Source organism: Carassius auratus, unplaced genomic scaffold, assembly GCF_003368295.1.
Source record: "Carassius auratus strain Wakin unplaced genomic scaffold, ASM336829v1 scaf_tig00216181, whole genome shotgun sequence".
NCBI classification, from domain to species: Eukaryota; Metazoa; Chordata; class Actinopteri; order Cypriniformes; family Cyprinidae; genus Carassius; species Carassius auratus.
The window spans coordinates 474,738-546,826 of record NW_020528444.1 but is presented as its reverse complement, the minus strand read 5'-3'; the positions used below and the strand labels follow the sequence as shown (position 1 = coordinate 546,826).

The window sequence follows — 72,089 nt, the reverse complement described above, 5'->3', positions numbered from 1 at the left end:
TATTTTCATGGCGAAACATCGAAATTTGTCAGGCCGCCATGGACACGCCCTTTAACGAAACCTCAAGATCTTCGCAATTTAAGATCGCAAAAGGCTTTAGATTACACTGACCAAGTTGGTGTTGATCTGAATAAATCTCTAGGAGGAGTTTGTTAAAGTACAACCCCTGAAAATGGCCAAAACAACACAATTTTGCAGGAGAAAATTCTAAATAACTGACTTCCCGTTGGGTATTTGGATTTCGTACCACGGAGACTTTTTCATAGATTGGTGTGTTACATGTGTGTACCGATTTTTGTACATGTACATGAAACATAGCTCGAGGTGCACTCTGTTTAAAGTGAATACGCACTCCGTTGAAAGTGTATAGGTGGCGCTATCGAGCCATTTTGCCAACTCGATGGAATATTGGCCTTCAGATCTGTTTAGGCCAGGACCCTTATCACACAAGTGAAGTTTGGGCAAGATCGGACATTTTATGCCTGAGTTATAACATGTTTTATTCCCATGGCGAGACATCGACTTCATCACGGCGCCATGGACAACACCTTTTAACAAAAACTCAAGATCTTCACAACTAACATCACACAGTCTTAGATTAAACTTACCACAAAAAAGACATTGATGTCATAAAATTTCTAGGAGTAGTTTGTCGGCAGTGTAAAATATGTAACTTCCTGTTGCCAATAGGTGGCGCTATGACTATAATGAATATTGGCCATGTAGATCTGTTCAGGACAAGAGTCTTATCCTAACAATGTGAAGTTTGGGGCAGATTTGGACATTGGTATGTCTGAGTTACAGCAACTTCCTTTTTCAAGGCGAAACATCGAAATTTGTCAGGCCGCCATGGACCCGCCCTTTAACGAAACCTCAAGTCCTTCGTAATTTATTATCGCAAAGGGCTTTAGATTACACTGACCAAGTTTGGTGTTGATCTGAATAAATCTCTAGGAGGAGTTCTTTAAAGTACAACCCCTGAAAATGGCCAAAAACAACACCAATTTTTGAAGGGAAAATTCAAAATAACCGACTTCCTGTTGGGATCCGGATTTCGTACCAAGAGACTTTTTTGTAGGTATTGGAGTGTTACATGTGTGTACCAATTTTTGTACATGTACGTGAGACATAGCTCGAGGCAGACTCCGTTGAAAGTGTATAGGTGGCGCTATCGAGCCATTCTGCCACACCCGGTGGAATATTGGCCTGCAGATCTGTTCAGGTCAGGACTCTTATCACACATGTGAAGTTTGGGGAAGATCGGACATTTTATGCCTGAGTATATAACATCTTTTATTAACATGGCGAGACATCGAACTTCGCCAGTGGTGCCGTGACACGCCTTTCAACGAAAACTCAAGATCTTCACAACTGAACATTGCACAGGCCTTTAGATTAGACTGACCAAAAAAATACAATTGATGTCAAAAATTTCTAAGAGTAGTTCATCACAGCGTAAAATATGACACTTCCTGTTGCCAATAGGTGGCGCTATGACTATAACGGAATATGGGCATGTCAATCTGTTCAGGTTCAGAGTTTCATCAAACATGTGAAGTTTGGGGCAGATTGGACATTGTATGTGTGAGTTATAGCACTTCATTTTTCGTGGCGAATCATCGAAATTCGCAAGGCCGCCACGGACACGCCCTGCAACGAAAACTCAAGATCTTCGCAATTTAACATCGCAAAGGCCTTTAGATTAGTCACACCAAATTTGGTGTTGATTTGAGGAAATCTCTAGGAGGAGTTAGTTAAAATACAACACATGGAAATGACCAAAATTACACAAAATTTGCTCATAATATTAAAAATAACCGACTTCCTGTTGGGTTTAGAATTTTGGTCCAAGAGTCTTTTTTGTAGGTATTGGTGTGTTACATATGTGTGCCAATTTTCGTGCATGTATGTGAAACATAGCTGGAAGGCTGTTGATTTTCTTAGTATAGGTGGCGCTGTCGAGCCATTTTGCCACACCCTCTTCTGAATCCTATATCAGACGAAAATTTTCACCAGGTTTGACGCGTGTGCAAAGTTTCATGACTTTTTGAGCATGTTAAAGCCCTCAAAAATGCGATTCATTCGGGAGAAGAAGAAGAAGAATAATAATAATAATAAACAAAGCAGATACAAGAGGGTCCTCGCACCTCGGTGCTCGGGCCCTAATTAAAGCTGCAAGCAGCGATGAACGGGCCCTCGCACCCGGGCTCACCGCCATCGTGTGGCTTTAGTAAAAAGGTGAACGTTGAGAAATATGCATTTAATGTCCTAAATATAAGTGGAATATATCAAAGTATATCCCATATATGTGCCAATCTTACCGTTGCCAGCAGGTGGCGCTATCATTATAATGGAATATTGGCCTTCAGATGTGTTCAGGCCAGGACTCTTATCAAACATGTGAAGTTTGGGGAAGACTGAACATTTTATACTTGAGTTACAACAACTTCTCTTGCTGTGGCAAGACATCAAATTTTGTCATGGCGCCATGGAAACGCCCTTTAACAAAAACTCAAGATCTCCAAAAGTTAACATTGCACAGGCATTTAGATTAGACTGACCACAAAATATATGTTAATCTCAAAAAAATAATAGGAGTAGTTTGTCGCAGCGTAAAAACATGTCACTTCCTGTTGCCAATAGGTGGCGCTATGACTATAACTGAATGTGGGCATGTAAAACTGTTAAGGGCAGAAGTTTTATCTAACATGTGAAGTTTGGGGCAGATTGGACATTGTATGTCTGAGTTACAGCAACTTCCTTTTTCATGGCGAAACATCGAAATTTGTCAGGCCACCATGGACACGCCCTTTAACGAAATCTAAAGATCTTCGCAATTTAACATCGCAAAGGGCTTAAGATTACACTGACCAGGTTTGGTGTTGATCTGAATAAATCTCTAGGAGGAGTTCGTTAAAGTACAACCCCTGAAAATGGCAAAAACAACGCCAGTTTTGCAGAGAAAATTCTAAATAACCGACTTCCTGTTGAGATTCGGATTTCGTACCAAGAGACTTTTTTGTAGGTATTGGAGTGTTACATGTGTATACCGATTTTTGTACATGTACGTGAAACATAGCTCGAGGCGCACTCTGTTGAAAGTGTATAGGTGGCGCTATCGAGCCATTTTGCCACACCTGATGGAATTTTGGCCTTCAGATGTGTTCAGGCCAGGACTCTTATCACACATGTGAAGTTTGGGGAAGATCGGACATTTTATGCCTGAGTTATAACATCTTTTATTCCCATGGCGAGACATCGAACTTCGTGACAGCGCCATGGACACGCCTTTTAACGAAAACTCAAGATCTTCACAACTTAACATCGCACAGGCCTTTAGATTAGACTGACCACAAAAAATACATTGATGTCATAAAATTTCTAGGAGTAGTTCATCGCAGTGTAAAATATGTCACTTCCTGTTGCCAATAGGTGGCGCTATGACTATAACTGAATATGGGCATGTCAATCTGTTCAGGTCAGGAGTCTCATCAAACATGTGATGTTTGGGGCAGATTGGTCATTGTATGTCTGAGTTATAGCAACTTCCTCTTTCATGGCGAATCATCGAAATTCGCCAGGCCACCACGGACACGCCCATTAACGAAAACTCAAAAGCTTCGCAATTTAACATCGCAAAGGCCTTCAGATTAGGCATACCAAATTTGGTGTTGATCTGAATGAATCTCTAGGAGGAGTTCGTTAAAATACAACGCATGGAAATGACAAAAATGACACAAAATTTGCTCATAATATTAGTAATAACCGACTTCCTGTTGGGTTTCGGATTTTGCTCCAAGAGACTTTTTTGTAGGTATTGGAGAGTTACATGTGTATACCGATTTTCATACATGTACATGAAATGTAGCTCGAGGCGCACACCGTTGAACGTGTATAGGTGGCGCTGTTGAGCCATTTTGCCACACCCACTTCTGAAACCCATATCAGACGTAAATTTTCGCCAGTTCTGAGGTGTGTGCAAAGTTTCATGACTTTTCGAGCATGTTTAGGCCCTCAAAAATGCGATTCATTTTGGAGAAGAAGAATAATAATAATAAATATAGCTGCAAGCAGCGATGTCGGGCTCAAGCCATCAATGCAACGCTACCCCGGTGGCATCAGGAAAACTGTGCCCAGCGGGCATAAGCATTTACAGTAACCCTCTGACAATACAATGTTAAGGGATGCGGCAGTTAAAGGGTTAATCCGACCAATCTAGACTTTGAAATCACATACACAGAACAATATATATAACTTTAGTAACACATTATTTTTATATTTATAAAAAATTTATAAGGTGTGCATTATAGCCATCACCTATATGAACACATTACAATTGTTTTGTGACTGCAAGTCTTTCTTCTCAAATGCTATTGAGCTTCAAATTTGCATTTGAGCCCATGTGAAAAAGTAGCATAATTTACATATGACTTACAGTTTGTTGTAATAAATATCAAACATTCAAATTAATTGTGCATTATAGCTGTCACCTAGATGAACAATTACAGTTGTTTTTGTAAGTCATTCTCTTCAAATGCTACTGACGTTAGAAAAGTGTATAACAATATCACATGTAACTTTAGAGACCGTCCCTAAATTTGAGACTCTCGAATGTCCAATGTCAAGACAGCTTTATGCCTGTTTTTTTTTTTTTCTTTAGTTTTCTTTTCTCTGTGCCGGATTGCTGATGTCCTATACCCAGGCATAGATGTCCATCCATCAATTACAAACATTCAGCCGCAAACATGTGGTGTGATCTGTCACGAGCGCGGATGGGAGAATGGCGCATGTTTTATTTTTTATTTTTATTTTTTTTTGAGCAACTGGGATGGTGCTCCTTCTGGGAGTTGGTGCCCTGCGAATACTGCATACTCTGCATATAGGGAGTGGTGGTACTATCTGGAAGATATATTCCTCAAACCATCGTACAAGAAGTGGTGATGCTAGTCCTTCAAGAATCGCTCAAAAGCTATTTAAGTGTACAGTTTCCTTTTATTGCATCTTGAAATAAATATTTCTGAATTCTGAATCAAACTGGGTTGTGTTTATTTATTTATTTATTTTATGAGACAACTGAGACTTTAATCTCCTTTGTAATATATGTGCTTTTAAACCAAGAACAATTTATTTATAGATGTATTACTGCTTTATAATGACTATTATTAAGCGAAAAGGCTTTATAATCATGAACTATTTACTAATGCTTAGCTAATGAGTGCCATTATTATAAAGTGTTACCAATGCATTTACTAATGTTAACAAATTAGACATTATTTTACAGTGTTACCAAATCCTTAAATAATTTATTAGTGTTTTGTAATGATTTTAATAACCTATAAGCATTTGTGAAATAGTTTTGCTTGCATTGCAGCTTTATCTGTCAGTTTAAGAGTTTTACTGTTACATCCATGAGATTAATAAATGTCATGTCACGTCACAGTTTGTCATAGGTCAGTATCAAATGAGTTTTAAATTATTATTTGCAGCATAAATAAGGATTCTTAGGATGTTTTTAAATCCCTAAAACTGCCAGAAAAGGATAAGGCCTAAGAGATTTCTTAACCTGTAATGAAAGGAAAAAAACGCCACCATTAGCAACAACAAAAACAATAACAATTTAAAATACAGATATATTTTTTTCCTGATTATTAAAGGGATGATTAGGTCTCTCTCTCTCTCTCTCTCTCTCTCTCTCTCTCTCTCTCTCTCTCTCTCTCTCTATCTCTCTCTCTCTCTCTGCCAGACAGCCCCTCCCTACAGTCCACACACACTGTCAGTCACCAAAAATTCACAGTCACCAACCCCCTCACACTCCCCCTCCCTCTCCCCCTCCCTTTCCTCACACAGACAGAGTGGCCAGAGTGAGATCATGTCAGTTGAGAAGTCTGACAGTTTTCACATTTTCTTTTACCCATACAGTGTTGTAAAGTCGTGAAACTATGCATATTTCCTCAGAATGATTTGATATCTGTATGAAAAAATGCTTTGAAGTGTTTGGAAGCTGCAATTTAAAAATACAAGACAATTAATGTTTCCCTTTTTTACTGTCATTTCAAAAAATCACCACGACAAAACCGTTCAAGCTAACCAAAATCTGTTCGCAATTTAAGTTCCTCGATGTTTTTTCTTCATGTAGACAAAGTTTGGTGTGTATAGTGTACTTCCCCTGTGAGGAGTATGCATTAATTCACAACTGTAAAATCTCAAAAATACACATTCAAATCAAAATAGCTGACTTCCTGTTGATCGTAGCTTATGACTGTGAATTAGAAAGTTGTCCGTCTTGATAAGAACAATTTAAGTACCGAGTTTGGTGTCTGTAGCTAAAACTAAATAAAATGCATTATTATTATTATTAGCTGTACACTTGCTAAACATTTTTAAATATAAACTTATGCAATTGTGTGTGTATATATATATATATATATATATATGTATATATATATATATATATATATATATATATATATATATATATATATATATATATATATATATATATATATATAAATTCAAGTGTACAGTTTTCTTTTATTGCATCTTGAAATAAATATTTATGAGTTCTGTGTTTGTTTATTTTATTTATTTTATTTTTTATTTTACATTTTTTTTAGGGAGATTACAGCCTTTAATCTCCTCAAAATAAATGTGCATATAAACCATGAACAATTTAATTATAGCTGTATTTATAAAATGCTTACTAAAATATTAATTTTGGGAGAAGGCTATATAAAGCATGAACTGACTATTTACTAATGCTTAGCTAAGAATTGCAGCTATTATGAAGTGTTACCAATGCATTTACTAATGTTAACAATTGAGACATTATTTTAAAGTGTTACCAAATCCTTAAATAATTTAAAAGTGTTTTGTTATGATTTCATTAACCTATAAGCATTTGTGAAATAGTTCTGCTTGCATTAAAGCTTAGTCTTCATCTGTGAGCTGAACAGTTTTACTGTCACATCCTTGAGATTATGTAAATTCAAATAAATGTCATGTCACAGGGTGACAGAGGTCAGTATCAAATGAGTTTGAAATTATTATTTGCAGCACAAATAAGTTTTTTTAGGATTTTTTTTAATCCCTGAAACTGTCAGAAAAGGATAAGGCCTAAGATATTTCTTAAGATGTAATGATAACAGCACAATTAGCAACAACAACAAAAAAATAACTATTTAAAATACAGTTTTTTTTCTGGTGATTAAAGAGATGTTTAAGTCTCTCTCTCTCTCTCTTTCTCTCTCTCTCTCTCTCTCTGTCTGTCTGCCACTCAGCTCACACCCCTCCCCCACTCACACTCACACACACACACAGAGTCAGCACACAGAGTGACAGAGTGAGATCAGATGTCTGACAGTTTTTTAATTTTCTTTTAATCATACAGTGCTGTAAAGTCATGAAACTATGCATATTTCCTCAGAATCATTGGTTTTCTAAATGAAAAATGTTTTTTAAAGGTTTGGAAGCTGCAATTTAAAAATAGAAGACGATTAATGTTTCACTTTTTACTGTCATTTCAAAAAATCACCACGACAAAACCGTTCAAGCTAACCAAAATCTGTTCGCAATTTAAGTTCCTCGATGTTTTTTCTTCATGTAGACAAAGTTTTGTGTGTATAGTGTACTTCCCCTGTGAGGAGTATTCATTAATTTTACAACTGTAAAATCTCAAAAATACACATTCAAATCAAAATAGCCGACTTCCTGTTGATCGTAGCTTATAACTATGAATTAGAAAGTTGTCCGTCTTGATAAGAACAATTTATGTACCAAGTTTGGTGTCTGTAGCTAAAACTAACCCCCCCACTTTTGACAAAAGGTGGCGCTATAGAGTGCCTCTTCCACGCCCTTTTCAAAGCTTTTGCCATGGTTTAGCTATCTTTAATACTGATATCTGTTTCGAGTTTCATGTAAATCTGAGCTTGTTGTCTGCCTAAAAATCACCAGAACAGAACATTCAAGTTTGACACGTTGCCATGGCAACACTATATTAGATATCAATATCCCCACAACAGATTTTCTTCGGCCGTGTTTTGTCATTATTCTGATGAAGTTTGAAGCAAATCAAGTAAAAATAAGATGCTGAATTCAAAGCGTTTTGAAAATGATTCACTTCCTGCTGCCAGTTGGTGGCGCTATAACTTTGACTCCTAATAGTCACATATATACGATCGGTATCATACAACGAACAAACAAATTAAGTTTGATCAAATTCAGGAAATGTATGTGGATGTTATTAGACATTTCCTGTTTCTCATTTCTCGCCATAATTTCAACGCCTCGCCACAGGCAAACCGTTCGAGATATCAAAAATCTCTTCGCAATTTAGCATCCCCAATGTCTTGAGATCGTGTTCACCGAGTTTTGTGGTGAACGGGTGGAGTTCCTCAGAGGAGTATATCAAATTCCAGAGCATGTGTTTTTCATAAAACCCTAAATAGCCAACTTCCTGTTGGGCGGAGCTTATGACATGCAGTGTGAAAGTTGTTTGGTTTGATGAGTTATATATATGTACCAAGTTTCATATGTATACGTGCAAGTATGGATGATATATGGCCCTCAGTACTACAGGGGGCGCTGTAGAGCCCCTGTGCCACGCCCGTGTATCAGACTCTGCCCGGCCCTAATGGCCGCAGGTTCCAAGGTGTGTGCCAATTTTCAAGAGTTTTTGAGTATGTTAAGGACCCCAAAAGCCCCCGAAACCTTGGAAAAAAATTAGAAGAATAAAGAAAAAAAAAAAAAAAAAAAATAATCCTAAGGAAAACAATAGGGCTCTCGCCCTCCAGGCTTGAGCCCTAATAATAATAATAATAATAATAATAAACGGAGCAATTCCAAGAGGGTCCTCACACCATCGGTGCTCGGGCCCTAATAATAATAAACAGAGCAGATACAATAGGGTCCTCACACCATCGGTGCTCGGGCCCTAATAAACGGAGCAATTCCAATAGGGTCCTCACACCATCGGTGCTCGGGCCCTAATAATAATAAACGGAGCAATTCCAAGAGGGTCCTCACACCATCGGTGCTCGGGCCCTAAAAACAAAGCAGATACAAGAGGGTCCTCGCACCTCGGTGCTCGGGCCCTAATAATACATTTTTCTACAGCATAAATGCTTTAATGTTTTTACTCAAATTACCTGAATCCTGGAAAAAACCATTAATCTCCAGATGTTTGTGTCTCATCCATGATGTTTGAAGAGACAATCACAAAAATGACAGTAATTAGCCATTCTGCGGTCTTCTGTCATTTCTGTAGTGAAGAATAATGGAATAATGTGAATACAGAAACAAATTGAGGCCATGTTTCGAATTGTAACAGACATGCCAGGCTCCAACACCAACCAATCACAGCGCACAACCTCACCGGAATACTAATCACTCCCACCTGCTCCTCATCCACCTGCAATCAAGCCACTCCTAGAAAAACCACACACACATTCAATCACCGTCCGGTCTTGTTTGCAACTAGGTCAATACCTACCTGCTAACTCTAAGGACTAACATATTACTCTGTTTACCGCTCTCCAGTGATCGCCAGTATCTTCCTTTCTCCATCATGTGTGTGTCTACTAACTCCAGCGCCTTGTGTTCATCATCTCCGGATCTACTCATATCTCCAACCTCCAACACCATATCCTCACTGTTCACTACCTGCTCCTCTGCTTGTGCCTTAATAAACCGTGTTCTCCTGTTATTCCAGTCTCCTGTCCCTGAATACCGTAACATGAATAGGCTAAGTGGTCGAAAACAAAATAGTCACATTCTTGGTACATATGAAATATGTACAAAAAAATAATAATTTAACCACAATGCAGTAAAAATGTAGACCGGACAGAAGAGGTTACACTTTAAAACATAAACACATACTCACTCACAGACACACAAACATACACATGCACCATAAAACACACTCAAATGGTATAACCATACATCCAAAATGAGTCAGAAGCCTGAAATAAGAGGTGGAAATCTGATCAGACTCAGAAGGATTAAACATTGATAAAGCATCCCTGTTAATTTTGGTTACATTTTTATAGAATTTTAATGCTTTGTGTAACAAAATGTTTTCTCTGTGTTCAGGTTTGACTGTAGTAGTAATAATGCAAAAACTGACATTTCAGATCAACATAAAAAAAAAAAAAAAAAAACCTTGACAAAAAGTAGTCTTTGAGAAGTTCATAACTTAATGCGATCATCAGCAATAGACAGCAAATACAGTAGGTGGTCAACCTAAATGGGGATTACCGTTGCGTGAACTGCCGCCGCGGGGTTAAATGTAATTCAGTCGAGTGTTAAAATCATTTGTGGAACTACCGCCAGGTGGCGCAAAGGGACGGATTGCGAAATGAATGTAATTGTAAAATGAGCTAAAAGGAGTAGGTAAAACAACAATAATGTTAAGATATAACATTGTAACATCTTAAACATTAAAATATTATATGTAAATATTAACAAATATTATATGTAAATATTAAAATATTTACAGTGAGTTAATTTCAAAATTTAGTATATATATATATATATATATATATATATATATATATATATATATATATATATATATATATACGGATAAAAAGCTAAATGTTTTCATTTCATTTTGGTTCATCATTGGTTTAAAAAAAATCTTCAGGTTCCATATGCAGAGCAAAATGAGAATGGTACAGCATTTAACAATAATTATTATTAACTCTGTTATTATTCTTGATTTTTTCAAACTACTAACAATTGGCATTTTTTAAATATGCCTTATGTGTGACCAAAAATTGAGTTTCAGCTGTTTTGGTCACGTTGCTGCCTCACGCACATATTCACTGGAAACAGCAAGCGTTCACCAGACATTCAGCGTTAGCACTTTGACATATTGTTAATTATGATTTTTTTTCCATTGATACTGATACACGCGTGAACTACAAAGCCTATTTTACCTCATGAATAATAGTTAAGCTTAAAATGGGTAAGACTCATATTTTTTCCTCTCACAAACGTAATTTATTGTTTAGCGTTTTTAAAAAAAAAGAAAGAAAGAAAACATGCAGCAAATGAAAATAGGTGATTAATCCGTTAAAATGTGTTACTCTGGATAGCCTAGATTAGGCCCATGCAGGCTCTGCTCTGAAGTATATAATAATTATAATTACTGTTTACCCAGTGTTTTATTTTTCATTGCATCTGAAAATGTCTTTGTGCAGCACATTCACTTCACGCGCTCTGGCGCAGATCCCCCTCTCGCGTTGCTCAGCTGTGGACGATTTAAAAATGTTTGATACAAAGATTGCTGTCCCATTTTATACAGGAGTTATTCATTTAAAAAAATCTAATTAGTTCTAATTATTGTGTTAACAAAAGTTCATTTAGGCTATTTAACATTCATTTTGACATTTTATCCTTTTTAATTTATAAACTCCTTGAGATTTTAAAGTTAGTTTGATAGTATTTCAATTTAAGCTTAAAAATCGGTTTTAAGTGCTTAAATTATTTCTATATGAATTAGTAATATGTTATGTTTATTCTTGTAGAAAATAAGTGTTTATTCTTGTGGAAAATAAGTGTTTATTCTTTAAGAAAATAAGGGAAAAAATAAGGGACGATCCAAATATTTGTTTTGCTTCCCCTATTTATGTAGGCTACAATTATTCAAAACTAAATAAATAATAAAATGTCATTTAAAAATACCATCGGCCTGAGTAATTTTGACCATTATAGAATTGTGACTTTAAAGGTTAGTGATTTAGGAGGTGAAAATACTGTGAAATTACAAATGAATTGGATTTTAGAGCATAACAACTGAAGGTTTATGAAATGTTAGCCAATAAAATTTTTTGGAATGGAATGGAACTTAATGTTTGTGAACTAAAATATAATTTAAACCATACACCATGTGAATAAATAAAATGCATACTTTTCATAACATTTCATTATTCATAAAATGCATAACGTTTCAAATAATGAATTTCGTAAAATAATGATTAATTATTAATTGATGATTTGTTATTATCATTATGGTCTTGTGAAAATAAAAATATTGGCTGCGAGAATATAATGAATACAAAGAGTAGTGCTGCTGAGTGCAGGCATGTTTCAGCCCAGTAACACACTGTTCCTCACAGCCAAAACACAGACCGAATTCTGTTCAGCTGGAGGGGGCTGGGTTTTTGGGGGGGTAGTTATGTATGACTTGTGGGGGTCGAGATAAAGGTGTGAATCTCTTGCTCTTTCATATGGAAAGTGTCTTTTGAGGCTTTCAAACTTGCTGAACGTGTTATAGGATTATATACGATTGTTGTTTTGGTTATAGACTAAAAAATGGTCTGCCCCCACGTAAGATTTTTCTAGTTCTAGTCGTTCATTTGTTATATTCAACTAATCAGAAATTATGTATTAAATATACATAGTCAAGTCTTATTTTTTGCTGCGCTCAAGCACATGCATTAAGTTTGCCACAAAGCACATAAAGAGGAAGTAGCCTAATAATTCTGAAAAATTAGACATTTTAATTATTTATTAATAAACAAATGTTTTCATGTCGCCTTCAAGATGAAATTCACAGTGCTGTCTCTCTCCGATGAGAGAAATGCAACAGTCACAGATTGTTTAATGTTGAATATTAATGCACCCTGTCATTAATGTGCATTAATAATTTTTGAACAAACACTTGAATAAGAATATTTATTCACATTTTGGATATGCATTACAACGTATTTTTACATGCAATTATCCAAAATAAAACCAAACAAGATTTGTAAGGAAGATAAAATAAATAAGAATAAATGCTGCACATCTACCATCACACGTGCAGTGCAAATCTTGCACATATTTTACACACCTGCATTTAAATGCAGATGCATTTTTTTTTATTATTAAATTAAAATAAATCGATTTTATCGATTAACTCGAATTTGTAATTTACATCGGTTTGTTTAAATGAAAATCTGTGTTTAATAAAAACATTAAAAACAAGCAGGGCTGTAACATAACCCATTAATAAACGCATGCCGGGTCTACACAGTTTTAACAGCTGAGTGGGTAGTTAGATACATGATGGGCTAGTATTAACAAATAATAAAAAAATAAAATAAAATAAAGGTCTTTCCAGCATTAAGGTAATAACATTACTTTTTTTTATCATCTTGTCTCAGTTATAAATTTATAACTATATTAAAACTTGTTTTGAAAAAGGTCTTTGTCAATTGAATATTGATTTTAAAATTGATTTAAATCATAAATCAGTTTTTTTTAAGGCATATGCTATCACCCAGCACTAAAAGCAGGTAAAGAAGGCTTCCTTTAAAGTCACTTATGTTGTCAGTTAATGAAGCTCTTTTTTTACATCGTGTGTATTTTGTTGATTATAATGAGAGAACTTGAGTTTAATTGTGAGGAAGGTTAATGAATTCATCCATTCTTTAGAGTTTCAAAGATTTAGCTAAATCTTGCAGGTTTAATTTATTTGTTTCTTGTTTTAGGCTAATTAGGCATAAATAATGGGAACGAAATAATACACTGCTTCACATTTAAACATGCAACAATTTCTTAATCAGTTTATGTCTTTTTTCCCAATAAGTTATCTGTCAAAATAAAGGACAGGTAACGAATAACAAAAATAAATGTTTTATTAAAGGTATTTTTAAAATATAAATTAAAATATAGGCATACTATGAAAATATTGATATTGCATATTAATCCATGTAGCCTACCTCCCTAAAATAGGCTACCACTTTTAATGCTCCGATGCAAAGTAAACCACAATTTCTTTTGAATAATAAAACACATAATTAATATAATATAAATAATACTGCACACCTTTTAAATGTCTCAAATCTAAAATATGGTTTAATAGCATGTATTTTAGAGAAAATATAAGCACCGGCTAAGGGACAGGCTTGACATTTATCCTGCTTGAATGAATTCTAAGAAATGCACATAACTTTATAAATACCAAACTTTCATCTGTGAATATTAAATATATGAAATATTTAAACTATAGTGTTTTTCTTTCATTTTCCGTGACTGAAGCCGTCAAATGTAACACATCGGGAGGCAAAACTGACGTCTATTTGCGATAATGTGCTGTGATGTGCTTGTTTGATAACTTGTGGTTAAAGCGCCACTCAGCGGTCAGAAGCTGCAAATGCACTTTACAGACGCCGCAGCAGCGGTAAAAGGGGCGTTTTGGATGTCTACCTACTGTAAATGAAAACTGCATAATTTTATGGAGTAAAATGATAATCCAGGAACTGGTATATGTCTGTGCAAGCTTTTGGGGTGTTGATGGAAGCCATTTACTGGATTTATGTTTTGATAATTGTACTCAATATTTTCCAGATGTAGTTTTTGATAAAAATTTGATACAAATTTTCTCACCTTTTTGGTCAAAAGTATACATTTTTATGAAACCTACCTATAGTCAGGTGTCGATAAAAAAAAGAATGCTTTAAGATAAAATAAAACTGATTTACTTTTTTGTTTGTTTAAAAGTAGAGGCTCTGATCTTTATGCAAGTGTATTGCATATTCAAAAATATTTATATAGCAAAATATACTGTAGGCCATCACATTATAGGGAAAATCATCAAAATAGCTGACGGTGGCTAGCAACTTTTTACAAAATGCTGGCGGGGAAAGAGTTCATAAGTATCATACAAAATAATTTTTTTACTGAATAAAAATATATTACATTGATTTTACTGGGGGGAAAAAGTTAAATTTCAGGTGTCAGGTCGCTTTTGACTGTGAAGAACATGAGTGTGACTTCCCAAATCAACAATTAGGAGCGCACAAGGGTTAAACATTAATTAAACAATTAAAGATATCTGTATTGTAAAGGTCCGTTTCTGTCTGTTTAAAATGGCAAAAGATCAGCTCTGCACATTTACATTCACTTTTATATTATTCTCATTACATCATTCTACTCAAACTCAAGCCCAATTCACTTATCTTTAATTAAGTTTCTGTAGTTTGTATATCATTGCTCTTTTGTTGATTTTGATTGCTTCCATTGTCCTCATTTGTAAGTCGCTTTGGATAACAACGTTTGCTAAAGGACTAAATGTAGTTCACTAGTTAATGGGTAAGTAACTTACTGTAGACGGTACAGTGACAGACACTGATGGTTTTGTTAGGTGGTTGAACAGTCCATTGATCAGTTTGAATAGGTCTGATTATATGAATGAGAATAATTCTTCTCTAAGTATTTTACACTAAATTATTTTTAGCAATTGTGATGTAGTATGTACAGTCTGTCTCATATTTCCATGGATACATATGGAAGTATATGGAAATTGTCTGCAGATGAGGTTATTCATAGAAAACTAAGCACTGTAAGCTCCATATCTGGTTATTTCAGAGACGAGACAGGGTGGAAATGCATATAAACACAAATCTTCTGCTGACTAGGATTTCTGAATTTTGCCAGATTAAAAAATAAAAATTAGCATATTTATGTGCATTTGTGGAAAAGATAAGCAGATATTCATTTTGTTCCTGGAAATAAATGTAGGGAAGTTTCTGGCTCAAGATTACACAGAAAGGTGAGATATTCTTCTTACATTAAGAAAGGCAATACATGAGTGATCTATGACTAAAATACATTTATTACATATAATATAACTTCTATTGTAAAAACAGCCTTATTACAACCTTTAAAATCTATGGAGTGACAACAGTAGGCTACTTTTAATATATTTGATATAATGACCAGTGTGAATTAAAGTTTGAAAAGGTCTTTACAGAACATAAGAGTGAAACATGTTACAATCTTGTAATCCATATTTGTCCATATTTCATAATGTTTCTCTAGTGCTTTTTAAGATTACTTACATTATTAAAGATGTGCTCCACGGCCGAAAACTTGCTTTGATCAAAGTATTCGGCTTCTAGACAAGTTCTTGAAATCTCCTTAGTTTCCCATCACATAAATATCACATCCCACATGTGCAAATAAAAAAAGAGGGTTTAGTGATCAGTTAAAAAATGAATAAAAGAGGGAGAAAGGTCAGTGCACATGTAAAACCAAGGTCACGCTATGGATGTTGCTGCGAAAAGGGGCGGGAGCAGGATATGACGTGATTTTTGATCTTTTAAAGTTGAGTTGTATAAAGCAGGATGATGCGACACTGCTAAAATTAGCAATTCCTTCACTTATGTGCTGAGAAGTCATTATATTGGTCTCAGTTTCGAGTGACATAAATTCGCAGGTCAGAGTTCAGCAAATGCAAATGATCTTTACACAGGCTTGCGTTTCCGGTCTGACGCATTCACATGCATATGAATGGAAGTCAATGGAACGAAAAGTCTAGGGTGACCAGAGCTGAACGTTATCTGCTTTCACTTTCAGGTTTACAGCATGGTTGCCAAAGAAGTTGTAAAGAAAAAATTATCTCATCTTCATAATTTTGACAGTTTGATTGTAGGAGTGACTAGAGACTGTTCTGATATAATTTTTAGTAACACTATATAGTAATGATAAGCAGAGGTGAAAAGTAATGAATTACATTTACTGGCGTTACTGTAATGGAGTAGCTTTTGTACTTCTACTTTTTAAAGTACATTTTAAAATCTGTAGTTTTACTTTTACTTAAGTCTATTTTGTTTGAAGTATTGTACTTCATTGTACTACATTTTAAACATTACTGAGTATAAAAAATAAAATAAAAAAAACCCTGCAAACTACTGCAGTAAATAATGGACAGAAGGGCTAACTGGCGCTAAAATCGCAAGAAAGATGCAGACGGACAAAACAGGTGTTAGTGGTGCAGACACCACTGAAAACGAAACCCTGTCATATTCTGAAGTTGTACTCGAAGGAAATGAAGTGAACCCCTGGCCATATTTATGCTTTATTATGCTGTGAAAGCTGTGCTTACCTAAGGAGACGAAACTTGCAGCTTATAAAATCTCGACAAGACATCAACCCTTCGCTAGCATGTAGAGGTAAGCTATATAATTGCATCATTGCATTGGTGGTTAAAATGAAGCTTTGAGAGGTTTTGCACAAATTAGTCAAAAGACAGTGATGCAGAGTGTGCAATATATCGTCTGTGATAATATCATAATTGTTGTGCGCGCCCATAATGCGTTCTTTCACTGTGTGATTCAGTCTGCTAAAATGCATTTAGAACGATCACAAAATTGAAAAATGTACATATTTATATCATTTCATATAGTAAATATATATTTACAACAGGTCAGTAAACAAGTTAATTAAGGGACATCCACCAAAGCACAGTTTTGCGTCTCTGAGCAACGTGACAGTGTTTCGTTCCTGAATGAATCAACCGTTTAAATGATTCGGTTCAATTGCAATGACTCACTTATTAACAGTGACTTAAACATACTGGCCATTTTAATTTCACATTTAAAGTATCTTTAGATTTATTTTTATTTTTTATAATAAATATAATTTCAAATGAGTATTCAACATTTTATGTCTTGTATATCAAAACATTATTCATGCATTTGTAACAGCAGGTACATCTAAATGCCACTTCCGGTGAAGATTCTGCATTTCGTCTGCATTGAAAAGATGAGTTTGTTGATACTGATTTGCCTGGTAACAGCCCAAATGTTTTATTCTAAATAACTCATTCCTTTCATTAAAAACAACTAGTTTGAGATTAATAGGCCTGCCCTGTCCCATTTTTGCCTCCCTGTCACTGTTAAAATGTAACCAAGTAATTTTTACTCCGAGTAAATTTTAAATGAGCTACTTTTTACTTGAGTAGATTTTTAGACTGGTACTTGTACTGAAGTACAATTTCATTAATGTAATGGTACTTTTACTTGAGTAGAATATTTTTGTACTCTTTCCACCTCTGATGATAAGTTTAACATCCTTTAAATGTGTTCTGTTAATGAATATCAAATCATTTAAACAAGAATATGCATTTTATTAATAAGTGATGTTAACCAAAAATGTTTTTGTAAATCATATCATAAATCATGCTCATATCATTAGTGAACAATTATTAAGTAATTATTTCATATATAAAATCGCTTTTCACAAATTTGTCGATTTAACGGTCATAAAATTATGTTGTTCTAAAATTTTATTGTGAAGCTTTTTGGTGTTGAAATTGATTAAAACTCTTTTTTAAAAAACTATCAACACTGCAGAACAGATTTTTGCAATTTTGGGAATAAAAAAACCCACCACATCTAAGTGTTATGTTCCCCTCTTTTTTTGGTCTAGGGGGAGTAACAAATGTTGTAACATAAATGTGAGAAAACTCCTTTCCGTCTATCCCAGCTCTAAATACTTCTCATCTTTTAGATCCAGAAGACTACACAACACCTTTTGATTCACACCTTGTAACAAAAGAAAAAGGACGCTTACTAAATGACTCTTTTATTTAAAAAAAAAAAAATCCAAATATATTTTTAAAGCCAACAAAGATCAACAAACAAACAAAACAAGTGTAAATAATAACCAGATCGCCAGGAGAGGGCCAGGCCAAAATAACAAACAAAACCAGGGCTTCCTAAAGTTTAAACCCAGATAAATTACCTTATAAAAGAAAAGAAAAATAAAGACAGTCATCTTACCTCTCTCCCTGACTAATTCAAATAAATTGGCACCCGTCTCCCTACATGGTTTAAACATTTATACTCACAGTCTAAATGGTTGTTATACTCACAGGTTTCACCACAGAATATAAGTTCTCTTTTCAACAACAGTTGACACAACACTGTCTGGGACAGCTGGAGAGGGATTCCTGTCGATCACAGTCTCTTTGCTGCTTTATAAAGGCTCGCCACGCTCCTGCTAATTAAGATCAGCTGCGGATTTGGAGTGCTGCATGAACGAGAGAGATAAAAGAAAAGTGAACACATTCACCAGCACAATACAACCACAAGTCTACATCACAGGACGTAACAGACCTTACTTCTTATCGAGGTTGTGGACAAAAAAATAGGAACATGTTCTGCAATTGTTCTAGATGAATAACTGAGAAAATTAAGTTTTATTGTCAGAGTCACAAACCCTGAGGATGTGCAAGAAAATATATTATATAGGCTGAAATTGTATTTCACAAAATGACCAGTTTAACTTTTTTTAATGTTGCATGTAATTAACAAAAAACATTTCACATCACAATCATTACAGACAGTATCTGTTCCAGTAATAATCTAGATACCAAATTACCATTCATTTAATCTCAAGGTAATTATCATGACTTCTGTTATCAGAGAGTTTAGCACATTTTCATAATTGACACTTCTGAACAGAGAAGGTCCATACCAATACACCCACAAAACGAGAAACATGTGCTTGAGGACAGATGCTGTGAGGAGATTGAAGATAACCTGAGACTCCAAAATTTGATCAAAAGTTGGAAAACATGAGTCCATCCATTATTGTAAGAAAAGACACTACACCAAACCTCCCTACTTATCATTGAAGTGACTAAATATTTCATGGTACACAAAGTGAAATCATAGATGGGGATTGAAGGAACTGGACACAGTTTTCAGTCTCACAGTACAAGTGTATTAGTAATTATGATTTTCTGATGAGTCACACTGCTTCTCCTGTGTTCTCAGAGTGTCTGACTAACACTGACATCTAGTGGACGTTTCTGTGACTCTACAGACACTGAAACACACAACCAGGAACAGTGTTGCCAGATTGGACTTCTTTTGATCAGGTTAGACTGGAGAAAAATGCATTGGGTTGGAGGACAAAGTTTCTTTTAGACAATTTTTATTCACTTTTTTTGTTTAGTTATGTTATTTTAATAGATTTGAACATGTGTTTCCCTCTGGTGAGAGACAACTCGACAACTCTCTGTAAATAAACCATTACTCTGAAATCAAAGAACAGTTGTATGACTTGATGAAGATGAAATATTGGATTAGTACTCCTGTCCATATCTGACCAGGACATCTGCAACTTTAAACTGTCCTGACTGCACTCTGGTTAACTCGTGCCAAAAGCTTCTTAAAGAGGTTTGAAACAACCATTAATCAGTCTTGACTGTGCACAGTTCTGCGTTATGTTTAAAAGTGTGTACTGTAGTTCTGTTTGAAGTTAAAGGCTGTCCCTTGGGAACAGGCCATTAACGAGGCATTTGAAAGGAAGAAACTGCGATTTGGCAGCTGAGGCAGAGGAGCAGGGCTGGACAGTGATGAAAGCATACCTGGTGGAAGTGGGCTGCAGGGGCTTTGTGGCTAGTTCTACTGTAAGGCAGATGAAGAAGTTGGGCATCAGAGGACATATCCAGCGGACTGTCAGGGAAATGGGAACTGCCATTGAAAGAAGCAGCCGCTGGTTGTGGCTGAAGCGGATGGACACTGTGTGGGCGGCCAAATGACCATATAACAAAGTGACACACACCCGGGACTGTTCAGCCTGTGGTGGACTTGCCTCGGCTGGGGGTGTCTTGTGATAAAGGGCCAAAACACCCAATGAGGCTGGGGTACACAACTGATGATGTGTTGCATTTGTTGAAAAACCATACAAAGGTTATTGGTAACATCACCTCAACAAAAGGCATCTTTCACCCAGGCTAAAATTCACACAGAAACTTGGATCTGATGGACATCGCATAGGGGGTCTCACTTGCAAAATCCATGAAAGATCAGTAGACATCATGTAGAGCATAACATATCATCAAAACGTCAAGGATTCCCACCCGATGACTGCAGTTAAGAATTGTACCATGTTTATCTTTCCATCTTACCATACTAGCGCTTTTCTTATTGTTCCCCAGTCACACAAAAAGCAATTGTAGGACTGCTTATTGGGTATTGAGCCAAGAACCACAGACATGGATTCTTGCTGAACCAAAATCAAAGCGTATTAATTGCTGTCTCGCTGTGTTCTGCTAACAGCGAAGATGATGTTCTATGGTGTGTCTAAATGGTGCTGAATATTGAGATCATACCGCCTAGTTCTATCATGCAAACTAGGTGACGTAAAATGGCCTTATGAATCTTGACATGGCAATAGAATTATATTGCATTCTTTTGTCATTGAATGTTCGGGGTGTTTTTTCTTGGGAGTGCAGCCTGAAAAAGGTTTGTAATCATGCCATCGCAGTGTACCAAGCTCAAGTTTGCACCAGTTCCTTATCGTTTTTAGAACCATTCAGCCTGACACCGTGTCCTAACTAGATGCAACGCGACCAGATGAAAGTGAAAAACGATTTGATTGTCCACACCAGACACAAAAACCGCTCCTAATACTCTATTCCTGATATTTTTCTGCACAGTATCATTTTTCTTTTATTTGAATAGTTGTTTATCTCTGTAAGGCTGTATCTGTTTGTCTGTCGTTGAACAATGAATACAAATATAATAAAGAAAACAACTTTTAATAATTTATAACCATTTCAGATTTCTTTGTAAACTAATCATATAAAACTATATTACTAGTGCATCATAGTTTTTTCATGTTAAGTGGTTCTAAGCATTACCTAATTATTAAAATTGAAGGAAAAACTGATGTGCAAAATCCAATTTTTATATAGAAAATTAATATATTCTACTCTTATTAAATGTACCATTATTCTTCTGTAGTAATATGTGGAACTGACCAACAACTTCAGATATTATTCAGAGTTATTTATTCAGAAGCAAATGGAAAAGCTTGTTTTTCAGGGCACTTTGACATTTCTTACCTCATAATCAAAAAAGTGCAAAACTTTGACAAAATTTGATTTCTGAAATGAATGATTTATAAGCCAATAAGTGCTCCTCTGCGGTTATCCATTGGTTACAGTCGTAATTTTATGTCTTTTTTTAAATTTAACATAAGTGTTCGTTTCCAACAAAGTATATTTTGGTCATACCATTCAAAAAAAAAAAAAAAAAGGAAATAATTTTTAGACCATGCTGTTAAACATTGTGTAAAGTGCTTGAATAAACAGACAGTGTATGAACATCCACACTCACTCTAACAGGAGAACTGTTCACTGGTGATGGTGAGCCACCTTTAGATTTGATTTAATTTCAGAATCAGTATCAGCTTTATTCAAAATGTGAACGCAAATAAACAAGGATTTTTTTTTCTCTTGCTCTTGGTACATACATGCATACATATCTGACATGAGAGCAGAAACATTTAAATTAGACTTTAACAATAAATTATATAATGTATATGAATGAACATAAGATTTATGTATGGATTTGTGCCCACTGCTCCGGGTGTGTTCACAGTGTGTGTGTGTGTGTGTTCACTGTTCTGTGTGTGTGCACTTTGGATGGGTTAAAAGCAGAGCATGAATTCAGAGTATGGGTCACCATACTTGGCTTTATGACACGTCACTTTATTATTTACTCTATATATACAGCTGTATACAAAAATATTAATATGTTTTACATAGAACTTCAGAGAGTGGCAGTAATTAGAGATGGAGAATGAATTAATCACATGCATGAATTACAAAACAAAGGTCATAATTCCTGATTCTTGCATAGACTTGAACACTTTGTTGGCATTAATGGAAGTGCATTAGCATAGTTTAAATTGTACTTATATGACCGCCATCAATTCGTAGCAGAGAATGAAGATGTATCATATCGATCACAAGTGCAGTATGGAGTACCTCAAGGCTCAGTACTAGGGCCGCTACTCTTCACGCTTTACATGTTACCCTTGGGAGATATCATCAGGAAAAATGGTGTTAGCTTTCACTGTTATGATGATGATACTCAGCTCTTTATTTCTTCGCAGCCCAGTGAAACACACCAATTTGAAAAAACTAATGGAATGCATAGTCAATATGAAAATTATTCTTACCGCTAAATTCTGAAAAAACAGAGGTGTTAATCATAGGGCCAAAAAACTCTGCTGGTAATAACCTAGAACACTGTCTAAGACTTGATGGTTGCTCTGTCAATTCTTTGTCATCAGTTAGGAACCTAGGTGTGCTACTTGATCGCAATCTTTCCTTAAAAAGCCCCGTTTCTAGTATTTGTAAAACTGCATTTTTCCATCTCAAAAATATATCTAAATTACGGCCTATGCTCTCAATGTCAAATGAAGAAATGTTAATCCATGCATTTACAGTATTGTTCAAAATAATAGAAGTACAATGTGACTAACCAGAATAATCAAGGTTTTTAGTATATTTTTTATTGCTACGTGGCAAACAAGTTACCAGTAGGTTCAGTAGATTGTCAGAAAACAAACAAGACCCAGCATTCATGATATGCCGCTCTTAAGGCTGTGCAATTGGGCAATTAGTTAAAAGGGGTGTGTTCAAAAAAATAGCAGTGTCTACCTTTGACTGTACAAACTCAAAACTATTTTGTACAAACATTTTTTTTTTCTGGGATTTAGCAATCCTGTGAATCACTAAACTAATATTTAGTTGTATGACCACAGTTTTTTAAAACTGCTTGACATCTGTGTGGCATGGAGTCAACCAACTTGTGGCACCTCTCAGCTGTTATTCCACTCCATGATTCTTTAACAACATTCCACAATTCATTCACATTTCTTGGTTTTGCTTCAGAAACAGCATTTTTGATATCACACCACAAGTTCTCAATTGGATTAAGGTCTGGAGATTGGGCTGGCCACTCCATAACATTAATTTTGTTGGTTTGGAACCAAGACTTTGCCCGTTTACTAGTGTGTTTTGGGTCATTGTCTTGTTGAAACAACCATTTCAAGGGCATGTCCTCTTCAGCATAGGGCAACATGACCTCTTCAAGTATTTTAACATATGCAAACTGATCCATGATCCCTGGTATGCGATAAATAGGCCCAACACCATAGTAGGAGAAACATGCCCATATCATGATGCTTGCACCTCCATGCTTCACTGTCTTCACTGTGTACTGTGGCTTGAATTCAGAGTTTGGGGGTCGTCTCACAAACTGCCTGTGGCCCTTGGACCCAAAAAGAACAATTTTACTCTCATCAGTCCACAAAATGTTCCTCCATTTCTCTTTAGGCCAGTTGATGTGTTCTTTGGCAAATTGTAACCTCTTCTGCACATGCCTTTTTTTTAACAGAGGGACTTTGCGGGGGATTCTTGAAAATAGATTAGCTTCACACAGACGTCTTCTAACTGTCACAGTACTTACAGGTAACTCCAGACTGTCTTTGATCATCCTGGAGGTGATCATTGGCTGAGCCTTTGCCATTCTGGTTATTCTTCTATCCATTTTGATGGTTGTCTTCCGTTTTCTTCCACGTCTCTCTGGTTTTGCTCTCCATTTTAAGGCATTGGAGATCATTTTAGCTGAACAGCCTATCATTTTTTGCACCTCTTTATAGGTTTTCCCCTCTCTAATCAACTTTTTAATCAAAGTACGCTGTTCTTCTGAACAATGTCTTGAACGACCCATTTTCCTCAGCTTTCAAATGCATGTTCAACAAGTGTTGGCTTCATCCTTAAATAGGGGCCACCTGATTCACACCTGTTTCTTCACAAAATTGATGACCTCAGTGATTGAATGCCACACTGCTATTTTTTTGAACACACCCCTTTCAACTAATTCAACTAATTGCCCAATTGCACAGCCTTAAGAGCGTGCATATCATGAATGCTGGGTCTCATTTGTTTTCTGAGAATCTACTGAACCTACTGGTAACTTGTTTGCCACGTAGCAATAAAAAAAATATACGAAAAACCTTGATTATTCTGGTTAGTCACATTGTACTTCTATTATTTTGAACAATACTGTATGACCTCAAGGTTAGACTATTGTAATGCTTTATTGGGTGGTTGTTCTGCACGCTTAGTAAACAAACTACAGCTAGTCCAAAATGCAGCAGCAAGAGTTCTTACTAGAACCAGGAAGTATGACCATATTAGCCCGGTCCTGTCCACACTGCACTGGCTCCCTATCAAACATCGTATAGATTTTAAAATATTGCTTATTACTTATAAAGCCCTGAATGGTTTAGGACCTCAGTATTTGAATGAGCTCCATTTACATTATAATCCTCAACGTTCGCTACGTTCTCAAAACTCAGGCAATTTGATAATACCTAGAATATCAAAATCAACTGCGGGCAGCAGATCCTTTTCCTATTTGGCTCCTAAACTCTGGAATAACCTACCTAACATTGTTCGGGAGGCAGACACACTCTTGCAGTTTAAATCTAGATTAAAGACCCATCTCTTTAACCTGTCTTACACATAACATACTAATATGCTTTTAATATCCAAATCCATTAAAGGATTTTTAGGCTGCATTAATTAGGTAAACCGGAACCGGGAACACTTCACATAACACCGTACTTTCTACATCATTAGAAGAATGGCATCTACGCTAATATTTGTCTGTTTCTTTCTTGTTCCGAGGTCACCGTAGCCACCAGATCCAGTCTGTGTCCAGATCAGAGGATCACTGCAGTCACCCGGATCCAGTACGTATCCAGACCAGATGGTGGATCAGCACCTAGAAAGGACCTCTACTGCCCTGAAAGACAGCGGAGACCAGGACAACTAGAGCCCAGATACAGATCTGCCTTTAACTATCATTTTGCATTATTGACACACTGTTTTCCTAATGAATGTTGTTCAGTTGCTTTTTATTTAAAGTGCTACATAAATAAAGGTGACTTGACTTGACATTTTTTTAAATGATGGGAGTCGATGTGAGTGTCCCACTTCGGGTTCTGAGAGAACAGGTGGGAAGAGAACCCAGCTCTGAGGAGCTCCAGTGCTGATGGTGCGGGTGTTGGATATTAGTTTTCCCAGCCTCACTAGCTGCTGCCTGTCTGTGAAAGCTGGTGATCCACTGAGCTATGAACAGAGAGCTGGGTCAGTTTATTCAGAAGGGTACCCAGGATGATGATGTTGAAAGTGGAGCTGAAGTCCAAAAAGAGGATCCTTGAATATGTCCCTGATTTGTCCAAATGGAGGATGTAGTGCAGTCCCTTTACTGCATCATCCACAGACCTGTTTGCTCAGTAAGCAAACTGCAGGGGGATCCAGTAATATCCTTCCAAGTAGGCCAACACCAATCTCTCAAATTACTTCATGACCACAGATGCTAAAGCAATGAGTCTGTCGTCATTAAGTCTTGTGATTTTTGGTTTCTTGGGTACAGGGATGATGGTAGAACATTTGAAGCAGGAGGGGACTTCACACAGCTCCAGGGATCTGATGAAGATCAATATGAAGATGGATGATAGCTGGACAGCACAGGCCTTGAGGCAGTCAGAAGAGTGGTGTATCTGGGCCTTGGGCTCTCCTTATCTTCTGTCTCCTAAAGACTTTGCATACATCCTCTTCACAGTTCATGTGTGCAGGATGAGAAACAATAGTGGGGAGGGAGGGGGAGGGAGTTGATGGCTGTGCTGTGAGACATTCAGAGCGGGTGTGTTGTGTCAGACCAGGCTTTTGCTTTTTAAACCTTCAATAAAACACGTTCAGGTCTTCAGTCAGTTGTTGATTGGCCTTAGTGCTTGGGGATGGGGTCTTGTAGCTGGAGATTGCTTTCAGGACATTCCACACTGATGTAGGGTTGTTGGTTGAAAGCTGTTTTTAAGCTTTAAAGAGTAGTCACTGTTTAAGTATCTCAGCCAGATCAATAGCTGCAGCCCATCTTTTGATTCAACAGTCCATCTCTTTACAGTTTTTACTACAGGCTTAGCAGATGGGAGTTTCTTCCTGTAGGCTGGTAGATGATCAGTGATCAGACTCCCAGCGCTGCAGAGTGATATGCATCCTTTAAAGCAATATAGCAATGGTCCAGTATATTGTTGTTTCCGTATTTCGGCAGTTCTCAGGTGAGATTAGCTTTATGAAAATCGAAGAGAACGATAATTAAAGCCTGGATAATGTTGCTCTGTGTGTGTTATCTGATCGGCCAACAGTTCTAGCACCGCTTTCACACTCGCGTCAGGAGGAATGTACACACTCACCAGAATAAATGGGGAAAGCTAATAAAAAGGCTTACAGTTAATAAAGTGAGCTTCAAAATTTGGATGACACATCTTCTTTAAAACTGTCATGTCTGTATATCAGCCTTCATTGATATAAAAACATAACCACCTGCCTCTCGTTTTCTCTGACGACTCGGTGATGCAGTCCACTCCGAAAAGCTGGGAGCCCGTTAGATGAAGCACGCTGTCCTGAATGGCTTCGCTCAGCCAGGTTTCTGTGAAGCAATGTGCTGGATAGTTTAGAAAGTCCTTGTTTGTGCAAAAGGAGTTGTAGTTTGATTTATTTATTTGCTAGGAAGCAGAGATTCACCAGATGAATGCTCGGCAGTGGAGTCCTAAAACCACACTCTCGGAATTTGACGAGCGCATAGGTACGCTTACATCACCTGGAACGCTGAGGGGAGCTCGGCTCCCCTGAAAGCCTACTTTGAGACAATTAGGGGGAGCTCTAAAACACGGTCCATTTTTTGTGTTGCATATAGATTTTGATTTTCTGTACATTAAGGTTCCTGAAATAAATGATGATATAAAAAATGTGTCAATGTTGTGTGTTTATTCGCTCATTACATTACTATTTCCGAACACTATTTTCCGCTGTGTCTCCTGCTGTGACTGAAATTACTACGTTTACGTCAGCACTTGAACTTCTCACTGAGTTGGTATTTGAATGTTAGCTTAACTTCAAGTTCAAAACATACTTTATTCGTTTTTTGGAACACTCTGTGGATACTAATAAGAATGTCAAAAAGGCAGCCAAACCTCAGTCAATTTGGATTTACAAAACAAACGAAGAGGAGTGATGACAGCGCACCAGCTACAACTAGCTTGCCGGTGATACCGCCGCCGCCGCTGAAAGTTGCAGCTAGTGACAGCACCAGCACCGAGGATAGTGAGACTTTGACGCCAGAAACCACCGCTGCGACCTGCAGCGGACCAGGCGATCATGCAACGCCTTTCAACTGGACAACAAAGCAATGGAGTGAGTGGAGAATCAGGAATACATGGCTCTATTCCAAAAATTTAGAAGTTAGGATGTACAGTATGCATGGAGGCAGAAAGCCTGTTGCTCGCCGAAAGAGCAATGGGAGTACATCTGTAAGAGGAATGGATGAATGGAGAGGTCAGCAGCAAGTCACAGAATAACCTGCGGAAAAAGTTTTCTAAGCATCGGGACAGTTTGGCACACAAAAGAGCGGTTGAGATTTCGGAGATGAAGGAAAATGATGTGCTCCCAAACAAGGAACTTGAAGTAAATGCTAATTTAATGCAAGAAACAGCTACGTCTTTCAGATCTGCTTATATGGTGGCCAAGGAAAAAATGTCCTACAGAAAGCTCCCTGCTGTAATGTCCCTTCAAAAACGTAATGGTGCAAACGTGGGAAATGTGCACAAATCAGACCATGCTTGTGCTGAAATAATCGGACATATCGCCAGTGAAATGCACCGACTTGAGTTAGCTGTCAAAGACTCACTTAAGGAAGTAGCTGGATGTAACCAATTTGAGTTATCTCAATACTTTACGCCCTCTATAACCAGTCATCAAAAAACGCCCGTTTGCTCCAGGAAGCAGCTAAAGGTTTGAACATGCAAATCCTAAAAATAGGTACTCTTTACAATTCGTTGGGTGGCTAGTAGTTTTCGCAATGTGAAGGCTGATTTGGCATGTATGAAGGATGTCCTGCGAGAACTTCAAAATCTGTCGCTAAAACTGCAACGCAAACAAACATCTTTAGTTGATGCAAGTTGCCACATTCAGCAGACTATTGACGTCTTGACAGCCATGAAAGCAAGAGGAGGAAAATCCACACAAAAAGCCGAACAACGCATATCGACTGGCCTGTTCAAAGATGTTGAGCTTTCAGAGAGCAGGCCGAAGATAAACCGTCTTCAGTTCAATCAGTCTATTATCAACAGCCTAAAGAAGAGACTGCCCAAACCGGACCTTGTCCAGAAGCTGAAACCGCTGGATAAACGCTTTTGCCCACAGCAACATAGCGCCCGTATCCTGTATGGGGAAACTGAGGTTCGAGCAAAAACACTGGGAGAACCGGCCCGAGAGGCTGTCGAGGAGTTCCGGGACTTTAAATTGCAAAACAGAGCACGAGGGAAAACGAGCACAAACTTCAATCAGCAAGTCTGACCTACTTGCCATCCTCAGCTGAGTGTGAGAGGGGATTTTCTGCCGTGAATTCTACTGACAGCAAGTATCACAACAAGTTGCTTGAACAAAGCCTCTCCTCGCTTCTCTTCATGGATCTGAATGAACCCCCTTTGGAGCAATTTGACCCTCAGCCTTTTGTATCATCTTGGATTAAAGCCGGTCACCGACCCTCAACATCCTGGGTTACAGGACGGAAAGCAAAGACAGAAGACCCCAGGCCTCTGTGGTCACTTCTGATTTAAGGTAAGAATCATGGAATTACTTACTTGATCTGTGCGTTTGTGAGGATTGGCCCTAATCATATTTAATATTTATGTATTTTTATTATGATTGTTATGTGAGTTAATCTGTTTTTTTAATCATTATTTGCATGATGTAGGCCTAAGCGCGGTTGATTCAGAACCGTGGACAGAGCTGTTTGCCCTAACACTGACAACACTGACTGACGCTTGCGTTTTAAAGTAAACGGTTTACTAAGTAAACAATAGGTTTACTGTAAACCTATTGTTTTAAATGCCCTAAAATGCACCAAAAGTCAGTCAGGTAGGATTGGAAAATAGAGATTCCCCAAAAGCCACTTTGTAATTCGAACCCTGAATGGTTGTATAGTATCACAGCTCCTTTGGCTAAAATGTAAAAAAAAAACTAAAACCTATAACTAGGCCGATCGGAATGAGACTTGGTGGGCAAGTCTGAATCATGCCTCTAAAGGTCTAAAGAAATCATCATATTCACATATGTTAATTTTAAACAACTTTGCCTATAGAACCACAGTTGTCAATCAAACTGTTAAATATTTGAGATTTAAAATGTTTGAGATTTTGTGTCACATTATGATTACAATAAAACCTGAAAATAAAGAAGAGACTTTCATTAAGGATTTTATTACATCTTGTTTATTCCAACTCAATGCTGGCAAAAGTTCCAGCACTTGGGTACCAAGTCAATAATAATATTGTAAAAATGTAACAATTGTTGTTCAGTGTAAGATAAACACTCTATTATGAAAAATATATATATTCTCAAAGGTGTACATTGGGACAACAAAGGATTTGAGAAGTACTGAACTACAGCAAATAAAATAGTCGGGTGACGCCATAGTGGTTCACATTCATATATAATAAAATCAGGCGAAATTACACAAATTATAAAAAGATAAAATAATGAAAATATTCATGATAGTGGAAAATCAGATTTGGGACACATTAAAGCTGCGCTGTGAACGCAGCCTTAATTTCACATAAATACGTATTTTATGGTAATGAACCATTTAAAACACTTTACAAAGAACACAAATATAGTCTCACATCTGCATGGCTTTTCATATGAATTTGTAATTTTGATGGCAAAAGATATTATTACACCGATCATGATTAAATCAGCTTCCTCCAGAGATAATGTGCTGGTGATTTTTGAAATTGCTCCTTTATGTAAACTTGTAAAACTCAGAACCCCCTATTTCTTGCTAAAATGTGTTTGCAAATGACGCCTCAAGTCTTGTTTATAAGCGAATCTCTTCTCACACTGAAGACACGGGAAAGGCTTCACTCCAGTGTGAACTCTCATGTGATTTCGAAGTGCTATTTTCTGTTTGAAACTTTTTCCACACTGACATGTGTATGGTTTCTCTCCAGTGTGAACTCTCATGTGGGCAATAAAGTTTGCTTTAGAGCTGAAACCATTTCCGCACTGAACACATTTGTAAGGCTTTTCTCCAGTGTGAATTCTCAAGTGGACGTCACAGCTATACTTATGAGTGAAACACTTTCCACATTTATCACATGTGTAAGGCTTCTCTCCAGTGTGGATTCTCATGTGGGCTTTAAGGTTATGTTTATGATTAAAACACCTTCCACACTCTTGGCAGGTGAAAGTCTTCTTTTTGTTGTGAACTAGCATGTGTGTTTTAAGGTGTATGTTTTGTTTGAAGCTCTTTCCACACTGTTTGCAGGTGAAAATCTTCTCTCCAGAATGAATTCTCATGTGGACTTTAAGGTTATGTTTATGATTAAAACTCCTTCCACACTCTTGGCAGGTAAATGGCTTCTCTTCATTGTGAACTAGCATGTGTGTTTTAAGGTGTATGTTTTGGTTGAAGCTCTTTCCACACTCTTGGCAGGTGAAAGTCTTCTCTCCAGTGTGAATTCTCATGTGGGCTTTAAGGTTATGTTTATGATTAAAACACCTTCCACACTCTTGACAGGCGAATGGCTTCTCTTTGTTGTGAACTAGCATGTGTGTTTTAAGGTATATGGTTTGGCTGAAGCTCTTTCCACACTCTTGGCAGATGAAAGGCTTCTCTCCAAAGTGAATTATTATGTGGACTTTAAGGTTATGTTTATGATTAAAACTCCTTCCACACTCTTGGCAGGTAAATGGCTTCTCTTCATTGTGAACTAGCATGTGTGTTTTAAGGTGTATGTTTTGGTTGAAGCTCTTTCCACACTCTTGGCAGGTGAAAGGCTTCTCTCCAAAGTGAATTATTATGTGGACTTTAAGGTTATGTTTATGATTAAAACACCTTCCACACTCTTGGCAGGTGAATGGCTTTTCTTTGTTGTGATCTATCATGTGTGTTTGTAGGTGTATGTTTTGGTTGAAGCTCTTTCCACACTCTTGGCAGATGAACGGCTTCGCTCCAGAGTGAATTTCCATGTGTTTTTCAAGTTTTCCTTTTTGAGTGAATCTCTTTCCACACTCTTGGCAGATGAAATAATTGTTCGATTTGGTTTTCTGAGCTCTATTACGTGAGGAAGTCTTTTCAGTGTGTACGAATTTTTCTAATGTCATGAAATCATGTTTTATTTCATTCAGTTCTTGGCTCTTCTTTTTCAGCGAAAACAGATCTAAAGCAAAAACAAACAAAACAAAAAGATAAATACAAGTTAACAACTTGTTACAACAACTAACAACCTAACCCTAACAAGGACAAAACATCTGACATGGTCGTTCATGTTAAAAACAAAAAAATTGTGTCTTCTACAATATGAAATGGTATTTGTCAATAATTTCAGTCAGGATTTAAGCATCATCTCTTATTACAGCTATACATTTTCTACTTTTGATACTTAATCATGAGTAAATCATTCTTCTACTGCTATTATCTCGTTCACAACATAAGGCCAAAGTATACTTCATTTTTTTATTGTGTACACACACAGTTATACACGTTAAGGTGCATGCAAATGCAGAAAGCTTCATCTCTGAGTTAGCACTATTTTACTCCAGAATTTATGATAAATGTCTGTTCTATTTTATACTTAAGTTATGGTCATCTCATAACTCTCTCACACAAGCGCAGGTCAATGTATCCGTCTACTGTTGTTGCAGTCTGCTGTTCTGTTGTTCCATCTTTTTAGTTTCACTTCGGGCCAGTGTTGCCACCTTGTGGAACAACTGGTAAGTGCAAAACCAAGTCATTGTACATATGAAACGGTGCATATTAAGTAGAGCTCAAGTGATATCATTTAACTGATATTTTCCCCAATATTTAAGCTTTTTATCATAATTGAATATTGGAATCGGATAATCGGCTTTCGTGAGATCGGATATACTGATAAATGCAGTCATCTTGCAATGTTTGGATGGTAACAGTGCTACTGATACTTTCTGCTCCACTCTTACATCTTGTTTAGACACTGTTTGCCCCTTATCTTCCAGGCCAGCCCGTAACACCCCTTCTGCCCCTTGGTTATCTGATGTTCTACGTGAACACCTGATGTTCTAAGCTTAGAGCTTCTGAAAGGGTGTGGTGCAAATCCAAAAATACTACTGACCTTAATATTTATCAGTTACTCCTATCTTCCTTCTCTGCTAATGTCTCCACTGCTAAAATGACATACTACCATAACAAAATTAACAATTCATCTAACTCTCGCATGCTTTTTAAAACATTTCCCTCACTTCTTTGTCCTCCTCCTCCTCCTGCTTCATCTCTAATAGCTGACGACTTTGCCACGTTTTTCATTAATAAAATTAAACACATTAGTGCACAATTTTCCACACCACAATCAGTCAAGCTCATATCACCAGCAAACTTACACTCATTTACATCCTTCTCTTCACTCTCTGAGGCAGAAGTCTCCAAACTCATCCTTTCTAATCATCCTTCTACTTGCTTGCTTGATCCTATTCCATCTCATCTTCTTCAAGCCATTTCTCCTGCATTAACACATCCCTCCACACTGGTGTTTTCCCCTCATCATTTAGACAAGCTCATATAACTTTGCTACTTAAGAAACCCACTCTCAACCCATCTCTTTTAGAGAACTACAGACCAGTTTCATTGCAAAAACACTTGCAGCCATGCATATGCATGTGTGTGTGCGTGTGTGTGATCATGATTTGCTAAAATCATTTACTTCAATTTTTTTCCTGAATGTACACACAGCACCCCATATTTGACAGAAAAACACAGAATTGTGCACATTTCTGCACATTTATTAAAAAAGAAAAACTGAAATAACACATGTCCTAAGTATTCTGAGTGTATTGCTGTAACACTCATATATTTAAATCAGGTGCTGTTCATTTCTTCTGATCATCCATGAGATGGTTCTACACCTTCATTTGAGTCCAGCTGTGTTTGATTATACTGATTGGACTTGATTTGGAAAGCCAAATACTTGTCTATATAAGAGCAAATGAGAATCATGAGGTCAAAGGAACTACCTGAAGAGCTCAGAGACAGAATTGTGGCAAGGCACAGATCCGGCCAAGGTTACAAAAAAAATCTGCTGCACTTAAGGTTCCTAAGAGCACAGAGGCCTCCATAATCCTTAAATGGAAGACGTTTGGGATGACCAGAACCCTTCCTAGAGCTGGCCCTCTGGCCAAACTGAGCTATCGGGGGAGAAGAGCCTTGGTGAGAGAGGTAAAGAAGAAACCCAAAGATCACTGTGGCTGAGCTCCAGAGATGCAGTTGGGAAATGGGAAAAAGTTGTAGAAAGTCAACCATCACTGCAGCCCTCCACCATTCGGGGCTTTATGGCAGAGTGGCCTGACGGAAGCCTCTCCTCGGTGCAAGACACACGAAAACCTGCATGGAGTTTGCAATAAAAAAAAAAAAAAAAACACTGAAGGACTCTGGTATAACTTTTTGGCCTTAATTATAAGTGGTATATGTGGAGAAAACCAGGCACTGTTCATCGCCTGTCCAATACAGTCCCAACAGTAACACATGGTGGTGGCAGCATCATGCTGTGGGTTTTTTATTCAGCTGCAGGGACAGGACGACTGGTTGCAATCAAGGGAAAGATAAATGCGGCCAAGTACAGGGATATCCTGGACAAAAACCTTCTCACAGTGCTCTGAACCTCAGACTGGGCCGAAGGTTCACCTTCCAACAAGACAATGACCCTAAGTGTAACCCCTCTCTCCCGGGTCCTAACCACACACCCCGTACTCGCTCCAAGTGGGCCTCGAACCTGGGTCTCCGGCATGGGAGCACCAACAAGGAGGCCAAATGGCTGCAGCCACTAACGTCTGTCGCTAGTTCGTCTCTAGTGTGTGCACTACTCGCTGGCCTCCGTTACACAAGCACACAGCTAAAATAACACACAGCTAATCACAACAACTTGGTGACTGTTCTTGAATGGCCCAGCCAAAGCCCTGACCCAATTCCGATTTTTTTGCCCCTATGCGACCTGTATCTGATCTTTTCATGACAGTCTGAACGACACAGATCTGATCTTTTCAAATGTGACCCAGGCCACTTGGGTATGTGGTCCTGAATCCGATACGTATCCGATCTTTTGAAATGCGATCTCCGTCTGAATGGCCAGGCCACATGTATCCGACCCGTACGTCATTTATATGCTACAAACGTCATAATTCTGCGTTAAAGTAGGCGGGAACGAGAAGAGCCACTCACATCAGTATCCCACTACTCCTGTGTTATGTGGAGGGGTTGGGATGAACTCAGATGCAGACAGGATGTACCAAACACAGGATTTATTAAATACAAAAAGGGAAAACAAAACCCACGAGGGGGAAAACAACGACTAGGGTAGACACTAAATTACTTTACAAGACACGATAAACAAGATAAACAAAGACTCTGAACACTAACTACAAATAAACACTCACGGTTACACAAAGACTTCTTAAAGGGGGTTACAAGGATAAACTCTCTCACGAGGCTGACAAGTAGAAACACATATGTGGAACAATCACAGTGTGGAACAATGAACCGACAAAAGACAGAGCACACTAGGGGATCTAAATAGGGGAACTAAGCAAGACACAACAGGTGGCACAGATAAGGCAATCATGACAAGACTAGGATAACAAGGGGGGCGGGGCAAGGGAACGAGACAACACAAGCACATGGCCCAAAGACAAGGCCATGTGCTTGTACACAAAACACGGGTCTGTCATGATCCTGCCTCAAGACTAGAGAAAAGTCAGGACATGAAGGCAGAATCATGACACTCCTGGCTGCAACTCCGCACCCACACATTTCTCTGTACCGACGTTGCTAACACTGCTCCACAAAACGCCATGGCCAAAGACCTTGCTCTCCTCCTTTTTAATTTTCTTCTTAAAATGAGAAGATTGTAATTGTGCTGGCTCTGTTGGGAAAATAACTTTAATATTGCAAAAAGAGCTCCACTGTTGACTACACTGTTGTTGACATCCATGTTTAACATTAGCTACTTCCGCAAACAACGAGTGACGTCATACACCGTTGAGTACTCTTCTGCGCATGCGGGTCACTTCTGGGTTATTTCACGTTCACACAGGAGATCACAAAAGGTCACATTTAATTGGAAATGTGAACGGCCTTGCAAAACAATCTAATTTTAAAAAAAAATTGTAATTGAGCATTAGGCCAGCAGTGTGAATGTAGCCTTAAACCCAATTGTGCATCTCTGGAGAGACCTGAAACTTGCTGTGTACCAATGTTTTCCATCTCCCGACTACATCTAATCACCAGATTCTCCTGTCCAGCCCTCAGACAGATGGGCATCTCTGGAACCGCACTCCTGTGGGTTAAGTCCTACCTCTCTGACAGATCCTTCAGTGTGTCTTGGAGGGGTGATGTTTCTAAGTCACAACAACTTGCTACTGGGATTCCTCAAGGCTCAGTACTTGGACCACTTCTCTTCTCCATCTACATGACATCTTTAGGATCTGTCATTCAGAAGCATGGCTTTTCTTATCACTGCTACGCTGATGACACCCAACTCTACTTCTTATTCCAACCAGATGACCCGACAGTAGCTATTCTCATTTCAGCCTGTCTGAGTGACATTTCTTGCTGGATGAAGGAGCATCACCTTCAACTCAACCTTGCCAAGACAGAACTACTGGTGATTACGGTAAACCCATCGTTCCATCACAATTTCACCATCAAGTTAGGCACATCAACCATAACTCCTTCAAAAACAGCTAGAAGCCTTGGAGTTATGATTGATGATCAGCTGACTTTCTCAGACCACATTGCTAAAACTGTCCGATCCTGCAGAATTGCTTTATTCAACATCAAGAAGATAAAGCCCTTTCTTTCAGAACATGCTGCACAACTCCTTGTTCAAGCTCTTGTTCTGTCCAGGCTGGACTATTGCAATGCCCTCTTGGCAGGTCTTCCAGCCAGTTCTTTAAAACCTTTACAATTAATCCAGAACGTGGCAGCCAGATTAATTTTTTAATGAGCCGAAAAGAATACACGTCACACCTCTGTTTATCCATTTGCACTGGCTTCCAATAGCTGCTTGTATAAAATTCAAGGCATTGATGTTTGCCTACAAAACTACCATTGGCTCTGCACCCATTTACCAAAATTTGTTACTTCAGACTTACAGTACAGACCAAACATTTGGACACACCTTCTCATTCAAAGAGTTTTCTTTATTTTCATGACTATAAAAATTGTAGAGTCACACTGAAGGCATCAAGGGCTATTTGACCAAGAAGGAGAGTGATGGGGTGCTGCTCCAGATGAGCTGGCCTCCACAGTCACCGGACCTGAACCCAATCCAGATGGTTTAGGGGTGAGCTGGACCGCAGACAGAAGGCAAAAGGGCCAACAAGTGCTAAGCATCTCTCGGGGAACTCCTTCAAGACTGTTGAAGACCATTTCAGGTGACTACCTCTTGAAGCTAATCAAGAGAATGCCAAGAGTGTGCAAAGCAGTAATCAAAGCAAAAGGTGGCTACTTTGAAGAACCTACAATATGACATATTTTCAGTTGTTTCACACTTTTTTGTTATGTATATAATTCCATATATAATTCCACATGTGTTAATTCATAGTTTTGATGCCTTCAGTGTGAACCTACAATTTTCATAGTCATGAAAATAAAGAAAACTCTTTGAATGAGAAGGTGTTTCCAAAATTTTGGTCTGTACTGTATGTGCCCTCTAGAAGCTTGTGTTCTGCAAGTGAACGTCGCTTGATTGTTCATCCCGAAGAAGCACAAAGTCACTTTTACGGACTTTTAAATTAAATGTTCCTTCTGGTGGAATGAACTCCCCAACTCAATCCCAGCAGCTGAGTCCTTAGCCATCTTCAAGAATCGGCTTAAAACACATCTCTTCCATCTTTATTTGACCATCTAACTTTAACACTCACTATTCTAATTATATTCTTTAAAAGAAATCTAACTACCTTTCTAATCGTTTTGTATTCTATTTTCACTTAATTTATTATGCAATTGTATATGTATTGTGTATGTGTAAAGACCTCTAACTAGCTTGCTCTATTCTTTTATTTTTTATTCTGTTTTCTTTTTATTTATTATATTAGTTAAAATCCCATGCTACGTGTATTGAGACTTGTTATAGCACTTATATATCATTGCTCTTTTTGTTGTTTTTGATTGCTTCCACTGTCTTCATCTGTAAGTCACTTTGGATAAAAGTGTCTGCCAAGTTAATAAATGTAAATGTAAGATTTTTAAATAGTTTGGTTATAGCGAGGCAACTAATTTATATAGAAAATAAGGAAAAAGGAAGTGTCTAATAACTTTTGCATACATTGACTCATTTCAAAGTAGGGCTTCTCTAATTGATCAGCTACCGATCACTATTGGCTGATAACTGCTTTGGGAAGTGTGATCTGCGCTCTCCATAAAGGCCGATCTCAGGAGGATTGGCACTGGAGTATCACTACAAATAATTCTACATGATAATCATAAACAGTCATAGCAACGTTATTTACTGAAAATCTTACTTGAAATATATAGTTCTGGTCATGTGGCCCACTCAGAGCTGGACATCTGTAGAAGGATTAAATGAGTGAGTTCAGCCTTGAGGAAAAAAACCAACCTGTTTGTTCCTCAGTATCTTCATGTTTGACTCTGAATGTTTCTTCAATCTTCACTTCTTCTTTCTCCTCTTTCATAAACGCCATCTTTATAATAGTGTGACACGTGGATTACCTGATTAGAGAAGGAAAGAAAAAATAAAACATTCAAAACTAGCACTGCGATGTAATAACAGAACACAGCTCATATTTAATGACTTGTTCAGTTTGCTATTAATGACTAGTAGATCACATTTAATAGATTGTTACTCGATCACCGTTATATGGTGGCGTATTTAGAGAAATTATTTGAATTGTATACCAATTTCTGGGGAAATTAAAGAAAAACACATTCATAGTTAAAGGTTTAGTTCACCCAAAAATTAAAATTATGTCATTAATGTCTCACCCTCATGTCGTTCCAAACCCGTGAGACATCCGTTTATCTTCAGAACACAGTTTAAGATATTTTAGATTTAGACAGTAGACCGTAGACAGGGACTGAGAGCTCTCGGACTAAATCTAAAATATCATGAGGGTAAGTTATTAATTACATAATATTAATATTTGGCTGAACAATCCCATTAATGAGAGGTAGAATATTTTCAAACTGAAGTGCTCTGAATGTACTTGATTTCATTTCTGTTAACTCTGTCTTTAAAGATAAAAAGTATTGTTTGTGCTTAAAAGAAAGAATATTCAATATATATCATCTCCCACGAGTTTTTCGATGTGGTAGTTTTGCAATAAACAAGTTATTGGAACAATAACAACATTGTATGAAAGAATCAATAACAACATTGTATGGTTTAAGGATGAGTGAAGTGCTACCCTGTAAAGACCCTGTAAGAGTGTGCAGCCGTGTTTGATGGCAGACGATCATCTCTCAGATAAGTGTTCATCTAGTGTGAACACAGCTTTACTGCTCTTCTAACAGTCACACTCTTATCTAAACCAGTCTGGAATTAACCTTATATCGACTCGAGGGGAGGTTTTAGAGTCTCAACAATAAAGCTGGAAAATACATTTACTTCTGTTAGTTGAAAGAAAAAACTATAAAACAAACAAAACCTCCTACTGTCGAGATGAACGAGATAAACTGAGAAAGACAAAAAGACAAATGAAAAACAAATAGAACACTTGAGAACTTTTCTTTTGTTGATTTAGGTTGTTCCCTGGATGTATTTATATATTAATAACTACATACATATACATACACACATATATTAAATGAGACTCACGTTTACTTGTTAACGTTACTTGTTACAAATTCGATTGGCTTCATTAATGTTGGATGAAGCATTACAGTGTTACACTGAGTGATAAGACAATTTAATTTTTTTTATGCTAAACGGAACTTTTTTTTTAGTTAAACGCTTAAAAGTGTTTAAAGACACAAACCTCTCTTGATCTGACCGCAACAGACGCGGGAGCGCGCGCCCGCGCACGCTGATGACGTCAGACCGCCTGAGCGAAATAAGAGCCTCCTGGCTACGTTCTCAAGACCGCGTAGAAATAATAGAAATAATAAATTAAGCGTCAAATGAATAGAATTCATTCTGTCTAACAAAACCCAGTATTAGTAGTAGTATGCTGACACATTTAAAATGTTTTCTTAAAAGTGTAATGCTTTTACAAAACAAATTTATTTAGCAGAATTGCCTGTATTCTGTTTTATTTTTCATATAATGTTTATATGCATGTGTTTGTGAGTAAAGCTGTCTGTGTTATCGGTCAGGAGATGGAGAGTGTTGAAATCAGTCTCAAAATGGCTTTCGTTTAGTTTTCTAGGCATGATTTATAAAAACACATTTTAATTTCAATCATATATATCTGTGTTGCTAAAGATAAGATGTACAGGTAATAATCCAAAATCAAATCTTCTTCTACTGAAGACACTATCCCTTGTTCGTTTCATTGTGATTAAATGCACCTGTTAAAGGTGGTCTTTTAAGAACTAAGCCCCGCAGGAGCTGAGTGTGATTCCCTTGAAGGAAAGAGTTCAAGAAAGAAAGAAACTCACTGCATCACATAAATACTCACAATATTAGATCAGCGTTTATCTGGATCTGTGTCTTGAGAGCAGACTTCCTTGAGAGTTCATCGTCTGAATCGTGTGTAAGCCCTGTCTGTGAAACCAGGCCTAAGCCACTAAATCTGCTTTATGTGGTAACATCTAAATGCACTGGTTATTTAACATGATCGAGCTGACAGATCAAAGTCATCTTTTAATATTGGCTATACAACAACTGCAACAGCTTCTTATGAGAATATATTATTTACTTTTGCTGTAATTGCTTTATAATATTCCTCTTTTTGTGAGATGGTTTTGTTTAGATAAAAAATAAATGTCTGAAAGACGTGACTCAAGAGATCCCGGTCCACTGATTTGTCCCTCACAGTTTTCATGTTCCTCTCCGAGCTGTGTGGATTCCTTCTGAAGACCCTTCTCTTCTTCTTTGACCTTCTTGAATGTATTCGTTTACAGGGACCTTGAACAGATACATAATCAGCATAGACATTCATTGTCTTTTGTGTTATGGTGTTTTAAGAAAGCTAAATATGAGAAACTCTGTTTCTGGAAATGATAGTGGCAGTATTTTTTCATAGCATTTCAAATGTTTTCTCTTAGGCTTGTGTTTAATTAGTAGCTGCTTTATATGCCGCCCAGCCTTTGTTTCTGATTTTCTCTTTTGGCTGGCTTTAAAAAAAGTAGTAATAATAAAGAAAAATAAATAATTAAAAAAGAGCAAACTTGCTGAGGCTGAGCTGACCGTCTTTGCAACCACATCATCTGAGTTTTTTTGGTTTTAAAATCCTTCATTTGACGGGTACATCATGTCAACAATAGCTGGTAAATTCTTGTGATACCGTACATCAGAAAGTGCCCTGGTAATCCGGTCATATTTAGCTCTGCTCATTCGTTGTGGTAAATCTGAGTTGTACTGCTGCAGTACCACAGGATTACCAACAGGAGGGTATTTATGATGTTATAAATAAACTGGATTGGGATCGACATCTCAAGTAATAATGAAATGGTTATCATCTCGGCTGTAATGTTCCGTGGCTGTCCTGTGTGTTTATACAGTATAGTGTTCACTTTCTAGTAGAGAGGCATCCTGAAAGTGCACGGGGAACCTGACTGGTTTAGGGTCAAAACAGGTGCACTCTAATTCACTCACGCTACCTGTCATTCAAGCTCAGGTTTTTACTGCTCAAAGTCTATTTTACACAAGAGATCAAAAACAGTACAGAATCAGGGAAAATAAGTTTAATCTAAATCTAGTTATATTAATGTCTCATATCATGTAGTTCAGCAGTTTAGATAGCCCAGTTTGTAGAGTTAACCAGTTACATGACTCCGCTCCTCTTCGTGAGCATTTGAGTGTGTGATTTAAAAACTAGCCTACAGCGCCATCTGGGTCTGACTGTGACGGCCCCACTCTCCGGGATATATTCTCCTGTTTCCTCTCCACATTTTTATGGCAGAGGAGTGTGTTTAAAACATCTTCGTCTTATACCCCAGGAAAAGCAACGCAAGTTATCTACCTTAAATCCTCTGTTTTTAAGGATGGCTTTGATCAACACCAGATCTGTGATTAACAAGTTGTGGCGAGTGGGGCGGGGCCGAGAGGCGTGGGAACGAGGAGTGAGGCCAGGTGTAGTGATTGGAGATGAGCTGCACCTGCGCCCCACCGCTAGTATCGAGTCCCACGTAGGAGATGGAAGGATATAAAACTGGAGCGACGACCGTGAAGGACGAGAGAGGACCAGGCCTGGGACATTATTTTATGTTTGCTTTTTATTTTGCGCGCACCAGTCGTCCGCGAGGGGCTGGTGCGCTGTTTTGTGTTTATTTTTCAATTATTAAAATGTTTTGATTGTGCGCCGGTTCCCGCCTCCTCCTTCCCGATGATTACAAAGGTCGTATCGTTACACAAGTCTTTCATTTTAAATTACTTTTTATCTACCTAGAACTTGGATTTTTTAATGAAACCTGGCTCTGTCCAGGTGATCTGAGTCCTTTTTCTGAACTCTTGCCATCTAAATATTTGTGTTTTAATTCCCCACGCACAACTGGTCGGGGTGGCGGACTTGTATCTATTTCTAAATATCATTTTACCTGTCGCTCAGTGGTGAGTAACTATAATAGCTTTGAACTTCAATTGTTTGTTTTAGAACCTGGTGATCCGCTCTTCATAGCGGTAATTTACAGAATTTATTTTTCTTTCTTTTAAAGATTTTGGAAAAAGTAATTCACATTTTTATTTCTTCTAGGCTGGACTACTGTAACTCACTTTATTTTAGGATTAGCCAGACAACTTTATCCCACTTGCAGCTTGTTCAGAATGCTGCGGCTAGACTCTTGTGTGAAAAGTAGGGAGCATATATCTCCTATTTTATGCTCACTACATTGGTTGCCTGTTTGCTTTAGAGTTGATTTTAAAATGTTGCTCCTCGTTTTTAAATCTCTGAATGGTTTGGCTCCCCCTTATCTCTTGGAACGCCTTGCCACTGTCCATTAGACAAGCCTCTGCTCTTAATATTTTTAAGTCCAGGCTAGAGACATTTTTATTTTCAAAAGCATTTGGCTGTTGAGATATTTGTATGATTTTATAAATTTTCTGTTTGTCCTAATGAAAAGCACATTGGTCGACGGAAGTTGTTATTAATTGTGCTATATAAATTTTCATTGTCATCTGTTGTTAAAAACTATGCTCCGAGTCGATTCCAGTTTTATATTGGCCACCACTGTATAATAAAAAAACATTATAAATGCCTATTCAGTAGACCTAATACTAGGCTGCTACACTTTTTAATTTGGGTAAAGCTTATGACCAATGCTTTGTCAGAAATTGTCAGAAAGACACAAAAATGACAGACACTAAATAAATTTGCAGCACTGCGTCCAGGGGAGGTCTTCACAAAGGCAGAAACTCCTCGTAATCTTTGCCTTTGTAAATACCACGAAAATACACAAAAGCTTCTTGAGAGTGTACAAAAACACATCACATGCCTTTCGAGTGCATATCATTTATCAGAGCTGGAGACAATCTTTGGAGACATCTTTCCTGGCCTGAAGGTATGACTATTTATTCAAATGTTTTTTTTATATCATTTTGGAATTGTGTGTTAGAAGGCTACATATGGTGTTTGTCAATGATTCACTGAGTCATTTGACTGTTTAATCCAGGTGGAATGGCACTTCTTTCCCATCACTGGAGTAAAACAGTGGACTCCAAATGCTCAACCCACTGTTCAGTTTCTTCTCAAAGTCTCTTATCTGCCATATGAAGGGACAGTCTGTCTCTGAAATACTGATATCATCCAGTGAGAAGCCCCCACTGGAGTTTCCAGCTCATTTACGTGCTTCAAACACAACCTGGAAAGAAGTATTTGCATTCAGGAATATATGTTGTGCAGGAAGAGAGGGATCTGTGATCTGATCCATGAGTCTGAGAGCTCCTCTGCTGTCTGTTTTACTCGGCTGCTCTCGGATCCAGATGTTGAGCTGGTCAGACTCATGACCGCTGTGATCGTGGGTCCGTTACCGTTATCGATTCTCACTGTGTTTATTGAATTTACTCTCATATCCTAAACATAAATGAGAGTTCAGTTATTAAAGTGGTTGTTCATAAGGCAAGGCTTGTTTTCACTAAGTGCTCTTTAGTAATACTGACACTCAGTATGGAAAGAAAATCAATCTAATCACTATTTTACAATGCTTCCTTAAAAACAGCACTAAAAATAAATAATAAAACGATGGTGCAACCTTTCCTGATGTTTTCATATTTGATTGTGATATAATCATCTCTGTCATATCTCGTCTGCTCATGGTTGAGTCCCAGAGCATGGAGTAACTGGTGCTCAGCAATGCCTTTTCTTCCACTGTCTTTTCTGACAGAAAGAGTCTGTCCTCCAGGAGACGAGCGTACGATATATGACCAACAGCTGCAGAATAACTCAGTCACACAACACATAGCTGCATAAAGGTAACAACACTACCAGTCAATATATAGAAGAACTTTATTTTAAAACTGTGCATTTATTTCCAATGTACAATATGTGTTTAAAGACCTTATTTGTGACCCTGGACCCGGTCATTTCTTTAAAATTGAGATTTATACATCATCTGAAAACTGGATAAATCATCTCTCCATTAATGTATGGTTTGTTAGGAGGACAATATTTGTCTGAGATACAACTATTTGAAAATCTGAGGGTGAAAAAAAAAAAAAAAAAATCTAAATACTGAGAAATATCATCTTTAAAGATGTTAAAATTAAGTTCTTAGCGATGCATATCACTAATCAATTTAAGAATTAAGATATCATATATTTACAGTAGGAAATTTACAACATATCTTTATTGAACATGAACTTTAGTTAATATACTAATGATTTTTGGCATAAAAGAAAAAGCTACTGTATAATTTTGGCCCATACAATGTTTTTTTGGCTATTGCTACAAATATATCCCAGAGACTTATGACTGCTTTTGACATGTAAATAATTAACTCAAATTTGACTCTACACATTGACTACAGCACCTGCCATATCAGACCAGTCTGTAATGTTTTACTGATAATACCGTACCCTTCAAGACTCTCCACAGAGAAGTAAAACTCTTCTGCTGCTCTGGGCTTAAAGTCAACACATGATTTTATTCTGAACTGCTCGAAGGCTCTCAGAATGACTCCTTTAGAGTTCATACCTATTGAGTCGATATAACGGCTTATATATACGCAAAAAAATTACGTTTTACAAATGAAAATTAAAGTATTGAAGAAAATAAATGGTATCGCAAGCTTGAACTAGACTGACACGCAAAGAAAAAGTAGCGTTGCAAATAAATTAATAGATATGACCATGGAAAATATGTATTGCAAAATCGTTGCTTTTTGCGCTGTTTCACTTACGTTTTGAAATTCTTAATTTGTGTTAGCAAAAAACTAATTTATTTACCTCAATATTTTAATCTTCGTTTGCAAAACGTAATTTTTTTGCATATATATATATATATAAATGCAAGGCGTTAAATTGACGCCATAGATTTCGGAAAGCATGAAATCAAGACATCAAGTTATGTTCCTTTGTGTTACAAAGCTTAAGTATTTCAAAGTATTCTAAAGTATTTAGATTAAGTTACTAAACCTGAGTAATCAAAGGAAACACGTTACTGATTACTTTTTAAAGCTTGTATTTTGTAATTTTGGTATTGAAATACATTTTAGAAGTAACCTTCCCAGCCATCTTAATACATTAAGAGACTTTGCGCAAGCGTTCATATTCTGGTGTTGTGGCCACGGATTTGCCGGTCTTGTCTTTTTCTTGCAGGACCCTGTACGTAAAATTCAACAAAATAAAAAATGAAGACTGCAAGTGATGTCACTAATGGAAGTGTCTGAGAGTGCAAGTCTGCAGCCAGACCCTCTTGGTTTGCTTTGGTGTGGCTGGTAAAGGTAACGGCTGGTCTATGTGGTTATACAGTAGCCTACATCGGGCAGTACACCCAAGCCCACCTATCATTCATAGACCCCAAATATATGTGCTATTGAAGTGTGTGTGGACACTGAACAACAGGACAGATGGAGGCACGGTGCTCTTAAAATACTCCCTCATTTTTAGTCATACAGATAAAAGTAATAAATCTTTCTAATCCGCATATTTTTATTTGTGTGCACTCAGAAAAACAATGAAACGTTATGTTTCTGTAAAATAATTAAAGAAAATAAGATGCGGTTTCTGTCATCTTGGTCATGTGAACTTGAGTGAGAAACTGTGTATGAAAAATAAATCTATAGAGTGCCACTCTCAGAGTGCAATGTATACGCTCAAATGAAAAAAATAAATAAAAGAGAAAACGTGTTCGCATGGATGATTTACATTATGTGTGTGAAATGCACAATGTGCATTGTTTAAGATGACTTTCAGTTCAATGAAAAAAAAACTGCATTTGAAATTGTTATTTAACTAAAGTGGGAATGCTGTGATCTGTGCTGTATTCTTTCAGTGTAACGGACAGATTCCAGCCAAACAAATAAAAATACAACATGGGAGTGGGAGAGAAGATGAGTCATCCCGGGAAACGGGATGGGAATTTCCCCCAGTTTTTTTCATGGGATTGGGACGGGACGGGATCTTTTTTTGCTGGATTGGGACGGGAGAGATTTGCAAATCCACTCCCATGTCACCGTCACCCTCTACTTCACACTCCTGCCACAGCATCCACGAGTCGCATTGGAGTGACGTCAACTCCCCCTTGGACTGATTGGCTAGAGGAGCAGCTGTCAATCTAGAACTCGTGGGCCAATGGTGACGCTGAAGCCTGCCCTGATTTGCATGAAACTCTATCTGCAAATTTTAGAAATGCAAGCGCAGAACGTGGAAACAAGAGCAAAGGGGAAAAGACCACAAGCACACAAAAAAATAACATATGAGCAGGGAACCTGATTTTGTTTGAGATTTGGAAAATTTTGAATTCATGTTTCAGTTTTGTGCAATATAATTTTAAATGTGTTTACATTTTTGATTTACGCTTATTATTTTTCCATGACTGTGCTGTTTGTTATATTTAAAAAATTGCATTTGTTATTCGGTTTTATGCGTTATTATTTTACACGTGTTTTTATATATTTTATCTTTGCTTATTATTTTTCGATCTGTGGCTGCAATAGATTTGGCAGGATTCAATCCCATAAAATACCTCAAATTAATTAAAATTGAAATTAAAATTAAAATGCTTAATTTTGTTGAGACTGTGGTGTGAAAAGGTTGCATTAGCATTTCAGGAAAAAAACACAAGCAATACATGGTGCTTTATAAGGTGCTGAATCTTTTTTGGTCCCAATTTTACACATATATATCTACTACAGACAGAAAGAAAGAAATGTTTTATTAATTTCAATAGTAGTCCACTGTATGAAGATTCTTTGGGTATAATATGTCACAGTTCGCTTAATTTTGCTATACTCACTTGCATAAATGTATTATCGTGTCCTGTAACTACTAGTAAAATATATAAATATCAAAAATTATATCTGGAGTCTGAATAATTGTTGGTTTGACTGTGCATTAATTCTTGTAAAATCTACAAAGTAATTCAGTCAAGAGCAGTGAGTGATTTTCGTTTTCATTGTCTTGGATTAACATTACAGCAGTCAGTAGCTAAATTAGGCGCGGTCACTTTAAGAGACGATGAACGCATCCAATATAATACACATCCCATTTTTTCCCCTCAACTGTTTACTTTCACTTAATAAATAACTGACAGTTTTTTCGAGCATAATTTCCAAGGTGGATATTTTGACATATTTTGTATGTATTTGTCGGCACAAGAGCAAAAATAAGCAAATTCGATGTTCAAGTGTTTTGAGACGCCTCTCTCTGCGTGAGCCCTGAACACCGTGGTGTTGAATTGGGCTCTTTCACATCTTTTTGTTTGTTCAAACTGCGATTTGCATTGTTCGTTCAGGTGCAGGAGGGACTTTGAGGAGAACTTCGCAGAAGAGAGCTCGGTTCAGTGTCGCTGTCCGTAATACTCTCTCTCTCTCTCTCTCTCTCTCTCTCTCTCTCTCTCTCTCTCCGCACCGAACACAGCGCGCGAGTAACAGCTACTCTTTTCAGCTTTTCTGTGTCTTGTGTTTGGATGCTTTAATGTTTAAATCGACAAGCAGTAAGGCTTAAAAACACAAGAAAAAGATTAGCTTTCATGACGATTCGAAGCAGTGGCCCGTCAACTGTCCTGAGCATCTTTTTAGGCTGTCCTCAGCGAGTCGGGTGAGATATGAGGGCACAATAGCGGACCTGGGGGTGCTGGGGGCTTTAGTGAGTGATGGTTTGGGGGTTTATTGGTTTGTTCGGGTGGGCGATATGGCAAATATGAAAAAAATTATTCATTTTATTTGTATTTTATTTTATCATGTTTGTTTGTCATGTTGGTTTTTCTATTTTGCAAAGCTGTTTGAGAATCACAGCTAAACTAATTCGCTTGTTAAGTCTGGCGTCACGTAGCAGCGCTTCCGTGTCCAAACGCTCTATCAGTTACCATTAGAAAACAACAAAAGGTGCTAATATAAACTCACAATATGATAGAATACTAGCGAAAAAGTTATAATCTTAACCTTTAACTCCATACCAAAGTCCCAGATAGCCAGAAAATTATTTGTGTTTGGGACGGTGTGAGCAGGGAGACTGTAGTCTATATCATAAGTTTGAAAGCGTTTAGCTTAAATGATTAATATGAATAAACAATGCTCATAAACATCTGCTAAGGTCGTTTACTTAAGTGAAGTGAGTTGAGGCCTGGACCCAGAAACAGCACTTCTTACGTCATCACTTAACAACCGAATAGCCCTATAATAAAGACAAAGCTTATTCCAAAGGGTGGCCATATGCGCGTTCATATGGGACACGTCCCGGCCAATATTACCTAAAACATGTAAAGCAGTTTGACCAATAACAAGCAGGTATTTTTTCATAATTGACTAATTATAGGGCTGCTTGTGAGAAGGTGAGATCTACAGGGAACGATAAAAGCGATGCAAAGCACATATTTGTTCGTTCATTTGACTTGAATCGTTGCTGAACACGGATAAAAATAGACACCAATTTAGGTTCGTGAGAGCTAATCGAAAGCATTAGGAGCTGTCTGCTCTGCTCTCTATAGCTCATGAATGTCACACAACCTGGATATTTTTAGCAATATTAAAATCCTGGCTAGGACATGTCCCTTATGAATGGCTCATGTGGCCACCCTATTGTTACATTAACCCTTTAACTGTCACCCTGTCCTGTATACGGGATGCCTACATTTACTTCACTATATTACAATTAAATCTAATCTAATCTTGACAAACTATATATCGTTGGAAAGGTCTAAGACTCCCAACTATTTATTTTACCAATGTTTTTTGTAAAAAAAAAAAATATGCAGGAAAATTAATAGATTAATTAATGACAAGAGTGCACCCTTAAAAATCTACATTATAACAGGAATTTGACCTTTTTTTTTTTTTGTAAATGGTACATCAATATCATGTTACAAAGTGTTTTCAGTCATGAATTATAAAAATGTAGGTTTTTATCATGCACATTCAAGTCTATCTTCAAAATCGTGAGTGACTTAAGGTAACCAAATATGAAAAAGTTATGTCATTAAAGAAAGTAGTTTTTATTTACAAATTAGGCAAAATGAAAGAGGGGTATCAAAATCAGAAGGGGGTATCGCATTTTATGGCATTTTAAAAGGTTGCTGTTCGCTTAGTTCTGTTTTTATTACTACAAAGATATTATTTAAATACATCATAAATTATTTGAAGCGATTTGAAGTATCAAAGACAAGGTTAATTTGTATTTACCATTTTTTTTTTTTTTTTTTAGAGTAAAATTATGGTTTATTTTCGGAAGGAAACATAGAAAACTCTAAAAGGATATTAGGTCTGATCCAGCGTGATTTTATCACAGACATTAACCCCTTTAAGTGCAAACATCGCTGACGGCCCCAGTTTATTATTGTTTCACTTTCACAGCACGTTAAACATCACTGTCTTACTTCATCTGGACAAACTGTGCATCAATGGAAAGTTTAAAGACTCTAGCTTCGATATTTGGCCAATATTTTGATAAAACATTGTTGCAGTGACAGATATTTAGTGATTTATGTCAGGAGTGCAAAATAATAAATCCGTATTATGCCACATTTTGAATAGAAATTCACCACTCACTCATATTCAGTCACGTCTGTAGCGGTTTATTTGTGTTCACATAGACTCACTGAACAGCGTCAATAAGGATTTACAGACCAAAGATGCATATCTGCGGAGATATATGGATATATTTACTGATGTTTACTTCATATTTCTTCAGACAGAATCGTCATTTCTATTCATTTTTCACGGATTTACGCGATCTGATGATAAATAGCCTCTGCCAGCGATCTGTGTGTGTGTTTGCTCCTCAGTGCTCATGCTGTGTGTCAGTCAGATTTTGATTGGTCCTTGGCCTTGTCAATCATTAGAGTGTCATAACCGGACACCGCCACATCGTGTCACATGCTTCCTGTAAACTTCCTGGTTCATATCTGCCCACAACAACACTGAAACACCTCTGTACACACGAAATATCCGAATAATAAACTTGAGATTTTCTTGAGATCTGGTGCGTTTTTATAAAAAAAAAAAAATTGAAAATGTACATCTGAAATGCTAACTTGTGTAGCGATGAAAAAGGCTATAAATAGAATATTTTTACAACAGTAAATGACCAAATTCCACCTGTGATCAATTGGGGTTTAAAGTGAGTTTTGAGTAAAAGTGTACTCATAATTTCATAAATTGTCTGATGTAGCTTGATGCTAACGTTAGCACCAATGCTACTAATAGCAGGTGCGTTTCTTCTTCATAATGCATTCTTGTCACATTAATTCACCCAAGGTCGTAAGAAAATGTTTTGTTGTATTTTTATAGTAAGACTTTTGATAAATAAGGGCTAAATGCATACTGAGACTGAAGTGAGATAGCAGCTTGGTGGCTCTTAAAGCTTGAAATAACCACAACAAAGGCTGATGAAGGTGGAATAAAAGCAGTGTGAAAGATTCATTTGGTGAGAGCAATAGAATCACGAATGAGGGCGTTATAAGAGATAAAAACACAGACAAAGCACACAGGAGTGTTTACATGTGAGATCTTACAGAGATGACAAGTGCCATAAATCTGATTAACCTTCTTTAAAAACACACATGACATGGCCATAGAAAATATTTCATAAAATTCAGTTTTACAGATTCGATTATGAAATTTCTAAAAAACTCCAACTAGTTGGCCCGCCACAGCCTTTGACATCACTACTGGCATGACCTTAAACAGGCATCGGGAGAACACGTCATTCTTTTCTTCGTCTTCACTGACTGTTCTGTTTTAAGCGTGCATCTGAAAGAATTGTTAAGAGTGATCTTTCTCTGTATATCATGGCGTTTAGACAATTTGTGCATCCGTGTCGGCATTATTTGACACCCGATGACATGCGTGATCTTTGCGTCATTTGTTTGGGGGAAGAGCACGCACGCGATGTCTTCAAGGAGACAATCTGTGTGCATTGTGAGCATTTTTCAAGGAACAAAGCTCAGCTCTCGTTTGTCTCTCGTCCGAAGAGAAAAAAAGGGAAAAAAGGCAGCCATCTGCTTCCCGCGGATCAGAATCCGCCACTGCTAAGGTATGGAGGAGAATGAGCTCGTGAGAATACAGGTGGATCTGTTTGAATGTTTTAATGAGGGATTTTTACCCAGGAAAAGCTGGAGATATTTGTGGTGAAGAAGCTGAGTCTTCTCAATTCTCCTGCCCTGCATTTGTAGATCTGTTAGAGGTTATGGATCCCGGCACGGCAAAGTTGGACTTGCCATGAAAATGCGCTAACAAGGTGACACTGTAAGGCCACAAAAAAACCTCGATGAGAGTTGTCTTTCATTGTCCATAAATCTCCAGCTCAGGTGAGCCTTCCATTTTTGCATGATCTCCATAAAGATATAAAAAAGAAATGAAAGAGGCTGTTTCTTCTCGCATCCATCGGTTTCGGCTTAAGAGTAAATCTGCCGACATCTAGGTAATGCCCGAAGGCAGCTATGAGAGGATGCCCCCTGTAGAAAGAGCTATAAAAAAAATCTTTCTGCGGGGGAGAAATGCTTTCTTAAGCTCCCACCTTGCCATCTAAGTCCCTTCAGAAATTCATCTGGCTTAAATTGCAAGGCAGCAGCAGGTCAGGCTGTGGCTTTGTTACACACAATGGTGATGCTTCAAGCATATCAGACTGATCTGCTAAGACACCTGGATGGAGACAAGGGCCTTTTTCTGATCAGATAGTTTTCTCTCCGTGCTACCAAGCAGGCCGCCACCGCCATGGGCAGGACTATGGTGGCAATGGTGGCAGTGCAGAGATGTCTGTGGATGAACCTGGCAGACATCGAGAGGAAAGAAAAGGCTTTCTTCTGGATACTCAGGTTTCGCCTTCTGAACTTTTCAGTATTTCTATTGAGATGGGTATCGAGAAGTTCAGAGACAAAGGCAAGCTCTGATGTTTTCAGATCCTTCGTTCCACAAAGGTCCAGGTCCAAGCCCAAACAATATAGGGGTCCTGGCCTGTCTCGATCTGAGGATCAAAGACGGGCACAGAAAGCTAGTGTTGCGACTCAAGCTCCTCAAACAACCTTACGCCTGTTTCACACATACTCCGTATGCGTTTCATATTTTTTAACGAACCCATATTTACAGATTCCAGCGTTCATGTGGTTGTGATCCGTCAGTGCGTTCCAGGAGCGGTGCATCTGCAGCAGTGCAGCGATCCTTTACGTACCTAGAAACGGACTGCAAATGTGTCCTGTGTGAATGCACAATGAGCTGCTTCAGCACCACATACGTAACGCACACGGACTGCATACTGCACTGCAGATGGATTATGTGTGAAAACGGCGTGCGTCTTGTCGAGGTTTCCATTGGGAAGCTTCTTAAAAAAAATTTTTTCCCTGAAGCAAACCTGGCAGCTTCAGCTACATCCATGTTAGCACGTCAAGTTTGATGAGGTAATTTCACAGTAGGCATACACACAGGTTTAAAGACTCGTTTTCGCCCCCCACAGATTTGGCTAGGTATACATCCGCGCTGAAATATTGAGGTGAAAGTCATCATAGCTCACCTAGTATAGACGCAGCTCTCAACTCAACTTTGAGAATAGATTAACAGCGACGTAAATTTTTTTATCGACCAATAAGAGTCTCCCGTTAACGCAGCACGTTAACGCCGATAAAGCTCCACCACTAATTTATAGAATTCAACATGAGGGGCTATTTGGGGGATTCTCCTGGTAGTTTAGCAGTGTTCCCCTTTTTCCAAAAAGGGTCGCCTATGAGCACGCTACTCTCAGCTTGGAGTTCTCCTCTTTTATGAGAATGAGTTCTCTGTTTTTTCCACAGAGCGCTCCAGTATTGTTTCCATAGATCGAGTTGATGACTCTCAATCATACTGTTTTACGACGCAACATTCCATCTATGAGCTGCTCTATCAGAGTGCCACGAGAGCCCCTCCTTAGAACAGTATTTGAAAATCCATGCTATGGTAAGTGTGCACGTGTAGTCTTTGCACACTTTCTGAAATCCACAATGTGGTAAATTTGCACATTAGTATTCTGTGTTCTTTCGTAAATCCTATATGGTGAGAGCTTCAAGCGGTTGCTTCATGCCCTTTCTTGAGTTGGTAAAAGCCCGGTTCATCTTGGGCGCCTCTCAACCTATGTCTGCTCAGATACCTATCTAAACAGGGTGTTGCTACTAGAGAACTGTTGAGACAGCTCTTTCAGCAAGCTTATGGGTAAGGTAGCGATAGCCCTTGTGTGACAGGCAAGATTTTGTAGAAAATTCTAGGTTCTTAGCCGTATCCCTTTAAAGGAATCTTTCCTGATTCCAAGTCTTCAGCTCTACCCTGGGCCGAGGCCCTAACAATTAAGTTTGGTATGTAGCCTAGGCCTTTGGCTGTAAGGGGTACTGTCACAGACAGCCGTCTAAACGTCCCAGGGGCAACTCCCATAGAAATGGTAGTGTTGGTACTTAGTGCTCGCTATGATTTTGGCCTGCACTCCCCTCAGCATGGCGGCATGGGTATACTGTTCCCCATAGTGGCCCCTAGAGGACGCAGTTCTAAGTTCCCTTGAAAGGGAACTTCTCAGGTTACCTGATCAGGGAACTAGACACTGCATCCTCTAGCTCCCTTCCATGCTTTGGATGCAAGCTTCAGACGATGATGTTAATCCATGCATTTATGACCTCAAGGTTAGATTATTGTAATGCTTTATTGGGTAATTGTTCTGCACGCTTAATAAACAAACTACAGCTAGTCCAAAATGCAGCAGCAAGAGTTCTTACTAGAACCAGGAAGTATTTACATTTACATTTATTCATTTAGCGGACGCTTTTATCCAAAGCGACTTACAATTGCTATATATGTCAGAGGTCACACGCCTCTGGAGCAACTAGGGGGTTAAGTATCTTGCTCAGGGACACATTGGTGTCTCACAGTGGATTCGAACCCGGGTCTCCCACACCACAGACGTGTGTTTTATCCACTGCGCTAACACCACCCACACTGAAAAGACAATGAGAGGTGAAAAGAAGTATGACCATATTAGCCCGGTCCTGTCCATACTGCACTGGCTCCCTATCAAACATCATATAGATCCAGTCTGTATCCAGATCAGAGGGTCACTTCAGTTACCCGGATCCAGTACGTATCCAGACCAGATGGTGGATCAGCACCTAGAAAGGACCTCTACTGCCCTGAAAGACAGCGGAGACCAGGACAACTAGAGCCCCAGATACAGATCCCCTGTAAAGACCTTGTCTCAGAGGAGCACCAGGACAAGACCACAGGAAACAGATGATTCTTCTGCACAATCTGACTTTGCTGCAGCCTGGAATTGAACTACTGGTTTCGTCTGGTCAGAGGAGAACTGGCCCCAACTGAGCCTGGTTTCTCCCAAGGTTTTTTTCTCCATTCTGTCACCGATGGAGTTTCGGTTCCTTGCCGCTGTCGCCTCTGTCTTGCTTAGTTGGGGTCACTTCATCTACAGCGATATCATTGACTTGATTGCAAATAAATGCACAACACTATTTAACTGAACAGAGATGACATCACTGAATTCAATGATGAACTACCTTTAACTATCATTTTGCATTATTGACACACTGTTTTGCTAAATGTTGTTCAGTTGCTTTGATGCAATGTATTTTGTTTAAAGCGCTATATAAATAAAGGTGACTTGACTTGACGAAGAAGTGAATGACGTGTTCTCCCGGTGCCTGTTTATGGTCGCACCGGTAGTGACGTCAGAGGCTGTAGTCGGCCAACTAGTTGGGAGTTTTTTCAATGTATGCTTCAGACAGGGGTCACAATGAGCTGTTCCCCATAGCGAGGGAACCATGTTTACATTCGTAACCTGTGACGTTTTTTTAAATATTTTTTTATGAGCAACTGGGATAGTGCCCCGCTGTGTACTCTGTGTACAGGGAGTGGCAGAACTGCAGGTATGTCGCAGTATATTGACTCCGCAGCGCCAAAACTGCAGCTGATAGAATGTGCGCTCCAGCACAATACAATAATATTTCTTCAAAAGCAGATTGTGGAGACATTTTTATCCTCCACGATCAAAAATCATATCACACCCCTGCCCTCGGAAAGAAATCGCATTCCGAAGGCAAGACCGGACCGCTAAAGCTTTTTATTTCACATTAATGCTGATCTTTGGATCCTTCTTTTCAACAAAGAATAGTAAAAAAAAATTACTTATGTTTTAAATATTGATAATCAGCAAATCAGTATGTCATGATTCTGCCCTTGTGTCCTTGATTTTTCCTAGTCTTGAGGCAGGATCATGACAGACCCGTGTTTTGTGTACAAGCACATGGCCTTGCCTTTGGGCCATGTGCTTGTGTTGTCTCATTCCCTTGCCCTGCCCCCCTTGTTAACCTAGTCGTGTCTTGATTGTCCCATCTGTGCCACCTGTCGTGTCTTGATTGTTTCCCCTATTTAGATCTCCTAGTGTGCTCTGTCTTGCGTCGGTTCATTGTGTTACTTATGTGTTTCTCAGATGTGTTCCACACTTGTGACTGTGATTGTATCCTGTATACCGTGAGTGTTTGTTTATAGTTAGTGTTTAGTGTCTTTATCTGGTCAGCCCTGTCTTGTTTGGTTATTTAGTCCTTACCCTAGGTATTGTTTTCCCCCTCGTGGGTTTTGTTTTCTCCCCTTTTGTAAATAAACCTGTTTGTGTTGTAAATCCTGTCTGCACCTGAGTTCCTCCCCGCCAAGATCCTGACACAGTATGTGACACTTAAGACTGGAGTAATGATGCTGAAAATACACTTTTGATCACATGAATAATAACATTTACATTTCTGCATTTGGCAGACGCTTTTATTAAAAAAAAAAAAAAACTTTGCGCTGCAAATGCAATGCTCTACCACTGAGCAACAGGAACACTGTAATAAGGTAATTAACATTCTTACTCTTCAAAAACTAACTTGCAGGCTATACAGATTACAGAAATGTTATATTGTAATATTTTATATTGTATACACTATATACAATTTATATATATATATATATATATATATATACACACGTGTGTGTGTGTGTATATATATACACGTGTGTGTGTGTGTGTGATTTCTGCCCCCCTCACTCCTGAAAAGATGACTACGCCCTGCTAGGATACAACATACACATTTCTTGATTCGGCTTTGATGTTCCTAGAGGATTGGTGATTTCACAGTTGTCAGTATAAAGGCAAAGAGCAATTGTGAACTTTGAATTGTGTCCCTTGCCGGAAGAGAATTTTCATTGAAGTACTGGCCATTTATTTACAATCTGCATTCATGTAGCACATGGGTCTTTTCTCTGTTCAACACAGCAGTTTAATGAAGCACCATCTGGAGCATGGGGACATATGCAAATGGTTTTTGGCATTTTTCCACAACATACTCAGGGGGCTTACTAATAGAAACACTCTGTGTACTGTAACGGTAGCAGGCCCAAAGAAACTTAAATAAAACGTTTAATTTAACTATACACAGTTCGGGCGCCAGACAAGCTTAATCTTGTCAAAATACAAATGCTATTTGTTGCTTTTTACCACGGAATGTCTCTATTAGCCACCGATTACAAACATAAGTCTCACACAAAGAAAGTTAACCTTCACAGTTATATATTTTCACCAAACTAACAAGGAAACAAAAACAAACAAATAATTCACAAGTTCATTGTCATGTTATATAGGTACATTCTCGGAAACAATGAAAAAAAAAACACACACACAAAGGAGATGAAATAAGATAGGAAAAAAAGGTTATGCACCCTTAGTTTCCCACATTATTTCCTCAAAACGAGGTACTGGAAACAGAAAGGATGAAAGAGTATAAAGAGATCACCTCGGTTTCAATAAAATAAAAAAAAACATACGTTCTTCAATACATAAAAAACGCATTACAAGGAGAAAAGAACAATTAGTGTAGTGTGTGTTTGTGAGGAGAGCTGAGCCGATAATGGCAGGGAGGAAACTGTTTTTTTGTCGGTTGGAGTCTTTTAAACTAAGGAAGTTTAAACAGGAATTCGTTCACCTGAGCAGCTCACTGGCTCTCGTCAGCCCCAAAGACTACGTCACCCTGCAACCAGCAGCCGAGAGTGCATGCCGCACTACAGAGATCACCACGAAAACATGCATCCGCTTCAGTGACTTAGACTGGCTCAAACAGCAGCGATGGGTTCAGTCTCACCAACTAGGTGGTTTTCTCAGATAATCGGTTTTCTCTCTCGCTCTTTCCTTCTTTTTTTCGTTCCTCCTATAACTCCTCCTTATATACACCTTTCCAATTTCCGGTTAATTTATTTCCCTCCTCCATCCAGCCAAACAGCAAAAAAATAACCTCCTCTTTTTTTCTCGTACTGCCACACTCTCCCCCCCTGGAGAAAACAACCCATGGTTGGAAGATAAAAGGTGAAAAGTAGGGATTAAAAACCCAAGAAATCTTCATCCTCACTAGCGGATTCTTGGAAAATTTCAAGGATTCGTTGCCTCTCTTGGATTTCAAACTCCTCTGATGTGGGGTAACATGGTTTCAAATTAGTCACATGCACAGTACGAACATCTTCTCCTGTAGACTCCAATGCCACTTGATAATTCAACGGACCCTGCTGCCTTATTACACAGTAAGGACCCTTCCATTTTGGAGCAAGTTTTGCACTGAAGTAATGTTGCGCACTGGACTGGGGAAAATTCTTTAGCCACACACGGTCTTTTTCTTTAAAGAACACCTCCCATCTGTTTTTATTGTAGTTCCTAAGCTGTCTTTTTTGCTTTTTTTTGCAGCACTCCTTGGCCTTTGATTGAAGTTGGACAAGATTATTGACAACATCATAGGAAGGTAGATCGGGAGAGAGATTCCTACAATGCAACAGTTTGTCCATTGGACCTTGCAATTTTCTCCACAAGAAACTTTCTGCAGGACTCATGCCAATGGACTCCTGGACAGCTGAATTAACTGCAAATCGTAGCTCAGGTAATTATTGATCCCATTTCTTATGGTTATCATCTACGTAAGCAGCAATCATATACCTTAGGGTCCTGTTTACCCTCTTGGTCATATTAGTTTGTGGGTGGTAGGCAGTAGTGAGTTTTTGTGAGACACTCCACTTACCACACAACTCCTTAAATACAGCAGAAAGGAACTGGGAACCTCTATCAGATAAGATAAAGTCCGGAATACCCCATCATGTCAAAATCTCTCTCCTGAAAATCGGCGCAACGGTTTGTGCATTGGCCTTCCTCATGGGAAACAGCTCCACCCAGCGGGTAAAGTAGTCCACAAAGACAAGAACGTACTCATTCTGTTGGGTACTGCGGGGCATTGGTCTCATACTGTCTACCCCTAACATTTCGTTGGGATGTGAGGTGCTAATTTGTTGTATTTTTCCTGCAGGTTTACGATTTTCGTTTTTTATAGTTTGGCATTCCACACACCTTCTGACATAATTCTTAACGTCCGCCCACATCCCTGGCCAAAAAGCCACGTCATGCGGCCTCTGGTAAGTTTTGTAAATACCCATATGACCACTTAATGGATTTGAATGGTAGTGGTGCAGGACTGTCGAAATCAGACTGTTGGGCATGTATATCCGATAATGACATTGGCCACTCTTCAACGGTGTTGTGTGGTACCGTTTATCTTCTATTACCTTATATTGATCTTTCAGAAGATCGCCATTTCCTGCCATTGTTTGGAAAATTCTGATGACATCAGGTGCTACATTCAACCTACCTTTCTATTATTCAACTACAAAATCAAACTTCTGCAGTCGAAGAACCCATCTGATAAGTCGGCTGGTGGTTTTTGTAGAGCTCATTACCCACTGCAGGGCTGATGTCTGTTCAAATGCCTGTTGACATTGGGGGGACCAATTAAATGCATGACCCTTTTTTTTCAAGGCATTAATGGGCTCCGCAATCCAAGAGAAATTTGGCACAAATTTGGCACCCGGAGAGTCCAAGGAAGCGTTGAACCTATTTAATATTACGGGGTACAGGGTATGCACGTATGGCTTCCACCTTACTCGGGTCTGTGGAGTTACTATGAATATTTACCACATGCCCAAGAAAAGTCAACTCCTGAAGACAAAACCTGCTCTTCTTTAGGTTTACAGTCAACCCAGCTGTCAGCAATCGATGGAGAAGTGTTGGTTCATGCATTGTGAGTACACTATAATATCGTCAATATAGACAAAACAGATGGTACCTCCCAATTCTTTCAAAACTGTTTCCATCAATCTTTGAAAGGTCGCTGGGGCATTCTTTAACCCAAAGGGCATGACTCTAAACTGATATAACCTTGATGCAGTGATGAAGGCAGTCATGGGCTTGCTATCTGGGTCTATTGTTACCTGCCAGTAGCCACTGTTAAGGTTGATGGTCGAAAAGATGGATGCACCAGAGAGGGATTCAAGAATCTCTGTGATGTTCGGTATAGGGTATGCATCACTCTCGGTTATAGCATTAACCTTCCGGTAATCAACACAGAATCTCATTTTACCATCTTTTTTGGGAACTAGAACCACAGGTGAAGCCCAGGCAGAGTGAGATGGTTCCACGATACCTGCCTGTAGCATCTCCTCCAGCTGCTCTCTCACAACAGCTTGCTTTGAAGGACTCATGTGATATGGTCGCTGTTTAATGGGCACTGGATGGGTGATATAGAGGTGGTGTTGGAGAACATCCGTCCGTCTAGGACGAAGGGTACATACCTTGGAGTTGGATTGTAAGATTTGCCGTAGTTGTTGTTTTCCATCCGGTGGTAAGTGAGCACCATTTTCAGCCAGGTCAATGAACTCTTGATCATCCAAGTTGTCAAGTGGGCATGATAGCAATGGCGGTGTGGGTGGAGGAATGGAACTAAGCAAAGAGAGGCTTTGCTTAATGCTCTTTTGGTGTTGTCTCTTTTCCAGGTGTTGTAGTTTCACTGCCAGTATACTGGCCTGACCTGGTTGAAAAGGGTAGTCTTCATTAGGGGCAGACTTGAATGAATATTTCCTGTAGGTCATGTTAATCTGCAGTCTACTAGAGAATATAAGGTTCAAACCTAAGATCACTGCATAAGCAAGGGCTTTGGAGGTGAGGACAGCCACCCACAATGAGAAAGTCTTATCATGGAGAATAATGGGCAGATTTATCCAGCCTAATGAAACTTCTGCCACACCATTTGCTAAATAAAGAGGTCCAAGTGTCCACAGTTGAAGTTTGATTTGCGGGTTAAGCTCCGACCAAAGGTTTTCATGGAGGAGGGTGTAACTTGCGCCTGTATCCAGTATAGCCTTTCCTCTCCAAGTGCCAATACTAATGGGTATTACTAATTGTTGTGGTACCGCAGTTGGCTGATTTGGGGTATTGAAACCGGTGGTGGTACTCTCTTCCATGGTCATAGATGGCCATGGTGTAGCTGCTGCAGACACCGCGTTGCTGGAAGGGGTGGTTGGCTGGCGAGGCGGACCCCCAGACTTCAAAGGTTGGAAGGAACGCTTGTTATTGTTGGCACGATACAGATCAGATGGCTGGTTGGAAGAAGCAGACATAAAATGTGGGCAGGTTCCAGGTGAGTGGGAACCTTTACACCTCCAGCACTGTACTTGAGGGTTCTCCACGGGTTGGTTAGGGATTGGTCTTTGTAGCGTTGTAGGTGGTTTAATGGGCTTACGTCCCTCATATTGGATGTGCTATGCATAATCCTTCTCCAGCATAAACCAAGGGATGTAATGCTAGAAAATCATGACAACGGGCCAGATATAGCAATGGATCTGGGTCGTCGGATTGCCTTCCAAAGGTGAGAAACGTTAATTTCAGGTGGTCACTTCTTACCCCTGTAGCAGCGGATGGAGGTGCAAGTGCAGGTACAGTCACTGAGGGTGAAGGAGGAAGGGAAGGGAGCGAAGTAGAAACAGGAGGGGATGGTAATCTCTCCTTAATTAGATCCACCATCTTCTTTTCTTGAGTTTTGCTTCAGTCAATCATCTCAGTCTCAAACTTTCTTAAGTTGTTACAAAAACTAGCATTTTGACTGTTGCATTGCTGTATTTCTGTTGTCAGCTGATCATGGCTTTTTTGAAAGTGCTGTTGCATGGTTTTTAGGTCTTGTTGTACTTCCAGCTGAACCTGATCAACCATGAAGCGAACCTCAGATACAACAGTAGATTCTACTTTTTGAAGTTCACCTGATATCATGAGTTTTATGGCTTTCGTTAACTGATCAGCCTCAGACTCATCCTGTTTTCCTCTCGTGTCCAATAGGGTGAGAACTTGCTGCTGGTTTTCCCTCACATTGGTAGAAATGTTATTAATTTGGTCACTGTGCTGAGAAGAAGCTGCTTTCAACCCCTGGGTAAGTTCACTGACTGCTTTTGTCTGAGTTTTTACAAAATCCAGTAGTGTATCCCAATTACCTTGAACCCTTGAAGTAAGTTGGTGCATTTCTCTTCCAGGAGTTGGGAGTACACCGGGCAAATCCTGCTGGGTCACAGAGAAAGAAGAAAGGTCAGGTGATGTGCATAGCTGCATGGGGCCTGGCCCCTCTTCCCCGGAAAGGGTTTGTATTGGAGTGCTAATCTGGACATGTGATTCAGGGTAGCTGGTTCTAAAAGGCACTTGTTTGTATGGAACATATGGTGAAGGATGACCATAGGTAACCTGAGGATGTGGGACAGGTGGCCATATAGGGGTTGCAACATCTGGGGGAGCTTCAATATCCACACAAGTGGACATAGGGGATGGTGTAGTGGTCATGTCTGCAAGTACAATGAAGTGTGTACAATGTTATATAAAATGTAAGGTGTATGTGTCAGGAATCAATCAGAACATAAAACAACAGTATTACAATGTTGTACCAGTGTTCAATAAACAAGTCTAACCAACATACATAAATTTTAAGTTTCTTTCTTTAAGTATTTAAACACCAGGTCACACTTTAATTGTCCTCATTAATTGTTACCTCTCCTTAAATACAGGCTTTCCCCCCCCACAGTTTAAAGGACACAGGTTACAAAATACACCTTCCCCTAAAAGGCAACAAAATTGTCAATCACAGTTTGTAGAGGGTGTTTTACAAAAAAAAATTTCAGTTCAAGTTTATCAAAAAAAACACACACAAACAAAAAAACAACATTCCATATATATAATTTTTTTTTTTTTTTTAATTTAATTCATGTCCCTGTTCTGGCGCCACTTCTGTAACGGTAGCAGGCCGAAAGAAACTTAAATAAAACGTTTAATTTAACTATACACAGTTCGGGCGCCAGACAAGCTTAATCTTGTCAAAATACAAATGCTATTTGTTGCTTTTTACCACGGAATGTCTCTATTAGCCACCGATTACAACTCACACAAAGAAAGTTAACCTTCACAGTTATATATTTTCACCAAACTAACAAGGAAACAAAAACAAACAAATAATTCACAAGTTCATTGTCATGTTATATAGGTACATTCTCGGAAACAATGAAAAAAACACACACACAAAGGAGATGAAATAAGATAGGAAAAAAAGGTTATGCACCCTTAGTTTCCCACATTATTTCCTCAAAACGAGGTACTGGAAACAGAAAGGATGAAAGAGTATAAAGAGATCACCTTAGTTTCAATTCAAAATAAAAAAGACATTCGTTCTTTAATACATAAAAAACGCATTACAAGGAGAAAAGAACTATATATATATATATATATATATATATATATATATATATATATATATATATATATATATATATATATATATATATAAATACTTTTACACTCTGAATGGGCGTGCTTGAATGTTCAGGTATGTTTGCGTGTTAGTGTAGTGTGTGTGTTTGTGAGGAGAGCTGAGCCGATAATGGCAGGGAGGAAACTGTTTTTTTTGTCGGTTGGAGTCTTTTAAACTAAGGAAGTTTAAACAGGAATTCGTTCACCTGAGCAGCTCACTGGCTCTCGTCAGCCCCAAAGACTACGTCACCCTGCAACCAGCAGCCGAGAGTGCATGCCGCACTACAGAGATCACCACGAAAACACGCATCCGCTTCAGTGACTTAGACTGGCTCAAACAGCAGCGATGGGTTCAGTCTCACCAACTAGGTGGTTTTCTCAGATAATCGGTTTTCTCTCTCGCTCTTTCCTTCTCTTTCCAATTTCCAGTTAATTTACTTCCCTCCTCCATCCAGCCAAACAGCAAAAAAAAAAAAAAAACTCCTCTTTTTTTTTTTCTCGTACTGCCACAGTACATCGGCTGCTTTCCTTTAAGGAGTTCCTAATCGTCCATCTTTGGCATCAAATGTGTCGTTTGGAGGACAATGAAGAAATCACCCTCAGAATAGATAGCAACATTTTATATTTGTATATCTACAGTTGGCGACTGATCAGATGTTTTGGTGTATGTATATTTAAATCATGTGCATAGACATTTAAGCTAATAGATTCATGTGTTGTTTTTTGTAAATAATAACAATTGAAATTAGTGTTTTAATAAGGAACATATTGCAAATCTATACACTATTATACTATTACTATCACTATACTATTACGTTAATAATAGGTTTGTCTCTACTCTTAACCCTTTGACACGTACGATCACACCGGTGTGATCAGTCTTGGCTGGTCCCTGGAGCGTACGATCACACCGGTGTGATTAGAACGTTCAGTAAATCACGTGATCAACTGCTAAATTCAAAATTTCAAACTTTAGCTTTCACTGCTTTCCCGCTTTGACTGGCACTGAGCCAGAGACAGACGTGCTCAGCTACAATTATTATCACAACTGTTCAGTGTATTTTAATGTTTATTTTATGTTTCATTCACTTTAAATTACACTACACAATAACAGAAATATAGGTTGTTATTGCACACTCATATTTATAACAGTAAAAGAACATTTTAAACATGTAATATTAATATTTATTCAAGTCAAACACATACCTTGTAGATAACAGCTGTTTCACAACGCAAGTGTCAGCGACGCGTGAACAGCGGGTATTTTTTCAGTCGGCGTGCATGTTAATCAATGAGTGCATTCACTCCAGGAGCAGCGTGTGAGCGTCAAGCAGGAGCGTCGCGTGAGATGCAGTGAAGCGGGGGTTACAGTCATATATTTCGGGAAACATGGATGATCTTGCATGTTGTAAATCCAGCAGGCTCTAAGTCCAACTCTCCATCAGTGTTGTAAACAAATAATGGCGGCGCCCATAGCCCATCACGTGATAACTTACAGATTAACAAACATGTTTTTTTTCTTATATTAATACCACATTAGGAGTTAACTTACATATATTTAACGATGTTAATAACTACAAGTTTGTAAATATTTTGTATAAATAAATTTACTTTAACTGTCATGGATTGCGAGTCTATTTTTCCCGCTGACAACTGATGTAAAGCTGACGTCACCGTTACCTCACAATCGCCTTTGTTGTAATTTAAAGACACAACTTTAATCCAGCTCACCAACATAAGAGAAAATGACAGATAATACATTTAAATGAAGAAAACTGACAAATGAGGAAATTGAGGAAATTTTTTTTAATTCTGATGAGGAGATTTTTGACAGCGAGGCAGAGAGTGACAGTGATGAGGATCTTCCCCCAAATCTTGAAGCTCTGGACAACTTTGAAGACGAAGAGATGACACCAGTTCCTAATGAGGCAGAAGAGGTAACGTTAAACACATTGTTGTGGAAGGCAACCAACCTTTTTTATCCTCCTGGCCCAGGCAATTTTAACAACCAGCACTGTGGTGTGCAAAATTCACCAGAATCACCCAGTGAGGTAAATTGTTTTAAATTGTTTCTAACGGAAGATGTCATGGGAGAAATTGTGGAGGAAACAAACCGCTATGCCTCTGACTTGCAAGAGAAGGAAATGAAAGGGAAGCTGGTTAAATGGGTTCCAACAAATATCCCTGAAATGTACACATTTTTAGTGTCAGTTCTCTTAATGGGTGTGATCAAAAAACCATCACTTCGTGATTACTGGAGCACAGACCCCATGCTCTTGACCCCATTTTTTGGGTCTTTGTTCTCACAGGATCGCTTCCTTCTGCTCCTCCGCTGTCTTCACTTTGCAAACAATGTGACAGCAGTTTCCAATGACCCGCTGAAAAAAATCAGACACATATTCACTGCGCTCACCTCCTCTTTTCGTCGCATTTTTGTGCCATACAGGGATCTGTGTGTGGATGAGTCTCTGATGAAGTGGAAAGGCAGGCTGGCATTTCGTCAGTTCATTCCATCTAAACGGCACAGATTTGGGATCAAGTTTTTTGTTTTGTGTGATGTGCTAACTGGTTATGTGGAGGACATGATCATTTACACCAGATCCTCCACTGACATCCAACATTACCCAGGACTTGGGATTTCTGGGTCCGTTGTGATGACACTCTTAGCACCTTACTTGAGCAAATGTCATGTTCTATATGTTGACAACTGGTACAGTAGTCCCACACTTTTCCAGCACCTCTTGTCACTTGGCACTGGAGCTTGTGGGACCGTGCGCGGACACAGAAAAGGGATGCCAAAGTTCACCTGCAAAATGAAAAAAGGTGAGGTGAATTCAAAGAGAATGGGTCGCAGTTGGCAGTAAAATGGCATGACAAGAGGGATGTTCATGTCCTTACCACAGTCCATCCAACTGGTATGGCAGCCACAGGCAAGCTGGATCACCTCACTGGGCAACCAATGATGAAGCCAGTCTGTGTGCTGGAGTACAACAAAAAGATGGGTGCAGTTGACAAAGCTGATATGATGACTGGTTTTCATGAATGCACCAGAAAGTCTACCAAGTGGTACAAGAAAGTATTTTTTCATGTACTCGACACGGTTTTACTCAACAGCCACATCGTCTACCGGCAAATTACTGGTGAGAAATGGATACAAATAAATATAAACGAGATAAAAAGTGCTAACATTTTTAATTAATGTAATTTAAAGTGTTAACAAATTCACAATAATAAACAAACCACACAGTCACATACTAATATTTTCTCCTCACTTCCTATTGATGTGCTCAACTATGAGTAGGAAAGGAAATCGCCTCCCTACAATTCAGGACGGACCTGATGAGAGGGCTGCTGGAGGAGTACAGCACATTGCGAGGTCCAACCAAAGGCGGGCGTCCTGCCTTGGACACTCCTCTGCGCCTTACAGCCAGGCATTTCCCATCTGAAGTCCCTCAGACCACTTCCCAGGGCAGCAAGACCAGGCGGCACTGCAAGGTCTGCCTCTCCAGCACACGCAAGGGCAAGCAGAGGCGCCTCACCAAGCACATGTGTGTGCCATGCAACACTCCCTTGTGTGCTGTCCCGTGTTTTGAGGAGTACCACACACTGAAGCATTATTAAGCCTGTAAAAAGTCAAAGTATATTAATTCATGATGATACATTGTTAATTATTATTTATTGTAATCATATTATTAAGTGTGTATAATAGTTTGCTTTAAACAAAACCATTTATTAAAAGTCAGTATATTTATAGTTTTTTTTGTTTAATATTTATTGTACATATATTTGTTTTTATATTTGTTTACAAAGCTGATATGATGTCTGGTTTTCATGAAGCATTATTAAGCCTGTAAAAAGTCAGAGTAGCCTATATTAATGAATTTATGATGATACTTTATAATTTATTGTAATTATATTATTAAATATAAAAGGTACCAGTATGTATAATATAGTTTGTTTTAAACAAAAACATTTACCAAAAGTCAGAGTATTTTTACAGATTTTGTGTTTGTTTATGATACTATGTTAATTGTTAGTCATTGTAAATATATTTGTTTTCTGTTTTGTAATAGTAATAATAAACGTTTTTGTTTAATTCAAACTGTTATACATTTATATTTTTTCTATTTTTACATTAATAAAACATACATGAAGCCCAAAACATACATTCTTTTTGGGCTATATGCACAGCTGCACTACTTCCTGAACTTCAGCCAGCTCCTTTGTTTCCGGTCTGTCATTATTGGAGAAACTGATTAATCCAGGTTTGTCGGATTATTGTTGCTGTGATTCCTTAGGTCAGCCTCACCTGGATTAATCAGTTTGTCCAATAATGGCAGACAGAAAACAAAGGAGCTAGCTGAAGTTCAGGATTGTAGTGCAGCTGTGCATATGCTATACATATCTCTCACTACCAAAAAAAGTAAAACAGAACCATTTCAACCATAGTCGGTACACGCTAACAAATTATTTGAGAGGTTTTGAATAAAAAATTAAATAAAGCGAAATATTCAAGCTACTCACCTGCAGACGGTTATCCATCGTGTGCGCGCCATTTTGACTGAAATGTCACATGACAAGGTTCATGCGTCTCCATGGAAATTAGAACGCGACTGATTGCAAAATAACGGTCGCAGAAAAAAACTCACGCCAGACTGCTGGTCTGACTATTTTAGAACTTACGTGCGAAAAGGTTAATAAAATGATTAGCTGGTTAGTTAAAATGCATTTTCAGGGGCTGACTAAATACAGTTTTAAAAAAGGTACCAAAGTGGTCATTGGGGCAGTACTTACTCAATAAATTTAATTTATTTTAGTAATTCAACTCAAAATGTGAAACTTGTGTATTAAATAATGGAACAGAGCTTAACTAGATGATGACATCACTGAATCATCAATGAACTGACTTTATCTGAAAAAAATTACTCTGATATTGTCCCCTTTTATTATTTACAAAATGTTTTCCTATTTGACACTGTAAAGCTGCTTTGACACAACCACAGGGTCTATAGATACAGGTCCTTGAAAGTACTTGAATTTATTTTGTGCAAAGAACGTCCACAGTTCAGAGACGATAGGTCGTAGGGCTCCCAGATTTGAGATTCTGGCATCTCAGGGGCCCCTCAACCAGGGCCCCGAAACACATAGTCATAGCACCCAAGGAAAACAAATGCATCACGCTAGGTCCTCGCGCTTTTGACAGCACGTTCTAGGGGCCCTCAGGAGCCACCGTTCCAAATTTTGGGCCCCTAGGACGTTTAAAAAAAATCCTACCTGCCATTTACTTGAATGTGTTCAGACTAGTGGTTTCGTGGACATGGATTGCCGGCGTCTGATCGGGCCGAATTTGGCATGTTTGCCTCATGGGGACCCCCTTGACCGGGCAGGAAGGTTTGGTGGCCCTATTTGGGGGCCCCCCAGATTTGAGATTCTGGCATCTCAGGGGCCCTAACCCAGGGAGCAGAAGCATGTAGTTGTAGAACAAAAGGAAAAAATGTGCATCGCATTAGGGCCCCGTGCTTTTGACTGCACGATCCAGGGGCCTCCAAGAGCCACTGTTCCGAATTTCGGGCCCCTGGGATTTTTCTAAAAAAAATCCCACCTGCAATTTATTTGAATGTGTTCAGCATAGTGGGTTCATGGACACTAATGGCAAGGGGCTCTTGGGCCCCGGGCCTTCATAAGCTCACTGGGGGAGGCCAGAGGAGCCACCGTTCCAAGTTTTGGGCCCCAAGGATGTCTCTGAAAAAGATGTCCAAACGAGGCCCTTTTATAACGCTAATGGGCAAATGGGCAAATAGTGGGTTCGTGGAACCCAAAGGGGTGGGGTCCGCAGGGGGTCCGAAGGTGATCCATGGTCATTCCATGAATATAATGGTCAAATGGACAAATAGTAGGTTTGTGGGACCCGAGGTGGGGGTCCGCAAGGGGTCCACAGATGATCCGCGGTCATTCTGTGAATATAATGGTTAAATGGTTAGAGAAAGACAGAAAAGGCTCCTGCAGGTGCAGACACTGCTGCGGCAGTGTAGAAATATAGATAGAAACTCCTGCGGGAGCAGATAGTGCTGCGGCAGTGGGGAAAAACAGAAAAGGCTCCTGCGGGATCAGACACTGCTGCAGCTGTGTTGAAATATAGATAGAGGCTCCTGTGAATGTAACATACTGAATTACTTTAGCCACGGAGTGAAGGTGGAGTATGTTTCTGGTATCATTGAGTGTGGAGCTGATGCTCCGAGCGCAGAGAAGTTGTTGCTGCTCACAGACTCTGCTGCTGAGTGAGAGAGATGTTTCACCTGATGAAATGAAGACAACGGCGGCAGCACAAACATTGCATATCCGCCAAAAAACAACCTGCAGCAATGCTCAACAAAGATACAAAATACAGCAGAACACAGTGATGTTCAATACTCTGTACACGATCCCCATCAGTGAACTGATGTTCGTTCTGTTTATGATGAAATGTTCTGACACTGTGTTCAGATGATTTGACACTAGTGTGATGTCATCAAGTTTAGACACACTTTTAGCGCAGCGGGGCGCGCAGACAACTCTTGGGTTCGGTGTAGACACAGAAAGTGACTGCTCTATTTACAAATAAGTTATATAGGGGAAAAAAACCTAATCCAGCGGCATAACGAGATGGAAATATAGAGTAGAAAATATATTTCCACTTGCTCTGTCCTCCGTCCATGACACTGACTCACTACTGAGCTGCCAGTTTTAATCTGAACAGCTCTTAACGCCGAGGGGATGGTTAGATGCAAAAAAATTGTACAAATAATAATAAAATAAAGGTCTTTCCAGCATTATAAGGTAATAACATTACTTTTTTTTTAATCATCTTGTCTCAGTTATACATTTGACTGGTAAATAATTGGTAAAGAACTATATTAAAACTTGATTTGAAAAATTTATTTGTCATTTGAATATTGATTTTAAAAGAAATTTTTCAGAAAAAAATCGGGGATTATTTTTTTAGGCCATATGCTATCGCCCAGCACTAAAAGCAAGTAAAGAAGGCTCCCTTTAAAATTACTTTAGTTGTCAGTTAATAAAGCTCTTTTTTTTTTTTTTTTACATTGTGTGCATTTTGTTAATTATAATGAGAGAACTTGAGTTTAATCATGAGGAAGGTTTATTAATGCATCCATTCTTTAGAGTTTCAAAGATTTAGCTTAATAGTGCAGATTTAATTTATTCGTTTCTTGTTTTAGGCTAATTAGGCATAAATAATGGGAACAAAATTATACAGTGCCTCACATTTTATTAACATGCAACAATTTCAGTGTACAGACAAATGTCTTTTTATCTGTTATCTGTCAAAAAAAGAAGACAAAAATGCATGTTGTTTTATTAAAGGAATTTTAAATTCTAAATTAAAATATATCATCACCTTCAGCTCAATCTTACTAAGACAGAACTCCTGGTGATTCCAGCTAACCCATTGCTTCATCACAACTTCTCTATACAGCTGGGCTCGTCAACCATAAATCCTTCGAGGACAGCCAGAAACCTAGGAGTTGTGATGGATCATCAATTAAGCTTCACTGACCACATTCATTAGGAAGATTAGACCCTTCCTGTCAGAGCAAGCCACACAACTTCTTGTCCAAGCTCTTGTTCTCTCCAGACTGGACTATTGTAATGCTCTCCTGGCTCTTCCTGCATGTACTGTCAAGCCTCTGCAAATGATCCAGAATGCAGCAGCGAGGGTTGTCTTCAATGAGCCAAAAAAAGCTCATGTTACTCCCCTCCTCATCAGGTTACACTGGCTACCAGTAGCTGCTCGCATCAAATTCAAGGTACTGATGCTTGTCTACAAGATGACCACTGGCACGGCACCAACTTACCTAAACTCACTGGTTAAATCATATGTGCCCTCCAAAAGTTTGCACTCTGCAAGTGAACAACGCCTTGTGGTGCCATCCCAAAGAAATTCAAAATCACTCTCACGGACCTTTTCCTGGACTGTGCCCAGCTGGTGGAACGACCTCCCAATCTCAATTCGTACAGCTGAGTCTTTACTCATTTTCAAGAAACATCTAAAGACTCATCTTTTTCGCCAGCACTTAACCAACTAATACTAGAACTATTCCTTTTCTTGTTTTTTCATTAAAAAAAAAAAAAACCTGGCTATGTGTTCTATACTAGACTAACTGAGACTTGTCATGGCACTTGTATTCTGTTGTTGTTCTCTTGTTGACCTGACTGCTTCTGTTGTTCTCAATTGTGAGTCGCTTTGGATAAAAGCATCTGCTAAATGATTAAATGTAAATGTAAATGTAAAATATAGGCCCAATATATGAAAAATTGACATTTTGCATATTAATCCATGTAGCCTACCCTCCTAAAATAGGCTACAACTTTTAATACCCCGATGAAAAGTAAACCACAATTTCTTTTGAATAATATAGCACATAATTCATATAATATAAATAATACTGCACACCTTTTAAATGTGTCAAATCTAAAATATGGTTTAATACCATGTAGCTTTGAGAAAATATAAGCACAGGCTCAGGGACAGCTTGACATTTATCCTGCTTGAATTCATTCTAAGAAATGCACATAAAGTACCAAACTTTCATCTGTGAATATAAAATATTGAATATTTTAACTATAGTGTTTTTCTTTAATTTTCCCTGTTGGAAGAATATATTAAGTCATATTGTGGGATAATTAAATTATATAGATTTATTTTGTCCTCACATTCTTTCTTCTAACTCCTCCCTCTCAGTGACACAGCTGACTGAAAGGCTCATTATGCAGCTCATTATGCAGCTCGTTATGCAGGTCTTTGTCTTCTCAGGTGTAAATAACAATGATATTCATGATAGTTGAAGCCTACTCCCATATGACTTTTACCAACAAAAAGTGTCTTAGAAAATTTAAATCAATATATTGTTTTCTGTGAGTGAGTAAACAATATGATTTTCACATAATTTAGAAAGAAAGATTCTAGGCTACAAGCTCCAGTTCTCAACAATCCCGGGAACCAATGTTCT

At 38.4% G+C, this 72,089-nt stretch overlaps 1 protein-coding gene and 1 long non-coding RNA gene across 4 annotated transcripts; both read right to left on the bottom strand.

The window, feature by feature from the left end:
* Positions 1–29,888: 29,888 nt before the first annotated feature.
* On the bottom strand, positions 29,889–39,739 carry LOC113097302 (gastrula zinc finger protein XlCGF26.1-like). The gene is made up of 3 exons (XM_026262543.1): positions 39,665–39,739; positions 38,287–38,399; positions 29,889–31,863 (listed from the first exon to the last, which is right to left on the bottom strand). Exons 2-3 carry the CDS (start codon positions 38,369–38,371, stop codon positions 30,473–30,475), a joined length of 1,476 nt encoding a protein of 491 aa, XP_026118328.1. The 5' UTR covers positions 38,372–38,399; positions 39,665–39,739; the 3' UTR covers positions 29,889–30,472.
* A 25,131-nt stretch (positions 39,740–64,870) lies between these two features.
* Positions 64,871–66,727, bottom strand: LOC113097307 (uncharacterized). 3 transcript variants are annotated; one of them, XR_003288818.1, is made up of 5 exons: positions 66,418–66,727; positions 65,980–66,218; positions 65,809–65,887; positions 65,495–65,595; positions 64,871–65,001 (listed from the first exon to the last, which is right to left on the bottom strand). It is a non-coding gene; the product is annotated as an uncharacterized LOC113097307 (long non-coding RNA). The 3 variants fall into 3 exon arrangements; XR_003288816.1 differs by having other exon boundaries at positions 65,980–66,061; XR_003288817.1 differs by having other exon boundaries at positions 65,820–65,887; positions 65,980–66,061.
* Positions 66,728–72,089: the final 5,362 nt, after the last annotated feature.

Excerpts from the sequence above, each read along its gene's own strand:
- LOC113097302 (XM_026262543.1), bottom strand. The coding sequence starts at position 38,371 with ATGGCGTTTATGAAAGAGGAGAAAGAAGAAGTGAAGATTGAAGAAACA. Across the intron at positions 31,864-38,286 it reads AGATACTGAGGAACAAACAG|ATCTGTTTTCGCTGAAAAAG; the intron begins GTTGGTTTTTTT and ends TTTTTGCTTTAG.